The sequence below is a fragment of the Cheilinus undulatus genome, linkage group 14 (assembly GCF_018320785.1).
Source record: "Cheilinus undulatus linkage group 14, ASM1832078v1, whole genome shotgun sequence".
NCBI classification, from domain to species: domain Eukaryota; kingdom Metazoa; phylum Chordata; class Actinopteri; order Labriformes; family Labridae; genus Cheilinus; species Cheilinus undulatus.
Window position 1 is genome coordinate 6,796,200 of NC_054878.1, and position 61,008 is coordinate 6,857,207.

The following is a 61,008-nucleotide window of genomic DNA, read 5'->3' on the forward strand; positions in this document are numbered from 1 at the left end:
TATAAACTAATGCCCGAGTATATCATGTAGGTGCATTCTATCAGAAATAGCAGGTGTGACTACTAGACTGACATCATGTTGCTCTTAACCAAACAGGATGTTGTGTTTATAGTTAAATGAGAGTTGCTCAATTCAGATTTTTCTTCTAGATCAGGGGTTTCAAACTCAATCTGAATTTAGGTCTAACCTGAGGGCTGAACAGGGTCAAGATTTAACCAGAAACAGTCAACCGTGTTTTCTCAGGTAATTAATTATAGGGGAAATTAAACAGTGATGATAAATGATTTCAAGATTTTAAAAAATAGTCAAAATGATTAAATATTACAGCATCAATGTTACTGTGTCCATGTCAAATAAAATGCTAAATAAATAAATGACTTTAAAGGCTCAAAAGCTGAGATAAAAAGTCCACTTTATAAGTCCTAAAGGTCAAAACACAACATAAAATGTCAAAACAATGTTTTTATAAGGCAAATATATGTGACAGAGTGTTAGAATAATGAGTTTAAAGGTCAAAATAGAACATAAAATTCAAAATTGTGACTATAAAAGGTCAAAATATGAGATTAAATTCTCGACCAGGAGTCTAAAAAGTGAAAATATGGGATTTAAAGTTAAAGTCAGGAGTTTAAAAGGTCAAGGTATGATTTAAAATGAAAAACTGTGATTCTGAAAGTTCACAATATGAGAAAAAAAGGTCAGAATTATGAATTTTAAAGGTCAAAATATGAAATAAAAGTCAAAATCCTAAATTTTAGTCATAATCTGGGATGCAAAATGAAAATATGAAATTAAAACACAATTGAATTCCTAACTTTTTATCTCATTATTTCTACTCTCTACTTTTTCAGATTTTTATAACTTAACAAAGATTTCTTTTAATCTTCAAGGTTAAATTTACATTTTTATACTGGAGGAAATCTGCAGAACTCATAGAAGCAGGCCAATTCTAATTAAGATATAATCTTGCGGGCCAGGTAAAACTGCACCGCGGGCCGCATTTGGCCCCCGGACCTTGAGTTTGACACCCGTGCTCTAGATCTTCATTCAGTTCCTCATTAGCAGGTGTTAAGCATATTTCAGCCTATCAGCCATAGCTCCAGACTGTTGCAGTTTTAAAGGAGCCTGACCTGATCAGACAGGTTCACCTTATTTTAGAGTTTCCCAACCATTTTTCCTTGGAGCCCCCCTACATGTACCTAAGAAAAGTGGAGCCCCACCCCCCCAGGACCCAAGAGAGAAGAAAAAGTGGCACACTGCTGTCAAAAATCAACATTCAGTCATCACTAAAAAGGGCATATGCATGCTTTTCTTATCTAAAGACCTTTGTTTAAGCTACTTAGTATCTGCTTTATCATGGTTTTAGTCAATATTTGCAAATTGAATTTTGGCAGCCTCTGAGCAGACAAAACCTTGTGCCCCCTTTAAGATCATTTTTAGTTCAGTATAAATACGAGAGATACAAATATTGATCCAATGAGGTGAATTTGTCTGATCATGCAGGGTTCCTCATCAAAAACACTGGCTAGGTGAGCAAACACACTTTAGGCCTCTACTTAAACCTGATCACCTGATATGAGACCTGTAGGTGGTGCTCAAGGTCTAACAAAGGTTCCAACAAAGTGATTTATCTGAGCAGTTTCCACTTTTATTTATAGAAATATCTTACAGGACTTCAGAGGTATTTACATCATCAAAAATATGAAAGAAACACAAAATTTTAAAACAAAATCAAAGGCAAAAAAACCCCCCAAAAAACAAAAAACAAACATTTGCCATATAATTTATATTCCAGTTTCATGTCTGGAGATCAGGAAACACCGTTGTCTGATTTTTCATCTTTAAGAGCAATTGCTTATTTTTATATATATTAAATGTTTGATGGTTAAAGATTATCAGAAATTCCAGTCTCTTTAAACATGGAGGACAGTTGGAAAATGGCAGACTACTCCTTTTAGCAGCTGTGAGCTGTAATGGCTGCAACATCAGCTTTAAGATCAAGATCTACCATTCAAAGTATTAAGTGTGTCCACTATAAGTGCATGTTTTAGCCACTGACAGGCTGAGATTGTTTTCCTTAGGGTCAGACATGTAGGGTTTCACTGTGGACCTTTCTGATCCATGTGTATCTATAAACAGTCGTTAGCTGCGGCTTCAATTACAAAAGCAGTAATTCTGCAGCTATTACAGCTGGTCCTGTGCTTTTTTTTATGTGTAAATGTTTCCAAAACAGTAAATAAACCTACTTCATTGAGCCAACATCTCTATTGTTCATTAAATATACAGCCTTACACTCTTCCTATCATTCAGACTTAGAACACACCTATCACACACTCGTGTTTTCAACAAGAACCGAACTCTTCGATCCACTTCTCATACTTTTCCAGGTCTGCAGCAGAAACAGACTTAGACACTTTCTTCAGCGCTGACTCGAAGTCCTCCATGGTGGTTGGCATGTGCATCTCATCCCGGGAGATGTTGCGGATTTCTTCAGGCGTGAGACCCTCGATTCTTCGCCTCATGGCCATCAGAGAGGCATCCCTGCAGCATCATACAACAGATCAATTATACAGATTTTAATACACATCTAATACCAAGTCATGATCTATACAGATTCTCAAAATAATCTTTATGGCCATTATTTTTATGGTGCTATAAGAAATCGTGAGCTCAGTGTCTAAACACAGCATTTAGATTTATTCATCTACACTTTTGTTTTATCAATAAGTGTCTCAGGGCTGAGCACTAATGGTCAAATATTTGACAATTTTTATGAAAGAGTCTCTGGTGACTCCCATTCTCAGTCAAAAAGATGCTTATGAAAGAAGGATTATTTTATTTTAGCAATATGGAGCTGTTAAATCTCTAATTAAACAAAGACATGTCTGTTCACCAAATGACAGACAGAAGGCAGAATTAACTGTGCTGGATGTTGAATGTTTTATGAATGTTTTCATATCCGGGACGAGTGAGTTAGTTTGGATTTTAGATAAGATTTTATTGATCCCCAGAAAGGAAAATTCTGGCATTGCAGCAACACAACAGGTGGTAAAAATACAACTTTTTATCAGCTTAGAATATACTCAGCTTTTGTTTTGACTGGCTGATAGCAGAGTCCGACTCCAGTCCTGATTTGGAGGACTTGTCACTCCACTTGGACTTGAGCTCTGATGATTTAGACTTGGGCTGAATCCCAATTCTCCCCTTAACCCTTGATCTTAACCGCGTTCCCATGAAGTGTGAGGGCTGTCCCAATTCTCCCGAGAGTTGAGAGGTGAGTTTGAGGGCTTTACCTCCCTCAGTTTTAAGATGTTCCTGGAGCTCCCTTGGTATTGAGGCTTATCACTCAAAGAAAGATGGCGGCGAATGCAGGGAAGAAATCGAGCAAACACAAATGTAAGTATTTCTTTGTTAATAGAGATCTAAAGATTACAAAAACCACTCCAATATCTTAGTTTAATGTTATTTTATGTATTATTTGCCTTTGTGTAGCGTAACAGTTATTTTTATTATTATGATTGTAAGCTGGTAATCGTGCCACCTCGTTCTTCTTCTTCTTTCTCTGAATCGACAGACTACACAGTTTTGGCAAATTACTGCCCTCTACAGTCTGAAATCGTAACTGCTATCAAGGATGTCCCATTTCTAAGTCATGAGATGGCCCTTACACTGGTTTTGAGGGGTGAGTTAAGACTGAGGGTTGAGCTCGAGGGTAAGATTGAGGGTTTAAGGGGAAAACTGGGATCCAGCCTTGGACTCGAGCTCTAAAGGGGGATGGCTACAACCCTTTGATGATGTGTTCAAATTCAGAATTTCATTTTTTGGCAAGAAAATTGATTGAATACAGTCCTTCTAATGGAGAATTAGCAGTATAAAATAAATGTAAAGCATGAGTTCAGTTAAAAACATGTTGTCTCATTTTTCCACCCTAAATACACAAATAATCCTGTTAATATAACTGATACTATTGATGAAGAGTGTGATCATTAAGGAGTATTAATAAGAGTATCAATATCAATAAAAATCAATGACCCTCATCCCTAAAGTCCTTTATCCAATGTATGCCAGTATTTATATCAGTTTATTTCAGATTATTACAGGTAGGGTATTGATAGTACAAAATGGGTGTTCACTTAATTTTTACAGTTTTGCTGACTAAGTTTTTTTTTTTTGTTTTTTTTTTTTTGAGAGAAAAGCTGTTGTGACCAGAAGTGAAAACTAAAATGTGAGGACTTGTTACGGACTTAAACTGGACTGGAATGTTTTCCAGTTTTCATGAACTAAAACTATAAAGGGTGATCAGGACTAAAATGAAACAGGTTTTTGTCTAAAGACTAAAACTAAAAACAACTGCCAAAATTAAAAATGTCTCGAAGGCTACTGCACCACTGGGTTGTAGATGTTTGGTTTTGTTCCTGCACAACTGCTGTAAACAGCTCCACTAGATCTTTAGAATAAAACTTTGGAGAAATTCATACTTTAATAAAACACAACGTAGCCCACCTGGAGAGCTGGAATAGCTTAAAAATACTAATCTAAAATATTTAGGCTCTATGTTTTAGTTATTTGGGACTCGAACATGGGTAAAGGGGACTCGACTCGGATTTTTCTTTCGTGACTCGGACTTGAACACTGGGGACTCAAGACTAGACTAGGATTCGACTAGATGTGACTCGACTACAACACTGCTTGATGGGAAGATCAACGATGATGTCTGACCTGCACACATTGGTGATGTCCGCTCCTGAGTATCCCTCCAGCTGCTCTGCAATCTTGTCTAAATCCACATCAGTGGCCAGCTCCAGCTCCTTCAGGTTGATCCTCAGCAGCTCCACTCGCCCTTTAGCTGCAGGTAGACACGCAACAGTGAGAAGAGCAGACAGGAAGCTTATTTTCTGCATCAGCCTATAAAAGGGAGCAGTCAAACGTCACTTTTGCTCTACGGAGAGAGGACGTCCCATAAACCCTGAGAATGTGTGTGGAGGTAGGTCAGAAAACACAGAGCAACACGGGAACTGCTGCAAAGCCTCTTTAGCCAGAGATAAATGAACTCTTTTTTCAAATCAATCTTAACATAGACTATATTGTTATAAACAGTCCTGTTTAGCCCTATATCTCATTTAAAAATACAGTAATATAAAGACTGATATATTACCCAGCCCTACTTCAAAGTCTACTTCTTCGTTAGATCATGTTTTCCTCTACAAAGATTCGCATCTCTGCCTTCTTGCAGCTGAGTCTGTTTCTCTTCTCATCCACGGTTTAAGAAGCAGCAGTGGCAGTCGTGCATTAAGCTGCCCTTGTGCACATTAACTTCCTTATCAAAATAGCGGGTCCTTGAATCTAATACGGTACCGATGCAAAAAGAAGTGGATCAGAGTCTGTTTGTTCCAATCGTGAACAGACTCTCTGTGGTTAGTGTGTTTTTGTTCCAAGAGGTTTTGCATCGTGTTTTAATATCTAAAATCTGAGAGTGAGAAAGCCCAATTCAGTAAAAGGAATTTTATTTTATGTTGACTTACCCAAAGCAACTTATGCTAAAACCCCTGGTCAGAGAATTGTTGTGTCAGTTTATGTTCTACATCCTCAGACCAGTTGTAAGCTGGTATAATTACTCTAAAGAAGTGTGCTTTGTCTCACATTAATACTTGACATTACACCATTTAATAATCATGACAGTAAAGAAACATACGAGACAAGCTGGCTTTAAACTGCCTAAAACGGACATATAACAGACCATCTATTATCTTTTAATCTGCCATTTATGTTTCTCATTTAAAAGCATAATGTCTCGACTTATCCCAAACTCTCTCACTGTCCTGACTTCCCTGTGGGTTTATGGATGACCACACACCTACAGTCTTCACTTTAAGTACCTTGTTTGACTTAAGCATTTGATTGACTGAGAAGTATCACATATAACTACCTTAAAGACATGAGAAGCGGCACCATTTAATCTTAGAAAACATCCAAATGTGGTTGTGCTCATTAAAGACACACCGAGGTCCAGACCAGACAGCATCTGGGTCTGGATTCAGACTGCAGTTTGTCATTTGGAGATTCCCACTGCTGTTTCAGTGTTCCTGCATCAAATGAAGGTTGCTTATAGTTGCTCCAAAACAAAACATGAACACATGCATGTCATTGTGGACTGACCACTTACAAAGTACCAGGAATGCTGGGTCAAACAGCTCAAACTGGCCCCGGGGCCTCTTTGGTAGATTACTTTGTATGACCCCTGCTGTGTGGTTAACTGTGATGTAATCTAAACAGACTTTAGTCGGTAGACCTGACTGAGCTTCTGTAAAGTCTCCCTCATTAGTTATCAGTAACTTTAACTGATTTTATCTAATGAATCTGACTATTTATCAGACCGAGACAAAAGTGTAAAGCAGCAGAGAAGTGACCGTACTTGAAGGAAGAGGGATGTAGATCCTTTTCTCCAGCCGTCTCCTCAGAGCCTCATCAATGTCCCATGGGAAGTTTGTAGCAGCCAAAACCATCACCATCTTAGAGGGATCGTCATTTTCTGAAGCTCCACCGACACCTTCATATGGGAATAAATAACAAAAAGAAAGTTTTAGTAAAATAAATACTCCAGCTTAGTTTCTTCACTGTTAAAAAATTTAACTGACTGCTAACAACAGCAAACAGTTTAGTTTAGTTAGTAAGTACATAAAATCTCATTACCATCCATCTGCACTAGCAGCTCTGCTTTCACTCTCCTGCTGGCCTCATGTTCCTCTGAAGTCCCTCTACGGCTGCACATGGAGTCGATTTCGTCGATAAAGATGGTGGTGGGAGCATAAAAACGTGCCTGTGCAGGAACACGAGAGTCCAGACAAAACTTAAACTCAACTGCCTCTGACTACCTTCACCAAAGCTACAGAGAAATAAAATTTAGGCTCTAAGGCATGTATTTTATATCAGCCAGTGAGAGATGATGGAGAGTTCCAGGATCAATACATGAGCAATTAACTGAAACAGTTAAAACAGTGATCCTCAACTGCTCCACCCTCAGGACCCACCATGACCTTCTTACTGATAAACAGGGACCCACATTTCTTAAATTTGTCAATCCTGACCAAATGTTTAAAATGATAAAGGGGACAGTTTGGACTAGGCTTGGGGGGTATCCGCTTTTTAACACCGTCATACCCACCCCAAATTTTACCGGGGTATACGATATTACTGTCAGCCTCCCCCCTCTCCCCAAGCAGCGCGCACCTCTACAGTGCTTTATTTATTCTTTTAACAAAATGCTTTATCTAAAAAAGGTTTTAGGGAGATGTTTGCAGGAGCTCATGAAGTGATTAACAGGTGAGCATGTTTATCATAGAAGTAAACATTTATTGTACTTATTTACCGCAAATGACGTTTCTCTCTTTTTCCTCTCCACACAGACGTGCACTTATTCCTCTCTCTTACCTCCGCTCATTCCAGAGCCATTATGAGACATAATAACCTATTATCATACAGGACATGGGAATGTTTAGTAATGTCCAGCGTGCTTTTAAACAGATAGAAGATTGGCCTTTAATATTATTTCCTCATAGTGCAACAATGCTGAGCCCCGTCCTCCGTCCAGCGCGTGCACAGGGCTGATGGCATTCCATGCACAAGTTTCTATGCTTCGGTATGTATGTGCGCGTTCGACATTTGCCAAATTGGGCAGGCATCATTAACAGAAATTCTTTCATCACCTCTGAAGCATCTTCACACAGACACAGTGGTGCTTAAGTTGGAATGGACACAGACTCTCAACGCATTTTTTTTTAAAATAAATGTGCGCTTCTTTTTAAGCAGTACTGTCTTCATGACAGTGACTAAAGCAATAACATGGCTATTTATTAATACCCCGGCATATGATATCACTCATTTCTAGCTGGAAGTGACTTTAAGTTGAGGCCTTTGCTTTCACACCTTACAGGCAAGAAGAGATGATGCAGAATGAACTCATCCTTCGTCTCCTTTTTCCTCTCTCTCTCTCTCCCTCGCTCTCTTTCTCTCCGTGTCTCTGTGCGTAATACCTTAAATATATGACATCTTTACCCTATTGTATGAGGAAAAATTAAAATAAAAATCCTTAACTGTTATAATACAGCATCTATGAGTGTGAAGCAATGTCCCGTGTGCTTCTAAACAGATAACGATCTGCCTTAATTATTTATATTTGCGTTGTGCAGCGCGGGAAAACTCTGTTGCCACGTGTTTAAAAACTCTGGTATAGCTCTGAGCGCCTTCATCATTTGCCAAATTGAAATTAAATCATAAGCAGGATTTCATTTATCATGTTAAAGCATCTTCACACACTGGCAGTGGTGCTGCTGGTGGAGAGAGACACATGTTTTAAAGGCATTTGTTTAAAAACCTGCACTCATCACATGGTCCCGTCTTAATGACGGTAATTGAGGCAATACCGTGGCTATTTTTTAATACCCCGGTATATTGTATTACCGTATTACCGTCCATTCCTAGTTTGGACTTAAAATAGAACAAATAGACTTTATTGGAACAAGAACATGATGAAAATAAAAGCACATCATTGACTTTTTGCAAATTCTCTTTTCCACGAGCACATCTGTGACTCACTGAAAATGGCTTTGCAACCAACTTCTGGGCTAAACCCACCAGTTCAGTACCAAGGAGCTAAAAGAATATCGTGAATTCAACCAAAAGACAATTCTCTTCATATGCTTCTTGACAGTCATGCCATGAAAGTCTGTGATACATCCTGATGAAACCACTTTATTTTATTGTGACAAGCTGACAAGCAAAATAAAGCTGTACATTTTCTTTTGAAAAACAAACAAACAAACAAACAAAAAAAAAAACCCCTGCAAGACTGAGTTAACTGATAACTAATTTTTTATAAGTTTAAGACAATAATTATTGTTAATGTTTAAATCTATGAAGGAGCTGGATTATTAACAGTCAATGGTTTTTAAAGATTAGATTGTGCTGTATTGTTAGACAGCAATTCGGAAAGGGCAGAGCCTTTGAAAAAAAAAAAAACTCGAAGGGTGACTGGATGAACATTCTGTCTGTCACATCTTTACGGACCAATCAGAGCAACAAAACATGTGACGTCTTAGCACCAAACCTAGGTGTGCCGCTAACGACGAATAAACTTCATACAGAACTGCATAATGCGAATGATGGCGACTGTAGACATGTCAGTACATGACTTTTGTCATTGTTGAAAAGAAAACGATAGCCAGTCTGGCACGTTAGCAGCATTCACTCTAATGTCTTCTGCCATAGTTTCTCTGTCTCTCAGCCTCTTGTTGCTGCTTGTATACGTCACGACTCTGGTGCGCCCTTAAGTACTGCCCCTCATCGCTGATTGTTCCTGTCACTTTCTAACCAGGCCCAAATGGTTCAGACGGGAGCTTTGCAAGATGGATTCGTCAGTGAGAAACACGGAAATGGGTGTATTCATCTACTTTGCAAGGTTAGTATTGTTTCTATATCACTACTTTTCTGTCTTTTAACATGTTCCAAATAAAAAACTTCAAGTTCCATCTAAAAATTGGAAGAATGTTACTGTGACTGATAATAGTTTCAATGAAATCCATTTGATGTTGAAAGATTTTCTTAGGTTTGATCCAGAAAAAAAAAAGTGCCCTAAAACGTTTTAGAGTTTGAGAAAACAACATCACAGTGTGCCAAAGCTCGGTTATAGTCAGATAAAATCCTACCATTTCAAAGAGAAGGCGAACGAGCTTTTCAGACTCTCCTCTGTACTTAGACGTTAGTGTCGATGATGACACATTGAAGAAAGTGGTTCTGCATTCAGTTGCGACAGCTTTGGCCAAAAGTGTTTTCCCCGTCCCTGGAGGTCCCACCATGAGGACACCCTGGTTAAAAAAACAAAACACAAAAAAAAAACAAAAACAAAACATAAAAACATAAATCCCTTCAATATAGATGCATTTTAAGATACAGTAGGTATTAAAACTGTTGAGTTAAGAGTGTTTTAAAAAGCCCACCTTCCAGGGTCTTCGTATGCCTTTGAAAAATGCTGGCATCCACATTGGCAACACCACCGCTTCTTTTAGGAGTTTTTTTGCATCTTCTAAATCTGCAATGTTGTCCCTAAAGAAACAGTTTGACGGATTACATCAGGCTGGTCTCAGGCAGGTTATAAATTCTCAGTAAGAATTACACCATGGTCTTGATGAATACTCGATTCTGATTGGCTCTGGAAATTAATGTAAAAATCCAGTTATCAGGGATTAATGGATGACGTGGCGGTTCAGGCCTCCAGACTGTCCATCAATCACTGATAATTGGACACTTTGTCCTTTCACAATCAACACCTTAGAATCTATGTATTCTAAAATTTTACATTTTCCTTGTTGTGTGTCTTTGTCACTTCGACTACATTAAAGGAGGGGTGGTACAAATCAAAAGCTGCATTTCCACCAAGTGGTTTGGGTCAGTTCAGTTCAGTTTATTTGCATTTACTTGGGGTTTCCAGTATCTGCACTGTCCGAAGTTTTGGCATCCTACTAAGATGAAGCGCTTTTCTCCTTCCTTTTTTTATAATAATGCTTTTAAAAGAAAGGGCAATTTACCCTTCAGCAGATGAACTATGTTTGTTTCTGGTTACATTGAAATGACAAAGATGTCAAGTTACAAGCTGTAGTGATGTGTAATTTGAGAACGAGCTGGCTCTTCTCTGTGAAAAACAGGGGCAGGCTCAATTTTGAGAATTTTTTTTAGTTTAATTTTTGTTCTTGTTTAACAGACATAAAGAAGCCAAAGTGGAAGTTGTGAGACTTCTCTTATTAATGAGTAAAGCCATAAGATCTGGATGTCTAAAGAGGGGCAGAATTTCTTATCACTATGAGTGAGGCTTAATAGATGTTTCCTGTGGAGATGCAAGTTAGAGCGGAGTACTGTAGCGATAAGAGTCTTTCAGTATCTCCCCATTTGAGTCTGATTCTATGAATCATGAGTCGATTCAAAATTGACGTTTGGTTCAAACCAATACCCAGTTTACAGCACATTTCCTTTATAGCATTAAGCACCAGCTGTAAATAATGATTTGGCATTAAAATCTTACTAAAGTGTGTTCAAGACAGAGCAGAAGTTATGGTTAAAAAAGTGACTGTGTTGAAAAACTCAGCATTTTCCTTATGTCTGAAACATGCCTAGCAGATATGAATTTACTGAAAAACTAAACAAGAGGCTCTTTATGATCTATATCAGTAATTACAACAACCACAGACGCATAGGTACAGACAAGATTGGGTCAAATTTGGGTGAAGGGTGTCCTGAGGGAGAAAAGAATCCCTTCTCCCACCCTGTGCACTGCAAAAGAAGTTTTTAAAACTATAATACTAACAATCTGTAATGCTCTACATTGAGTTATTACTAATTATTGACAAAGGAATGATACATGCAGTGGTATCGGTGAGTACATGAGTTTATGGACCGATGTGGTACTGTTTGGTTTAACTTTATATTTTGCTTCATTTATCTATGCTAAATGTTAGGGCTATAAACTGGAAATCAATTCTTCTTTGCTGTCTGAAAACACTGCATGCACGAGCTACTGTTTTTGTAGCAGAGAAGAAGAACAAAAGGACCCACTGCAGCAGCAAAGAATGGTGGCTGTGTGACAGTTTCTCTAAGAATGTGATCAATAAAATGCCTTCCAGATCGACGCTGTTGTACACAACAAGAATTGACTCAGTTTATCAAAAGTTGAATAACTTTTGAACCATAAATCGCTGCCTCTTACTTGTTTTTCCTCTTGAAGCTACCTGTTGTACCTTCCCACTGACACTATTGATGCCTTTAAATCCCTTTTGGCAGCATTTTAAGCGAGTCTGGAACTTGTGTGACTTGTCTGTGACTTTATTGATCGTATCCAAACCAGTAAACCTGATAATGGATGTTTTTTTATCCATTTTAATCCAATTACGACCATTTATTACCCCTAGCTCGAATGCTAACCGGCACATTGTTTACCGTTTGTGAGGGTCTGTCAGGCAATAATAGGCAGTTCTGTAATCGAATAGAGCAGAATGGAGAGAGTCTGTGATGCAGCCCCCTGTTATTTTAATATTTAGCAGTAAAAATTTAGGTTCACAGAGATGCTGTAGATTATGATTCTATTTGTTGAGTCAAATACAGGTCTAAAATAATTTGCTAGTCTGCACAGTCAGTCCAGAAAGTTCACACTGGTAATGAATCAGTACTCAGTACCGGCCGATACCCAACACCTTTGGGGTATTGGCTGATACTGAGGAATCGCTATTGGGAAGGAAAAAAGTGTTATTGGAACGTCTCTACCACCTACCATTTGACATTTGGATTCTGAGATATAATATCTCTCTCCAGAGCTTCAACGAGGTCTTTGTCATATCCTGTCCCATCAAACTTTTTCACTTCCTTCTCCTGGACATCTGCTTTGTTCTGAAATACAGACACAAGAAACAATCATGTCTCTTCCATGGTCCCTGAATTAACACATGTGGTCTGACTATTCCCTGACTAAAAACCTGAATTACCAGCTCAGTAAGAGTGAGTGGTAACAAACTGTATGAGGACTCTGTTTAACCAACAGTGTAAATAGTTGAGCCTGAAACACAGTATACACTGAAAACTATAAAGCAGGTCTGGAGTTCAAACTACCACAGGGTTCTCCACCTTATCATCCTTTGCTTTGCCTGCTGCCTCCTTTGCCTCTTTCGCCTCCTTCTTCTCCTTTCCCTTTGAGGCTTTGCTTCTGTCCCCGTTGGCTCCACGAGGCGAGTGTCTCTGCTGGGCCCTCACAGCCACGCTCAGACGGTTGTTTGAAGGTTTGCTATCTTTGTTGACGTTAGAAACCCGTCTGACAGGACAAGGAGAGTGCCTGTGATAGAGAAGAGAGAGAAACTGTTTTCATCATTTTAATAATTATATAACTGTTTCAGTCAAAACAACAACAAAACTAGAGACGAGCTGCTCAGCCCAGCCCACCTCTGCTACTTCCTTCTTGTCTGTTACACAAAAAACTCCACCACATGTTTAGGTCTTACTGATGAATTTTACATATAATGAGGGAGAAAAGCTGTTAAAGTGGTCTTTCTGGTTAATGCTGTTATTTGAAATGCACCTTTTAAAGAGCAGTTTTATTGAGTTCAGAATAATATGTAACTTACAAGTTTGCAGGAGCTGAGCAGCCCATCTCAAATGTCTAGCTGGGCCATAACATTACAGGAGTTAGTGGGTTGGGGTGGAGGAATGGAGTGTAGTCATACGAGGGCATTGGGACGATAGGGCGTGATCAGGGCTTAATTCGGGCCGGATCCTGCCAGAACAAGATACGGCATCTCTCAGATCATGCCTGACACCTATTTGATTTCTGCAGCGAGTGTGTGTAAATATAAAATTGCGTGTTAGTTTTCTAGTGTGTAGAGGAGTACCAGCTGTGTGTGACTGTATGTTGCAGCCTATGGGTAGGCGGTCTAAACAAAAATTGCGTCATATCAGCCTATCACATCCTGACTTGTGCGCAAAAGCATCATATCGGTAAACAACCGACCAATCACAGACAATCAAGTGCTATTTTCAAGGTTAACATTAGCAGCGAGAGTTTATTTCAGCTAACAAAATGGACAAACTGACATTTTTGAAGGAAAAAGATAAAAACAGCAGTGACCCAGAAGTCATCAGCAGCAGTTGCTGGAACAACAGCTGATACATCTGCAGACACTGAGTTACCAGTCACCTGTACAGGTAGCTGAGAGCTGAGATGAAGAGTTAGCAACACCCGCTAGCAGGCTGCTATCACTGGGTACCCGAATCACAGTAGGACTAACGGGACAGACCTGAGAGAAAAAGGCAGCAGTTCATCCATGTCAAAGTGTCACATATTGCTATATTAAGGTAAGACCAAGTTTTAATGATAAATTTGGCTACCATGTCTTAACGTGAGCTCTTCATTTTCACTGACTACCATTATGTTTGGATGCATTTATAGCTTTATTATGAGATAAAAACAAGCTGTCAGCAGATCATTCAGTGATGTCTGAAGTGTGTGAATCTTCCATGTGACCTGTTCAGGCTCTGGGTTCAGCCTTTCTGCTGTCTTTTTTAGCTTACATATGATTAACGTAAGCTCCACACAGCTACTAACGTGGGTGTGTGTGCTGTGAACTGTGGAAGCAGTCCACAAATCTTTGAATGAAAAGGCATGAAGATGAGAGACAGAGGGTCATCCATGATCGGACCATAGAGGTGGAAGTTTACTTGGGCCATCAGCTAATAGAAAAGTTTAGTTTTAGCAGACAAGCTCTGATTGGATGACAGAGTAATATCTACTGAATACTAAAAGAAGTGACAAGTACAATTGCATAAATAATTATTTCAACTGAATAAGCGGGTTTTTATGTTGTGAAAGTTTAGTAATGTTTATGCTGAGAGTGGCTAAATGAGCTGGTGGTGATTTTGCGCTGTCCTTGGTAGAAAAACACGGCAGATTTGACTGACAGCTGCTGCTCAGAGAAAGAGTGAGGGAGAGAGACGCTCTCCGTTGACGGGTGATTGTACTTGCTTCTCTGCAGCTGATTCTTTTTTTAATCATTTAGATTAATAGGTTGTTTGCAGTCACATGATCTTCTTGGCCCGTTGTCCCCCCCCCCCCCCAGTCGCGGTCAGTCACGCTGTCTCAGGTGGACCTCATTAAAATGTTTTGCCTGTGAGATATCATGGTGCTTTCAAGTGCAATGATAGGCAGGTTGTTTAAAACGCGACAGTTAATATTTTTTGTTATTTTCCTTTGTAGAAATGAAGACATTTGCCATACCTTATTGTTCTTTTATTACTGGAGCATTTTTAAAATAATGACAGACATAGCAAAGCACAACCATATATTACAGTTTTCACAATTCCATAAAATAACAAAATCAAATTGTTAGCAGTAGTTGTTACCAGAAAATCCCAGAATATTCTTGTACTGGGGGTCTCTAGGTATTCCCCTGATTTTCTATGGTATTTATATATATATAACAAAGTCCCATTCATTTCTACACTGGCATATTAAAATATATATATATATATTTATATTTCAGCAGATTAATGTGAAAACAGCCTACAGCAGCAGTACCCTTCCTTATTCTACCCAGGATCCACATTGTCTTAAAAATACTTCTGCGAGAGCCACAATCCAAAACCGGGGATGTGAGGATCAATCTATCCATGGTTGAAATGAAACAGTGAATTGGTGGATTATTGTGTTGTTAAATGGGATGAAATAGGCTACACAAAAATGTCTGTATGGTGTCAGAAGAAAGGATATTTCACTGATAATAAGCATGTTTTTATTAATATAAGTTCCACCTGGTCTAAAGTATTTCTAAAATATTAGAACGTGCTGACTTAGAGCTATGAGAAGCTTTTCAAAGAGCTGATGAATCATGGGTGTCTGTTTGGGTATTTATATTTCATATTTGAACATTTACTGTAGTTGTGTGACTCTGTTAACTTAAAGTTATCCTTTCTATTTTTTTTTCCTCTCATTATTATTGCTTTTAGCTAAAGGGGGAGGGTCCCCATATTGGTCTTTGCCCTGGGCCTCCAAATGGCTAAAACTGGCCCTGCCTCACACCTGCAGCTCCCCCTCACAAATTGTTCTGTCCTGCCAGTTTGTTGCTTTCATTTTTCTGTTTTTGCCCTTTGACAGTATTTATCATTAGTACATTTAAGATCAAATAAAACACCCATGTTTGGACAAGTTTTACTCAATTTTACATTATTTCAAAATGTGATCTGTGTGTGTTTGGCTCATTGATGATGATACGCATTGTTAAAGTCATCATCAAACACGAGTATGGGAGAGCATTGGCAGGCAGTGACTGAAGAAATGTGTTAAAACGAAGGCATTAGAAGCTTCACTTTGAATACAAGACAGCACACCTCTATTAATTAACTTTATGAAGAGACGCACCATCAGCGGACTTCCTCTGCACTCTTTTACGCACGTTCATCCATCTAGCACGCATCCGACAGTAATAATATACAAGTTTTCATTTGAATTTGGCAGTTAAAGTCTGTCATCTTTGGATGGACTTAGATTTATTGATATGATTGATATATGCAAAGAGTCTTTACTGTTGACAGTTTTCACCTTTATAGAGGATTTCGGGAGGATTTTTTGAAGTAAGCCTTAAAGGAGCCGCAACTGGTGACTAAAGAACCACATGCAGCTCGAGAGCCGCGGGTTGAGTAGGCCTATCACTGGCCTACAGTGTCAAACTCCGAGCTTCACTGTACATCCAGGAGGAGAGGCTGTGTATCCATGGGACAGTACAAGTTATGCTGGATGGGAATGCCGATGTGAAAACGAGGGCTAATTAAACAGTGGCGATCCGATGCAGTTTAATAAATAAACGGGAAACCCTGTAAAGTATCAATGAGTCTGGCAGAACATACTCAACTAAGCATCCCTGCTCTGCCCTGACAGAGAGGGGATGGCAGGTTAACAAAGGGGACACATTTTGGTCATTTTGCTAACAAGGGGGATGCCATCCCCCCTCATATCACCTACTGGCCGGAACAACCCCCGATCTGCGTTCCGGGACCTGAAGATTTACAAATTATGCACTGGGCGTGATAGCTGATGGCAGAAAATAATAGTTTTCCAACCCAAAGCAGACCTGCCAACATTGGCAAAATATTTTGAGTATCACTTGTGTCATGCGGCTCTTTTCGCAGATTTTTGCAACTCCTCCGCTTTGCACACAGTAATTTCCCCATTCATTGTCTTGATTGGTTCACTAACTGGAATGTGTGTGTGTATGTGTGTATGTATATATACATATATATATATATATATATATATACACAGTCTTAACAAATTTATTAGACCACCTGTCATATTTGTCTCAAAGACTCTCCAGCATCATGAAGTGCTTTAATGCGGACTCGTTCATTCTCAGTGAGCTCTCCATGTTTTACCATTTTGAACAGGAATGAGGAATTTCAAACTGAATTCACCCAAATTTTAGCCGGCTCACTGGGCTTCTCTGAGAAGTCAGAAATTAATCAAGCACAACTTTCAACCACTAAAACAAATTTTTCTGTTCAGGAATGCAAGTACATAACTATAATTTGACATATTCATCAAGAAATATTAATGTGCTTTACTATTTTTTCAGTTTTTTTTGTAAATCAGTAAATTTTAAAATTCATGGATAGCAATAATAATTACATTTTAGCATTAAAAGTATCATTTGGGTTAAAGAGCTTCTACATATTGGTGTATTAACCATTGCAGAAAAATAAAAAATGATTTTGCTAATTACCAATGCTGTTAATTTAGGGCAGCTGTGGCATAAACCTTACTTTGGTTAGGGTGGTCTAATAAATTTGTTAAGCACTGTATATATATGTATATAAATGTGTGTGTGTGTGTGTGTGTATATATATATATATATATATACACATATACACACACACATAGCACTGGTGCTACAGTGGTTTACAATCTTGTAGCACAGAACAAAAAAATATTTTTTATTTATTTAGCATTTATTTGACATGGACACACAGTAACATTAATGCTGTGACATTTAATCATACACAGGTCCCAGATGCACTGCCGTAAGCGTTTATAGCAAAGCGCTCATTTTCAACACCTGTCCATGGGAGGGTTTTAAATTTAAAACCTGTAGCACCATATAAAACATTTTTGTTACATCTCTAAAACCAACATGTAACCAAAATATATGCTTAGTAAGTGAAAGGACTTAAAAACAAAACCAAAACAGCCTAAATTACAGCCCTACATTAATGTCTAACAAAGCTAACAGCCAATCATTGTTAAGAATTTTGGGGTGCAGCAAAGAAAAGAGACGCTGATGGTTCATCTCCACATCAGACACATAACAAGAGCAACCTGCAGGAAGCTGACTAACTTTATAGAAGTGTTGGTGCTTGAAGTACATGTCAGTTACTATACCCGTTGGCTAAACGTAATTATGATTTGCATTTAACTGAATGGAAAATATCTCCTTGTGACTTTAAATCCATTTTAATTTGTGCTTCTTGGGGAAATTTGATATATAGTTTGAACTGTTATTGGGAATAATAATGCTAAGAAAGTTACAAGTATAGAAGGATGAACATGTACCAGTAAAAACTCATTTTCATATTTATCTCCCAATTTAATATTAAAGTAAGACACCTGGGCACCTGGGTGTGATGAAAACTTTCCTAAATATAATTTCAGAATGTTAGCACGGGAGGCCTGGCGTTCAGTCTGTTTCATAAATAAGAGCAAATAAACTTAGATTAGATTAATATGAAATGATCTTATTTGCCCCTTTTTTTGCAAATTGTTGTTAAAGCAAAAAGTTTTTTTGATTCTATTATCAGATTGTAGCGGTTCGAATCGGACCAAATTGTTCTGTATTTTAATGAATCATCAGTGAATCGAATCGTAGTCTGTGAATTGAGATTTGAATCGGATCGTCTTGAGAAGGAGAGATTCACACCCGTGTCTACCAAGACCAATGCAATATTATCTGCATCGTTCAGCCTGCCTCTTATCATCCTGATCATTCACTCCATTCTTCTGATGTTTCTCTCTGTTCCGCAGCTGTCTGTCAGTCTGAGTGGAGTGCATTAAATCATGTTGTGCCATCCCACAATAATGGCTGGTAGTGCCCAATTTAAACTATAACTCTACTACTACCACAAAAGGACATGATGGCAGGGGAGAAAACAGAGAAGAGACAATGCACTGACATCTCCTGGCATGACATTCATATAATAACAAATATATATCTGTTCTTTGGGCCAAGCAGTGTACAGACAGGCCAATTTGTGCATGTACCTCTCGTTAGTTAAGAAGGAGGCTGTATTTTGTCAAGGCGGTCGCCTTCAGTCTAAAGTGCTGCAGGAAACATTGAACACCCATACCAACAGACAGTGTAAGGTTCACACCACATTTCCTGAGGGCCAGGCAGGAACAAAACAAGCTCACATAACAGACTCAGGTCTGCTAATCTCAATCATATGACTACATTAAGACTAACCTTGGCTGACAAATAGTTTTCACAAGCACAGCTTACAAGTCTCTGCCCCACAAAGGTGAACAGACGCATGGGCCTCCAGTTTCCAACGGTATCAAAGACATCATAATAATGAAAATTTATCAGAGAAATTACCAAAAATGTTTACATTCAATGTGTGTAAAGAAACAGGACGATACCTCTGCTCCACATGCACGGGCCGTATGTCAAAGTCGTCATGGTTACTGGGTTTAGCAGGCGCTGTGTCCAGCTGAAAGTTCTCCAGCGTTGACATAATATCCTGAACTTGTCGGTTCTCATCACTGATTTCCTGCCACAGCTGAGCGCAAAGAAGCATCAGAAAAGCCAGAATTCTCATTTCACACAGTTAATTTTATATCTGATATCTTTTAAAAGCCGTTTACCTGCTGCCACCGCTGCTGAAAACCGCTGTCTCGAACAGTGTACACATACTTCTTGATTTGTTCCAACAGTCCGTGATAGAAAACGCTCGCAGAGCTGTAGTTTCCCAGTAAGGCGTATTCTCGAGCCAGCTTGACGTTCTCACTGATCTCTCGTAGACTCATGATGCTGTGGAAACAAAAAAGTAAAAATCATTAGCAATGCACTGATACCAGGGCTGAAAAATACTGGAAAATGGCTGATATTTTTCTGTCTTTCATACCCATTTCAAATTTGGAAAAATAGATGTAGGTTATTACAATGTTAAGTAAATTTTTTTCTTCCTTGGGTCTTAAAATAATTTTCACTTTAAAATCTGAGCTCCCTCCTAATTTTATCGCACAGTGACAGTGACACTGACGCACAGACAGGAAAGGTGGAGAGAGGAAAGGTGCACCTTTTCTTTCTCTGTGGAGAGAAAAATTTCCCTGTAAATTTACAAATAAATCTTGTTGCTTTTTACTGGGTTATTTGAGACATTATCAGTCATTTCTAATAACATTTTAAGTCCCGTTTAGTCTATAGGATCACCCCCATGAGTGTCACTTCTAAATAAAAGAATGCTCATAGTGCTCAACTGCTGAGGTGTTGCTGATAACAGGACTTTATATGCTCAAGATCTGTCTTGTGCAACTGAGCGTGATGACTGCTTGCTTCAGTGTTTTTTCCCCTTGATAACACAGATGGGCAGCATCAACGATAGCTGGTATTAGTGCTTACATAAAGCTTAAGCACTCATACTTGTACAAACATTGCAGGTACTGCACTAGGGCTGAACGATTTGCAAAAATAATCTAATTGCAATTTTTTATCCACCAGTATTGCGATTGCAATTTAATATGCAATTATTTTTAGGTTCCTCATTTTATATATTTTTCAATAAATACAAGCAGTGAATCATTCTAAATTAAAATGTACACAAAATAGATACTATATACCAGGGGAAACGACTTTAAATGAATATCTAATCGTGATTATTTTGGTTTATATTGCATATTTGGTATCAGTTGCTATATTTAAGTGTATAATCATTTTTATGTCAATCTCATTTTAAGTAAGAAAAACATACACAGTAGTAAAGCAGGAAATTTTATTCTAAAAAGAATGTGAATGTTTGCATTATGTGCATAAAATCTCTGCTGCAAAAAGTTTTAAACTGGTATTTTGGCACATTTCAAGTTAAAGAAATACTGCAACTTTTGCAATTTGTAAATTGCAACAGGCCACATTGCAATTAAATCTAATTTGTGATTAGCCCTATACTGCACAATATTGGATTTTTGCCGATATCCAGTGTCTCCTGTGCAAAAGAAGCTGAGGCAAGCTGGAAATTAGACAGTCTGGTAGTTATTTTATGTGTGGGGCTTAATTTAAAAAAAAAAATGATCTGCCTCTATCTAATTGCCTATCTGCATCTACCAAACGTCAGCTTTTTAGCTGATATCTGTTGATATTATCTGATGCAATAATTTTTTTGCATCTCTACTACTGTACTCTGTATCATTATAAGCAGGTAGTCTAAATCGTGTCTGCATTTCAGTGATACTTTAGCATAAATAAGGATGAACAAAGTAGAACCAACTGTAAACTGCGCTGATAAATTTCAATAACTGCACAGGTATTACTAAGTATTCATTTAAGTACTCAGCATTGGTGAGTGCCCAAATAATACTTCTTTTACTTGTATGAGGTCTGAAAAGATGAGGTATCCTCGGAAGTGCTAGCCATGAAACCACTGTTGTAATGACTGGCTTCCTTTAGGCCAAAGATCACTGGTTCTCAATAGGTGGGTCAGGGCCCAAAAGTGGGTCTCGGAGCTCTTTCATGTTGGTCACAGACGTGTGTCCGGAAAAAGCAATTGTGGCAAAAAGCCTATGATGCATGGAAGCCCTTAGCAGAAACACACCTGTAAGTTTTTCCTGTGTTAAACAATACATTTTGGCCTTTGTTAAAGATTTTCAATAATTTGTCTACTTTTGTTGTAATGACAAAGCTGTTTTTACAAGATATCTAACAAATTCCACAAGAAACTGCCAAAGTTTCTACGCTATCTTGAGAAAAAGATTAAAAATGAATGCCCATCAATAACATTTTCCATAAATTTGTGGTTAAATCGGTTTAAAATGCTGGTTGCAGTTCCTCATTAGGAGGTGGTGGTGGGCTATGATGCCCAACCAGCTGAGAACAGCTGTCAAAGATGACACAAATGGTTTACCATATGGGCTGTTAAGAAAAGCAGGGCATTATCCCTTTTGAAGTGACAAATAGACTAAACAAGGATGAAGCTATCTTAATATGCCCAAAGAGAACCAATAGTTTAATCACTCACAAACAGACTGTACTGGAGAGCAGGGATTAACAAAACTAAAACACTTACATAACACTATTACAATTTTCCAGGTCTGCTACAAAAGCTGCAGTGTTAAAACTAATACCTTACACTAATAATAAAATATGTTTATTATTAATTGTCTATTTGGATCTCTTCTGAAACACACTTAGGAGGTTGTTATTTATCAGCTGAATAGAGATACATGATAAACTGTATATCTGGATTTTTTTCTGTGAAGAAATAAAAACTGGTTGTCACAACCAGAATGATCAACTTTGAAATCAAACCATATTGAAAACTGATGAATAACACAGCAACAAAAACAGAAGTCCAGGAAGCTCAATAAAGCATAAAAAACTCCTACACTCTATCACAACTTTTAGTTATGGTGAAGCTGTGATAACATTTCTTAAAATGATCAAATTCTTGTTGTTTTTATGATGATTAATATCAAAAAGTACAGAAACTTTCAGATCTTCAGTGATATGTTAATCACATTTCCAAACATTGCACATAAAAGTACCTTGATGTTTGTTACAGTGGTATCACAAAGAGATCAGTATCATTTGATTTGCACTACTAATATGAATGCTCCAAATTAAATGAAATAAAATGATAATTCACCATTTAGACTAATTATTTCAAATAGATTATTTTGTGGTCAATGACATATTACTGATTCTTTCTGTACAAAAATCTCAGCACACAGCCAGACTTTCTGTTTTTTTTAAACCACCATCTATTGATGTATTGCCAAGCCTCTGAAGTGAAGAAAACTTGCTGTGGACATGGGAAAATTGAAATCATCTGATACTAGCACACACAGCTTCACGGTAAATAGTCTCTGCCATTGTTCAAGCTATCCTCACCACTCCTCTCCACCAAACTAGAAAATAATAATCAAGGAACCTCACAGCTGGCTGGGGTTTATTCTGAAATGTAACATGAGGAGAACGACAAATGATAGTAAATAAAAACAAACTCTAAACCTCTGTTGACTGTTTCTAGTCCTAACAATCATGCACTAAGAGGCTGGGCTGGAGGTGCTGTGTGCATCAGTCACAGAGGGCTGCAGCTGCAGTTGTGGTGCAGCAGGTCAGCATGCTTCAAACTCTATGTAGAGTTTTAAGCAGTGAGCAAGTTCCACTAATTGTAGACATAGTCTCATAAACAATGATTTTAGTTTTATGTTGAAGAAATTGATTTTTTTCATGAATTATTTTGCATGCATCTGTGTGCAGGCTACTGCAAAGATTCACTAGCATACAGAGGCTGAGCCATGCAGCTATTTCAGGGAAATTATTTAGCCTTTATGTGCAGCTTATCTTATTACAGAAAGAGTGACAGATTCCTGTAGAGTTAAAAAATGATGATGAGAGTGCTTTGAGATCACACAGTAAACTTTCCATTGTCAGAGGTAGCTTATGACTTCATAGTCTAAATGAAGTTCTTTCACTACTATAATAAAGAAAAGAGTTAGGCTACATTAGTCTGAGGCTGTCAGCTGTTGACATGTTGCTTATGAGTCTGGTAATGGTCAGAAATCCTGCAGAGAAGGCAAACACGCACACAGAGCTCTACAGAGCAGCCTTTTTACAACTTGTTACTGGCTATGCTCTCACAACTACTACATCTTGTTACTGAAAACATTTTTAACACAGTAAATGGTACAGTTCATATTTGCTTGCTTGAAGACATGGATTGTGCTCTGCTGTCACAACATTAAAAAAGCACCAGCATAGGTTGTGTGCAGTCCGGTGATCCTGAATGTCTGTTGGGGGTCAGGAAATGGGGCGCAGCCATAAGGAATGAATAGGAATGGAGGAAAATTAGCACATAATGCTTTAAACGGACCTGTGCACTGCAATAATCATCAGAAAGTTTCAACATACACTGAGTATGATTCCCACACTTCACAAAAAAAGTGATTTTCTTTCTGCAGCTTAACAGATTTACCTGGCATGGAGACGATCAATACCACGATTTACACAGTCCTGCAGACCTTCTAGCATCGTCTATGCTGAAGGGAGACAAGAGTCTTGTGGAGTCTGTACTCAGCTAAGAGGCTAGTTGAGTCTCTTTAACATAAAAAATACTCATTTTTTCACAAACATGCTTTTAGTTGAAACGGTGCTGTACTATCAACTGAAGAAACTGTGTTAGGTAAGAAACCGAGTGATAATGTGCCATTCAAGAAGGAGCTTTTTCTACGAAACGGCTCTTTAATGTTGGCCGTTTGAGTACCAGTTTCCTTTCTCCCATGCTTTGACGTTATTTAATCCACATGTAAAAAACCAAACTGGTACCAAATGAAGCGCTGTTTAGGAACCAAACAACCAGCTCTACTGAGATAAGCCAAATGGTCTTTATCTCTCCAAATAGATGGATTTCCCTTCACAAAGAGCCAGACCGGTGGCTCATCAGCTAAAGAAACACAAGCATAATCAGGGATTACTGTGCTAAACCAAGGCAAACTGTACTAAACTAGACTGCTTTGTGGAAACAGACCATACACGCTCTGCTGCCATTTCACTGAGTTTTTTAAAATCACCTTTTTATTTTTGCTTGCTTTTTAGCCCAAGAATAAGAAATGTTTTTACCCTTTTGAATGCTTGGCATATTTGTAACATGGCCTTTAGGTAGCATTTCTCTATGCTAAAATCACTTATTTCCCTCTATAGAGAGTTCTCTGCTGCTGCCTGATGTCATCTGCAAAGACCCCATTGCAGGGGTGTCAAATTCAATCACAGCAGGGGCCGGATTCTGAACTTGGGTCTAACCTGAGAGCCTAACAGGGTCGATATTTAACCATAAAATGTCAACCTTATTTTCAACAGAAATGAATTATGGGGGTAAAAAACTTGGCACTGATGGTAAATGATTTTACGATTAAAAGATTAACATAAGTTAAAAACTTCAAATCCGAGATAAAAAGTCAAACTTACAAGTTTTAAAGGTAAAAATATGACATTTGAAGTCAAAGCAATGTTACAAAAGGAAAAATATGTGATAGAATATAGAAACCATGAATTTTAAAAGGCAAAAAGTGAGATAAAATTAAAAATCATGATTTTTAACAGTCAAAATATGAGGTAAACGTCAAAATCACTAGTTTCAAATGTCAAAATCTGAAATAAAATTAAAAATCATGAGTTTTAAAGGTAAAAAATAAGATAAGAGTTATAGTTAGGAGTTGAAAAAGGTCAAAACGTGAGATTAAAGTCAAAATCATGATTTTAAAAGGTAAAAAAATGAGATAAAATTCAAATTCACAGGTTTTAAAGGTAAGAAAGATGAGATAAAAATCAGTTAGGAGTTAAAAAAAAAAGGTCAAAACATGAGATAAAAGTAAAAATCATGACTTTAAAAGATCAAAATAAGATTTAAAATTATAAGTCTAAAAGGTAAAAATATGAGATATAAGGGTTTAAATATGAAACAAAAAGTCAAATCCCTAACTTTTATTCATAACTGTAAGATGCAAAATCAAAAATTTAGAGAAAACATAAATTTCTTCCCCACGTTCCTGACTTTTTATCAAATCGTTTTTACTGTTTACTCTTTCTCATTTTTATGACTCAACAAGGATATTACAAATCATCATGGTTAAGTTTACATCTTTATACTGGAGGAAATCTGCAGACCTCATTCTGGTAGGCCAGTTATAATAAAAATATTATATGATCTGGTGGGCCGGGTATAACTGACAAGATTTGGCCTTCGGGCCTTGAGTTGGACACAACTCCCCTATTGGAAAAAAAATCCAGATGACACCCAACACTAATCTTACTAATGTTGAAAACACTAATCCAAACTAATGAAAAAATATCTCATTTATACCTCACATTTGATGCACACCTTTGATACCTGTGGGCTCTTGGTACACAAGGCCTCAGGTAAATGCCTGCCTTAGCCAATTTCAAAACTTTCTTTTCAATGATGACTTTTAAGCCCTAAACTCTTGGACTCCATGTTTGATTCTGTATTAATAACTTTTCTAACTACATGTCTCCTTGCCAATATTATTCTGTTATTTCTCTGCTTGTCTGATCTGTCTCCTTCTGGACTATAAGTGCACAGCTCTTTTAGAATTATCATTCGTTTCTTTTATGTACAACAGAACTGTGGGCAGCTGTTGAAGCCTTTAAATGTGCTTTAGAAATACATCTAACAAATTTATTACTAACAATATACAATACTATACACAGCTAACTTTCCCCTTGTAAACATGCCAGGTTTACGAACAGTTTTATCTGTATGGAAATGTAGTTACTCTATCAGCCTGCCTCTGTTTGTTTGTGCTGCTGTTATTCAGCTGACACTGAGGCGTTTATACCACACTGAAAGGGCAGCAGTCTTTCACGTAGCCGTGGTAGTAAATGTATAACGTATTCGTACAGAATAAAGCATCTATTGATAGCCATTTATCATTGTTGTTGGATATCAGTCATAAAAACGTTTTGTTCCATGCATTAGCCGTGGCCTCGCCCAGTTGGTGGCAAACACGACTTACCTCCGAACCGACATGACATCTGTGCTGTAGTATAAAAACAGAGTGAAACCCTCAGCGCTGTCTCACAGGATAACGTTAAACTGGACCACTGGTTACACAGTATGCCACTAAATATGAACATCCCTCACTTTGAATCTAAAGCCGGGTGGCTGTTCTCCCCTCTACTCATCAGTACAGACGAACATACAAACAGTAGCTTTAATGTATAAACTCGACATGTTCGTCGACATCGAAGTTTAAAAGTATAAAAGTGAATACTCAACTTTTTCGGTGATCACGATCAGAGCCGACGTGACAGTTGGGACGAGTTCCGTTGTATCGGTTCAAACTGAGGCTATGACCAACCGTCAATACAAACTTAACGATCGGTGGCTGTGCTGGAGTTCAGATGGTATCATGGGAAGTCAGCAACAGGGCGCTTTCCGTTTGCATTTAGCAGAAGTTTTGACTTCCGCTCAGAGCCTTCAAAATAAAATACCCCCATAAAACGGAAATCAAAATAGACATAATATGACTGTCTGAAACCACACATTCATTCCCTATATATAGAGAATAGGAAGGGATTTCGGACACAACAATAGTTTAACATCTCAAATAGTAAAAAAGAACAAAACAGCCACTCATATGACTTGTCAGCCGTTAAGGCCTTTACACATTATTTAATGTCTCATTATAATTATACACTTACGACGAGAATAAACGGCACGAAAATGTGAATAATTCGGAGATCAATTTTCCTGGAAAGTTTTTTAGATAAAATAACAAAACAAACAAAAAAAAACAAACAAAACAAACAAACAAACAAACAAACAAACAAACAAACAAACAAACAAAACACACACACACACACATCCCCCCACACACACACAAAAAAAACATTAGTATTCCATTTGAGACCATGCATGTATATATGAAGACATTACACTTTGGCTCTCCTTTCACATAGTAATAATTTTAGCCATTAGACTTTTTATATCTCGAATTTCCATTTAAGTTTAAGTAATTTGCCTGAGATTTTTGCCTGGAATTTTTCTGTTTGGAAATTTCTGCAAATTTGCTTTGAAATGTTCAAATATTTTAATGGAAGTTTTGGGATATGTTTGTATATTTTGGAGTTTCATTGGAAGTTTTCTAGAAATTGGCTTTGAATTTTTTTTTTTTTTTTTACTGTCATCAATATGTGGGAAATTTATTTGTAAATTTCAAGAAACTTTAATGGAAATTTCAAGAATTTTTTTTGGGGATGTTTCCACCATTTTCATGGAATCTTGGGGGATGTATTTGTATTTTTTGGAGAGTTTTTTGTGAGTGTTTTTCAGGGATTTACATGGAATGTTTCTTTGTTTCGTTTTTTTTTTTGGTCTATTCAGTGTTTAGGCTTCATGATGAAAATTTACTGAAACTTTTTGGGATAACTTGTTGGAACTTTTTCTGGAAAAATTCTAGATTTTTTTTCATTTTAAGGAATTTGTATGGATTTTGGCAAGGACACTTTTGGAGAAATTCCTGTTCAAAGACAAGGCTGATGTTTTAACTTATCAGCTCCTACTTACCCACATACGAGGGAGAAACTAAAAATGCTTTCCAAACAAAAGCTTAGGTTTCAGGGGGATATCATGGAGCAAAGATAAAATAAATTTTTTCTGCTTCTGTCTCTCCTCCGCCCCATGCGTAAAGACCCCTTCACACACAGCCTGGAGGTCAGTGCCGCTTTGTTTCACTGTGTCATTTACTGTGATGCTCCTTCTTTTCAGCCCCTTTTCCTGAGGGTGGACTGACTTTTCCTTCATTATGTTAAATAATGTAATATTAAGGCCACACTTGAGGTTGAGGCCCTCTCATGGCATACTGATTGATGTAGCGATATGTCTGAGGCAGGAGGAAACTTTGTTGGCAGAGCAAATTCCCTATAGTTTTGACACAGCTCTAGCTGCGCGAATATTGCATTTACATCCACACGGACATGGTAGACTGCATGGAGCCCAAGACAGCAGCTGACTCTGGACCAGATCCGCCGCCATGCCGGTAGATCCGTGTAACAGTGAGACCCGTCCCCCGGCTACCTTACAGATCCGGGCCACTCCTGGGTTGTGAACTCTCAGCAGTGGGCGTGTCACTCACAACTCACTGTCAGTCTGCGGGATCAGAACAGTTGCGGGTCTGAACAGTGCAAACGAGCGCGCGAATTCCCTCGGTCTTTTTTCTTCAGTTGGACCGGTTCAGACCGGTTTGGAGGAGTAACTGACGAAACGGACAGAAGCAGCAGCGTTTAATTCAGCTTCTAGAAAACTACTGCATCGGAAAGGTGAGCATTTTTGTTAAAAGAACAAACGTTTTAGTATTTTTTAACAGTTTTTTTAAGTGTCTGATATTTTTTATTCTTTTTTTTTTTTTTGCTATTGCATCGAAAACGATCTGCTAGCTTAATGAGCAAGTTAGCTATGCTAAGTTAGCTAGCCCCGGTTAACTTCCCTGTGACCGTTATTTACCATTTCTTTGAAATTTTATTTTACAGCAGGTGAAATTACAGAGCGTCAGATAAGGGACTCCGAAATGGTGAGAAATATATCTACATACATGGTAACTGTTTAATAAATATAGCAAATCTCTCCTTTTACAGTGGGGATCTGTTGTTCAATAAATGAGCTGATTTCCATCTACATATCCTTTATGAGACATACAATGGTCAACCACTGACAGAAAGAGGGATGTAAAAGAGACAGTGACAGAGCAGAACAACACTTTAAAAAATTTATGTTTAATATGTGCTTTGGAGACAAGGGGGATTTTTATGTCATATAGTCCATTAAAAACTTAAGTTATATCTCAGAAAAATTAGAAATATATTAAGACTTTTATAGTTAGCACTGCTTTTCTAGTAATGTTAGCAATAGTTTCCCGTTAGCCTGAGTTTAGTTCATATTCAAGCTTTTAATGTGAATTACATATAATATCTTAAAAATGTATATAGGTCAATGACGTGACACATGTTTTAAAGTAGCCGAAAGTTTTAATAATATCTAAATGGAGTGAATATTATTAAGGTTCATACTAATCCCTTTTACTGATACCCCTTTTACTGCCCTAGTCTAAATTTTCAGGTTTCAGTCAACTTTGAGAGAATAATCGGCCAATTTAGGCAAAGATGTCAATGTGGTGTAACCAAAAAAAAAAAAAAAAAAAAAAAAAACTGGTACAAAGAAATTCAACTTTTTTGAAAAAGGTGAAAATCCAAACTAAACACTCTATAAATAGTCTGGCATAATCTTACACTAGTACTATTGAATATTAGATTAATGTCTTGAACGATTACTGTTTAGTGTATTTTTGATAGTTTGGGGAATGTTTAGAGTCCAGTTGACTTCCTAAAATGTCAGCGTGGTGTAACCACCACTCAAGGGGCCATTTTGCTAATATTTTTCAAAAAAACATTTTCAAAGGAAATGATGTCACAGAGATGAACATCTGATGGTCATAACTGGTACATCTCAAGTTTGGTATCTCTGATTAAAATCTGATATAATCATACATTTCTAGGGCATGGTAAGGAATGTGAATGACCAGATGTCAAATGGTATGAGCCAAGAAAAACATCTATATTTCATGATCTTTGTAAAAAAAAAAAAAAAAAAACATTATTTACATTAAAAGTACTCTTTGACATCTTTATACCAAGACCATGAGCTTCCATAGGTGTCTGTGATAATGCCTGTTAAATTACATTTTAGAGTGACGTCATACAGTGTAACGGGTTACACCATTTGACATCTATTACAAAATCCATATTTTATCAATAATCAGAACTTTGTAATGCTGATTAACAATGTAGTGAGAAAAAAACATGCTATTTAGAACTATTTTCAAGAGTTAATCACTGAATATCTTTTAAAAATGGGATTTATTCACAACTTTATGTGATTTCTGTTAGGCTAGGATAAAATGATTTTATTGAGTAACCTTTATGTCTGGGAAATGTTGGGTATTAACATTCCTTCTCTGAAGGAAATGAGAGGGTACCTCTGACTGAAAGGAGCACGGAGTAAGGCCCTGACTGTTGGTTTTCCTTACACACCAAACAGCAGTTTGGGTTCACATCCTTCTTGGAGTCTGGGTGGGGTCCCGGAGTGAGTCCAGCCTCTGGATCAGACAGTCCACCTAGGAGGTGTTAACCCTCATCTGGGCAATGATGAAGAAACTTTGTGGGGTGATTTGGAGGAATGCTGATCTGAGTGGTGTTCTGTTACTAGACTTCTCTGCTAGCTGTCCACCACCCATACTAACTCTATGTTTGACCATACTAGTCCAGAGACTGATGATACAGTTTGTAGCTGTCTTATTAGATCTGCTCCTGTACGTCTTGGAGACTGAGGTGAAGAAGGGAGAAGGGCTGTTAGCTGATCACTACCACTTGGATCAGATGGTGGAGTAGGCTGTCAGACAGACCTGGCAATCCTAGACAGGTTGTGAAAGTGGACTGAGAACTTCAGGTGGAGGTCCCTGCCTAGAAGATTTTTCAACTCCCATCCATAAGAAGTTTTATGCTGGGGGGGGGGCATGGAGTCCAAGTGGTATTTAAAGCTTCAGGGCTCACTTTGAGCATTCTCTGTCTTTCTGTACATCAGACTGGTTTGTGTATGATTCAAATGATCAAAGTATGTATATACGACGCTGTATAAACATAAACATATCCTTTTTTTGGAGATCGGTGCTATCTGTGATCAATTATGTGTGCGCAGCGTCGGCTCGTTCTGCCCCCCTCTCTCTCTCTGTTTCACAGAAACCCTGATTAAGTCTGTCCTGTATTTTCACCTGCTGTTCTGCATCCTGTCTTGTCAAACGTCACTTTCGACAATTGTTTAGTTTGTGAATTTATGATCAAAGTCCGTCAAGTTTCCACGCTGGTTCTGATCAGGAATTCATTGACGTTGTCCAACTTCCTCGCGCAAATCAGCTGTTTTGAAATCAGGTCGCGGGTGAAAAAACATAATGAAGAGAATGATTTATGGCAGTGGCAGGCAACTGGCGGCCCGCAGGCCAAAATTGGTCTGCCGCCAATAATACCTGGCCCACCAGATGACATTGAGTAAGAAAGTGATTTAGGAAAAAAAAAAAAAAAAAAAAAAAAAAAATATATATATATATATATATACATACATATAGTATATATATATATTTTCGATCACAAAAACGACAATTCCACACAGATTTCAGAGCATTTATTCAAAAGTCATGAGAAAATATGATAAAACAAAATAAAGCAGCATCTGCTTCACTTCACACACACACTGGCTTGAGGTAGGAACTTAATTGGCACATGTGCTCTCTCAGAAAAAGGAGAAAAAAAGACAATCGCTCTCTGTGTGCCACTGTAACAGACGAAGTGCAAAATCTGTTTCATTAAATTAAAGCAAATAACAAGCTTGGCTCAAAGATCAAATAAATAAATAACAGCCTGTAGCAAATTCATTGATTTTAAATAAATAACTTAATTAAATTACGTTTTTGTATAAGATATAATAGTATAGATGAGAAAAAAAAAGGTTTTTTTTGAGTTGGAAAGACAAGTTTTGCCTGATGAAGATGTAATTTTGGCCTGCCATTGAGTTGGTCAGAAAAAAATTTGGCCCGAGGCCCAACTTAGTTGCTGACCCCTGATTTATGGTGTTTCAATCAAAGAAAGGCTACTGCTGCTAACACTGAAGCAGAGACACAGTGAGGAAGAGAAAGTAGCAAAATGTATGAGCTGCTGTCTGTGAGGGCAGGGGTGTATGTGAGGGAGGATTCGGGGGCCAAGAGCAAGCAGATAGCTAATAAAGTAGGAGTAATGTTATGATGAAAATAAGGTACCCCAAGTGATGACCATTATTTCTAAATAAAAAAACAGATGAAAAAAAATATATTTCGAATTACAACAAGGAATATGATTATTAAAAGCATTAAGCATTTTTGTGACTTTCTTTCAGATAGCTAGTTTTGGTCAATGTCACAGGTCTGTGGTAGTTTTTGGTATGTCATCCTTGATAAGGACTTAATTACAACAAAGAATTGTGTCTTTGCAACTATCTCAGGCTTTATAGGAAAAACCTTTTATTTTTTATTATTGTAGTAATATATTTTCCTAGTTATTTTAAGGTAATTTTATATAAATAATATTAAGTGATTATGTCGGGGGTGGGTGGGGGGGTGGGTGGGGGTAGTGTTGGGGTACCTCATACCAGAGTCTGCTTAGAGTCAGCCTCCATGACAATTTTAAGCACAGGGACAGAAGTGTATTTAAGTTAATTATTATTATTATTCAGAGGACCTGGAGAATGTTTAAGGATAGATGGAGCTCTTGTACCCACGATTACTGTAAGATAGCCTAAACATTAATAACATTAAATTGCAATACTTTAAAAAAAAACTTGATGATTTTACCTTTCTGTATATTTTGTATACAAATTCATTAAATAATTTTGCTTTTAAATGTCTATATGCATCACGTTTATTACGGAAAACACATTATTCGATCAATTTTCATTGTGTTCCTAAATTTCTTTGTGTGCTCCTAACTTTGTCAACTTAGGAGCACATGTGCTCCTTGGAAAAAAGTTAGCGTCAAGCGCTGAGCTTCCATATTGGGAGTGGTTGCATCAAGAAGACCACTGGTGCCAGTCATGATACCAGCCTGAAAACCCACTGGTGGAGGTCATCGGGCTGAAGAAGGAGGCCTTCTGGGCTTGGCCTACTCTGGGGTCTCTGAAAGCAGCAGACAGGATGTAATTGCTTGGGGGCCGTGGATTGGCAATTGTAGAAACAGAAAGCCTGGTGTGTGATTAATTTTATTGGGAGAACTTTTAGGGCTCTCCAAGGATGTTCTGGAAATCTCATTGTCTGAGAGAACATGTTCATATACAACATGTTCTCAGCAGGAGTGGAGAAGTGCTGGTCTGGACTGTTGACCGAAAGATCACTTTGAGGAACTCCTTAATCTACCTGCAGAAGTCCTACAATCATGTCCCTCAAGGGATCATGTAGGGAGTACCATGGGAAAATGAACCCTGGGACTGTAGCTGTGAGTCTTGTCTCTCATAGAAAGAGTTATGGCTGTGTCCGAAATCAATTCCGCATTCACTATATACTAATGCATCTCAAAAAATTAGAATATCATGAAAAAGTTCAATATTTTTTGTCACTTGTTTCTGAAAGTGAAAACCATATATTATATAGACTCATTACACACAGAGTGAAGTATTTCAAGCCTTTATTTCTTGAAACATTGATGATTATGGCTTACAGATAAGAAAACCCAAAATTCAGTGTCTCAAAAAATTAGAATATTCCATAAGATCAATTTAAAAAAGGATATTTTCAACAGAAATGTCAGGCTCCTGAAAAGTTTGTTTGTTTCTATGCCTTCAATACTTGGTTGGGCCTCCTTTTGCATGAATTACTGCATCAATGCGGCGTGGCATGGAGGCCATCAGCCTGTGGCACTGCTCAGGTGTAACTGAAGCCCATGTTGCTTTGATAGCGGCCTTCAGGTCATCTGCATTGTTGGGTCTGGTGTCTCTCATCTTCCTCTTGACAATCCCCCATAGATTCTCTGTGGGGTTTAGGTCAGAATCAAGCACAGTAACACCATGGCCATTGAAGCAGCTTTTGGTACCTTTGGCAGTGTGGGCAGGTGCCAAGTCCTGCTGGAAAATGAAATCAGCATCTCCATAAAGCTTGTCAGCAGAAGGAAGCATGAAGTGCTCTAAAATGTCCTGGTAGATGGCTGCGTTGACTGTGGACTTCAGAAAACACAGTGGACCAACACCAGCAGATGCCATGGCAGCCCAAATCATCACTGACTGTGGAAACTTCACACTGGCCTTCAAGCAACTTGGATTCAAGGTCCCAGAGTCTGGAAGAAGAGTGGAGAGGCACAGAATCCAAGTTGCTTGAAGTCAAGTGTGAAATTTTGATGCAGTAACTCATGCAAAAGGAGGCCCAACCAAGTATTGAAGGCATAGAAACGAACATTCTTTTCAGGAGCCTGACATTTCTGTTGAAAATATCCTTTTTTAAATTGATCTTATGGAATATTCTAATTTTTTGAGATACTGAATTTTGGGTTTTCTTATCTGTAGCCATAATCATCAACATCTCAAGAAATAAAGGCTTGAAATACTTCACTCTGTGTGTAATGAGCCTATATAATATATGGATTTCACTTTCAGAAACAGGTGACAAAAAATATTGAACTTTTTCATGATGTTTTAATTTTTTGAGATGCATTAGTAGTGTACTACCTATATAGTAAATACACCATTTTGTGTCTGTGTCTGAATTCTGAGTGATTACTGTTATTCACTATATAGTAAACTCATTCTATCCCACAATGCATTGTGAAAAGTAGTGTATAGCCGATGGTCACTAGCCCAGCAAATATTAACCATCATGCATTGTGGTTGCTGCTCTTAAACATGACGGACAAATGAGAAGAGCACAGGAACACATATAAAAACTTTTTTAAATACTTTTTTGTTTGTTGGTTTTAACCAAATCATTTAATCTGTAAGAAAATGTTAAGGATATAAAATGAAGTAACTTTTTCCCCTATGAGGATTATAAGACATGAGACCATGATCTTTATGCAGAAGTACGCTATAATACACACAAATAATCTACATTTTCGCCACTAAAGTCACAAAACTTTTTTTTCTATAAGTATTTCTATTTTTGTGAAAATATGTTACGTTCTGTATCAGTTTTCAGAGAAATTCTGTCTTTAATTTAGATCCTCAGCCGTTGTCATGGAAATCTACGAGCCATTGTTGCTAAACGTTTCAATTGTGAGACAGCGATGATGTGATCGCCCGTGGCTGGAGTAGTGTCTGAAATCATTTTTGGGTTTGTAGTTGAGTCCACTAGTCCACTCTATGCTGCTCACTATAGAGTGGATAGGGAGTAGGGAATGAGTGTGTGGTTTCAGACACACCCTATGTCTGCATCCTCTGGTACTAGTCAGACACATTCCTGGTCCATGTTGGCCTTGCCAGGGCTGTCCCATGTCGGTGATTCTGAATGTGATTTTCACTGATCACACCAGAAAAAGTGAGTTCAGTCCAACTATTTCTGTTGTCAGATAAGTTTTCAATAATTAAGTAAATGAATAAACAAATATATAAAATCAGTTCAGTTGATCTTTCTGAATATTCTGTATGATGTCGGTATCAAATTCTTAAACAAACATGGCCTTTAACCGTATAAGAACAACATGGTCAGGTGGTGCAACCGCTCTGTGTCAATTGGTGTAACCACTGTTTTTCATCAAAATATTAAAATGTACAGAAAAATGAATATAGCATAGAAAGAACTATGCTACTATAAGGGGATCAAATGGTTTTAAACCATTTTTTACTAAATTTGCCACCAGTTATTTAGAAAATAGAGATTTTTTAGGCACATGTCCCCAATTCAGTATTACCAAAATGCATTCAATTCGAATTTAAAGTTCTTGGATAAAATCTATTTTTGCGTGATATTTGAGGATGAGTTACTTGTTTACATGAGTACCTTTTAATACACCATAGGTATATAAAATATGAAATAATTGCAATTATTTTATGGTTACCCCATTTGACATTTTCAGCTCATTTTAGTCTAACTTTTTGACAAAAAATGTAAAAACTGTATTTTAAAGTACCTGAAACCAAACGAAACACATAATTTACATTCCGACAAACCAAGTGCATGCTTTAAAAACTATTTTTTTCATCTTGACAAACCTTGTTTGTCACTGAGCCATATGCAGAAAATACAAGGTTGTGTATTTGCTGTTGCAACAACACCAACACGACTGTAAAATGTGAAGTAAGCTGAGGTTTTGTGTGAAGAATTGAGTATAATTGACCTGTTTTTGTATTGGTTTATTCCTGCAATATTCAGAAGTAATGTTTTCTGTTGTCTTCTCACCTCTCTGATTTTATTATCTTTGATTACAATGTGAAATGTCTTCATTATTCTTCTCTTCACTTACACAGTGATAGGGTTGTATGAAAAAGCTTGACGGATGTCTATCTTGTAGGGAAATTCGAGGAGAAGAAAGAGCTGAGTGACATCACAGTACCCAGAGTGCACTGCAGAGCAAAACACATGGTGGCCAGCAGGTGAGTTTATACTTTAAGATTTTCTCGATCTAAGGTGTATTTTTGTCAGACATATAAATCACATTGACATAAAATACAAATTAATCAATGGTAATCCAATAAGGTGAACATGTCTTAAAACACATGGTTCCCCTTAGCCCAAACAGGTATGTAATAGGCATGTTTAAATAGGAGGCAAACCTATTTTTCCATATAAAAGCTGAAATTAACAACACTTAAAAGTAAGAGTGGGGGATGTAGTTTATACAAACAAATAAAGGTAGGTCCCAAACAGGCTACTAGTTAAACTGGATAAATGAACTTCAGTATCTAATTTGCACGTCTAGTTGGCATACTGTAATTTAAATTTCAAACCCTTTAATATAATAATTTCTAATTTATGTGTAGAAGGTTAATTGAAACATCTCTCTTTCATTATGGATCAAATTTCACATGTTAACCCGAATTATAATCAGGCCCCCTACACTATTTTTATGTGCAAGTCCTTCAGTATTTTTGTACCATGCTAATTATTTTTAGTATGATCAAAACTAATGCTGATGTATTTTTCTGAGCTGTACCATTATTTACGCAGGTGTTGTTAACCTGTGAGGAGTTAGATTTGCTGCATGACTCATGCCAAAAAGTGATGTCTGAGTAAAAACACAAGAAACACACCAGAGAGTAGAAGAAGACTGGGTTTGTGGGTAACTGAAAGAGAAACCAAAGCATTGTTTTGGAAGCAGGAGAAAACTGACAGGCAAAGTACAGAGACTTTACTGTCTTTTTGGAGTCCAAAATATAGAAAAGACAGGAGTGTAAAATAGTGATGCACAGGGTCCAAAACTAACTTTTTCACTTACCAGCCAGGCTGGGTGGTAAGTGACCAGCCAACCAAATAAAATTGCTTTTAAGTGTTTCAATTTGCTGTCAGTATTATTTAACATGTCATTTGGGTCTTGTATGTGATTCTCAATCAATATTTGAATAGTATGCACTAATACTAGCAATAATGTATGCTAAAAGAGACCAAAAGTGAGTAAAAAGACCCTTATTATGTGTAGAACAACAAATGAATGTTGTGTAAATGTTATGGTTGGACCCAGGATGCGGAGGTGGAGAAGCAGTTTTGACAGTTTTATACCTTTATACTCAGGGGCGGGAGTGCGGTGTGCGTCAGCCAATCTTTTATTGCGCTCTGCCGTGTGTGAAAGCGCAGCCTTAGCCGTCCGCCACACCTCTCTTATGCGTTGAAGGTGTTGTTGAACTGAGGGCACGGACCCGGAAGCTTCCTGCTCAGGAAACGGGGGGGCTGATAACCAAAACAGCACATGAAAGGTGACATTCCGGTGGCTGAACAGGTGAGGGAGTTGTGGGCATATTCAACCCAGGGGGGATGAGAGCTCCAGGTGGTGGGCTGGTAAGCAGCGACACAATGGAGAGCAGCTTCCAAAACTTGGGTTGGCCTGCTCCGTCTGGCCGTTACTCTGCGGGTGGTAACCAGAGGACAGACTGACTGTTGCGCCAAGCTCGCTACAAAACTCCCTCCAAACACGTGAAACAAACTGGGGTCTGCGGTCTGACACGATGTCACTGGGAATTCCATGGAGTCTGAAGACATGGAGAACCAACAGGTGAGCAGTCTCTAGGGCAGTGGGGAGCTTGGGGAGAGAGATGTAGTGGACGCCCTTGGAGAACCGATCGACAATGGTGAGTATGACAGTGTTTCCATCAGAGGGCGGCAGACCGGTGACAAAGTCCAAGGCTATGTGGGACCAGGGACGACCAGGAGTGGACAGGGGGCGCAACAAGCCAGCTGGAGGTTGATGGGAGGATTTACCTCGGGTGCAGACGGAGCAAGCAGCCATGAACTCACGGGTGTCCCTCGTCATGCCAGGCCACCAGAAGCTTTGCTGGAGAAAGTCAAGGGTCCTCTGAAAACTGGGATGACAAGTGAGTTTGGACGCGTGGCCCCACTGGAGAACTGGAGAGCGAGCAGAGTCAGGGATGAAGAGGCGATCGGGGGGTCCGGTTCCGGGATCCGGCTGGAGTTTCTGGGCGTCTTTAACAGTCTATACAATGTCCCAGGTGGCAGCTCCGACTACGCATGACAGGGGAAGAATCAGGTCCGGTTCCACATTTTCACGAGGGGGGAGAGTCAACACAAGAAAGGGCATCTGGCTTAGTGTTCTGGGAGCCTGGTCTGTATGAAAGGGTGAAGTGGAATCAGCTGAGGAACAGAGCCCACCGGGCTTGACAAGGGTTGAGTCTGCGTGTTGTGCGTAAGTAGGCGAGGTTCTTGTGGTCTGTCCAGATGATGAAAGGATGTTGCATGCCCTCCAGCCAGTGCGTCCACTCCTGTAATGCCCACACCACAGCCAGCAGCTCTCTATTTCCAACATCTCGTCGACGACGAGAGAAGAAGGCACATGGGTGAAGCCTCTGGGTCTTGGGGTCTCTTTGGGACAGCACTGCCCCAGCTCTGGTCTCGGAGGCATCCACCTCGACCACGAACTGGAGGGATGAGTCAGGGTGTTTAAGGACGGGAGCAGAGGTGAACAAAGTCTTAAGCCGGGAGAAAGCCTCAGCCACCTCAGGGGACCACCGATAGGGGGAGCTGGAGGATGTGAGCCTTGTGAGGGGAGCAGCCACCCTACTATAACCTCTAATAAACCTCCTATAAAAGTTGGCGAAGCCAAGGAATCGCTGGAGTTCTTTGCGGTTGCAGGGAATGGGCCACTCTGTAACTGCCTTTAATTTGGCTGGGTCTGGCTGTAACTGGCCCTGAGCGATAATAAACCCTAAGAAGCTCAGTGAAGGGGTATGACTCACATTTCTCGGGTTTGACATAGAGTTTATTCTCTAGGAGTCTCTGCAGCACGAGACGGACATGTTGCTGGTGCTCCTGGAGTGAACGAGAGAAGATGAGTATATCATCTAAATAAACAAACACAAACCTGTTTAACATGTCCCTTAGCACATCATTTATAAGGGCCTGGAAAACTGCAGGGGCGTTAGTGAGACTGAATGGCATGACCTGGTACTCAAAGCGACCAACAGGGGTCTTGAAAGCTGTCTTCCACTCGTCCCCCTCTCTAATCCTGATCAGGTGGTAAGCGTTTCTCAAATCTAATTTAGAAAAGATCTGGGCTGAGCAGAGAGGCTCGAACGAGGGATCAATCAAGGGAAGTGAGTACTTATTCTTAACAGTGATATCATTGAAGCCTCTAAAATCAATACAGGGATGGAGTGTGGAATCTTTCTTTTTAACAAAAAAGAATCCTGCACCTAGTGGAGATGGGGAGGGACGAATGAGACCTGTGGCTAAAGAGTCATGAATGTAAGTCTCCATGGCAGACTTCTCAGGGGCGGAGAGGTTGTACAGGCAACTACTAGGCAGGAATGCGCCAGGGAGTAAATCAATCGCACAGTTGTAGGGACGGTGCGGAGGAAGGGAGACAGCTAGCTCTTTGCTAAAGACCTGGATGAGATTGTGATACTCGGGAGGAAAATTGGATAGGTCGGGTGGAGAGGGAGTGACAGGGGAGCGATTAACAGTGGGATTAGCGAAACGCAGGCAGTGGGAGTGACAATGAACACTTCAGTTGGTAATGGTAGCGGTTTTCCAATTGATCTGGGGGTTATGTAACTGAAGTCAAGGGAGACCTAGAACAACGGGGGCGTGGGGTGAAGGAATCATGAAAAGTTGAATGTTTTCATGATGATTGCCAGAGCTAATGAGGCTGATGGGAATGGTCCGGTGAGTGACTTTAGCTATGAGCCTGCTGTCTAAGGCAGTGACGTTCTTGGGAGCAGATAAAGGTTCTAAGGGGAGTTGAAGCTGTTGGGCGAGGCTGTCCTGAATAAAGTTGTCATCTGCTCCTGAATCAATGAGCGCTTGTATGGGGACGGAATCACGCCCCCAGAGGACACTGGAGGGAACGGCTATGCGCAGGGGAGGGCTAGAGAAGGAGGTAGTCTGGCTTACACGAGTGCCCTCGTTCATGGGTGAGCCCTGTCTTTTGGTGTCTGGGGACAATTAGCAAGGAAGTGGCCTGCCTGACCACAGTAAATACAAAGTCTTAGGCTAACTCTTCTCTGGCGTTCACTGGCGGTTAACCTGGCGTGCCCTAGTTGAATGGGTTCGTCTACAGAGATAGAGGGAGAATTAATAGGAGGTCTAGGTTTCACAGGGAAAAGAGGAGCTAACTGACCAGAAGGGGGAGCTACAGGACGGGGTCTGAAAGCCCTTTGCAAACTCTTTTCTCTTTGTCTTCCCCTTTAACAATTGTCAATGCGAATAGCTAATGAAATAAGACCCTCAAGGGAATCCGGCTTGTCCCTGGAAGCTAACTCATCCTTTAGCTCATCAGAAAGGCTTCTAAGGAAAACTCCTTTGAGTTTGTTTTCCCCCCACCCGCTCTCTGAAGCTACAATCCGAAAATCAGTAGAAAAATCAGCTACAGACCTGGAACCCTGGGAGAGGGAAAATAAGCATTTGGCTGCTTCCTGACCCTGGAGGGGATGGTAAAAAATGCAACATAACTCTATGGATAACTCAGAATAAGACCCTAACACTGGGGATTCTCTTTCCCCAAACAGGAAGTAGCCCAGCGGGAAGCTTTCCTGCGTAACAAATTAATGACAAAAGCTATCTTGGCTCTGTCTGTGGGGTAACTCAAGGGTTGCTGGTCAAAAACTAGTGATCAACGTAGCAAGAAACCACTGGCATTACCTATTTCTTCCAAAAAGAAATCTGGGTGAGGGACCTGAGGCTCTTTAAAGTGGGGGTGGGGAGGAGAAGGTGAGGGATCAACTGAGGGTGGCTGATTGTAAACAGGTGAAGGCTCTGGTGAGGGGTGGTGAGGCTGATTGGCTGAGAGTAATTGTTCAGAGATGTTGGAGACCTGGGTGTTGAGGGTCTGAAGAGATTGCATGATACCTTTGAGGATGGACTCGTGCTGTCCGAGGCGTTGTCCTCGGTGGGTGATTGCTGTCTTGAGGGTGTCCGAGTCTGCCAGGTCCATTTTTGGCCTGAGTTTTCTGTTGTGTAAATGTTATGGTTGTTTTATTGTGCAGGTAAGTGGGGAAAGGAGGGGGGAGTCCAAGAGTCCGAGGGAGTGAGAGAGTGTGCTGGAGCTGGCTGCGGTGATCTGGGCAGGAGGCACTGGAAGAGAAGGAGAGGCATGTTAGAAGTAAGTTAAAAAAAACACAAGCACTGGAGATTACTCAAATAATTCATCAATTGAACACTGGAGGCTTCTCTGGTGGATCTCGAGAGAGAGTGAGCCTGGAGCTGACGTTTACTGTGAGGTAAGGTGGGCAAAACTCAGGCGCTGTAGAGAGCTGTAGCCGGTCTTAAGTAGTGCATGTCCAAATGAGTGATTCGCTGCAGGTATGGTCTGTCCACAGAACCAGGGGGTGGGGTGGATGCCTCAGGGAGAGCATAGGAAAGTTAGCAGCCAGCAACAGACTCCGGAAACCGGAAGTTAACAAAATAATACAATAAATACAAAGTAAAACACCACAATGAACTTGCTTCTGTCGATTCTTGTTTTTAAAACATCACAATTCCAACCCTCCTTTATCTGGGCTAGGCAAAATGACTCAAGAGATACTCTGGCAGGGTTACTTTAAATTTTATTTTTGGTTAATCATTTATTTATTATTCTATTTTTCTTAGAAGTTTAGTTTTCTTATGTTTGGTTTAGTTTTAAACCTTATGGTCCACTTAATAGCCTACAACCAATCAATTTATGTATTTATCTTTTGTATACAGTCTTCATTAACAATCTGAATGGACCAAAAAGACACAATAGAAAAAACTATCAAGGCGCCTTCACAGCGCAGTTAATCTGTAGTCTTGACATGGAGGCGTGAGCATCTCCTGCTCTGACCGCAGCTGAGAGGGACTACTGCGTGAAGAGTGGGCTGCCTGTCAGTGCTTTGGGACGGGGAAGGGCCCGCGGCGGCACCCGTTGCTCGCGCTCAGGCAAGAAAATGATACGTGGTTTCATGTCAGAGTCTTCAAAAGTCTCCAATAACACCAGAAAAAGTCTCTAGATTTGTTGCTAGCCGCTTTTTTAAAAAAGAGGGTCTGAAAACTCGCTAAATATAGCGACAGAGTTGCTAAGTTAGCAACACTGCAGGCAGGTACAGGTACAGTAACAATCAGCTATCCACCTAGGCGCTGTGAATGATTGACGCACTTACGTGTCCAAAGATCATCTCAATGAGAAATACACATTACTCTGTCAGGAAACCAGCCGATACCAGCATCGTTCTCCATTAACAAAAAAAAAAGAAAAAAAAACTAATTTTTTGCTGGTAAAAAAATAACTTGCCAGAGTGGCGAGTGGTCTTAAAAATTTACCAGCCAGAGACAAAATCTACCTGTAATTGGAGAGTGGCGAGTGTTAGTTTTGGACTCTGGTGATGCACGATAACTAATTTTTTGAACCGATACCAAGAACCGATAATTTACTACTCCTGATGGCCGATAATTGATAAGAACCGATATTTTTTTTTCAATTGTTGGTTTTAAAACATAAGTTTATTTGATGTATTTATGCACATCTGGGAGTGAGAAGGGGTTAATATGTAGTGAGCAAAGATATTTATAACTTACTCTAACTAATATCACTCATGTTTAGATCAAAAAACAATTCTGACTTTACAGCTGTTTTTTTAGTTAAACATTGGTGTACCAAGTACAGCATACACAAACAACTGACATACATTTTTCTGCTTTTCCCTTGAAATAAATTTCAGTGTCTTGACAAGTGGTCAAATCTGACATTTCATTTACCTAAACAAGAATTCAGCTGACTTGTGTCAAATCAGACATAAAACCAAATGATAACAGGCTGTCATGCTTAACAGATGGAAATGTTTAGGGGTCTGGGTTTTTGTTTTGCTGCATAGCCAGAATTAAAGTGAGCTGATGTTTTACATAAAGATTTAAAATATGCACAGAGATGTCAGATTATAAATAGGTTAAAAATGTTAAGTACACTGTGGTCTGTGCCTAAACTTCTGTTCCTAACGTCGATCAGACTGAATGGAACCACATCAAACAGAGCAGGCAGGGATATGTCTATGAAAGTAGCGATGGGTCAGGAGATGTCAGAATGATTTTGTCATTATTAGCATTGCCTTTTGGCTCTGATGAACTTTCTGCAGTTTCTAATGCCTGCTCAATCAGCACTCTGCCTTGTCTTGACCTTTGGCTTGGCCCTAATGCCCGTGACTAACGCTAGCGGCTACCACCACTTCATTTTAACACCGTTAGGATGATGACAATAAGTGACTTATAGGATCAGTTGTGTTAAAAAAACTCGAGGACTGTTTTCTAGGGCTGACAGCTTCAATTCAATTGGTCAATAATTGATCAAAAAGCTTTAGTTTGACCAAGATCACCCTGGTCGATGAATAGGCTGCGTGGTGTCATCTCCTTTTTTAATCTCCTTAAAGTGTTCACGTTAGCGTTAGCTTCTCTTACAGACAGACAGAAAGGAGAGGTGATAAAAGGTGATGTCTGCTGGTCATTAAGTCCCGATGGGCAAACCTTTTCCCCTCACGTCCGTAAATAAACGCTGCATGCTATCTGCTTTATGCTCATAAATGGTACGGCACGGGCTGGATCAAGTGATCCTGTTAATAGTTACCATTATAAATGAATGAAAAACAATGATCTGAGGTAATTTTGTAGGCTGTATGAGTTTAAAGAGTTACTGCGCGAGGATCACAGAGTTCAAAGGCAGGTGTGCGCTGATCGTCTCTCAGTTAATTATTTTATATAGTAAGATGTGATGAGCCGAAAAGATAAATTAACCCTTTTAAACTGGATGCTGTCATTGGTGACAGGATTTGACCTACTTTCTTTGAAGTGCCGTAACTCTGCGACCGTTCGCGCTGTCGACGTAATTTCAACGGATTCTGAAAGCTGAGAAGTACAGCTTTGCGCGAATATATGGCACGTTATGGTAGCCGTAGCGGTGCCTGCGCTGTGTTGAGCTGAGGAGCAGGGTGAGAAAGACGATCCGGGGAGAGACAGCAGGTGAGAGAGAGTATAAAGCAAGTTTTAGTGGAGTTTTTGTGGTGTTTTAGAGGTGTTTTTTTTAGACGTTTCTTCTTTGTAAATGGTATTTCATTGTTATAAATAATAGAATTAGTGTTTTTTCTGGAAGTTTTGAGTGTCGTTTTGCTGTGTTTTTTGCCATTGTTCACCTGTTTTTGCTAAGTTCATCTTTTTATAATCAATTTGTAGTTTTTTTTTTTTTTATTTTATTGGCAACAGATAAAGGACATGATACACATTTCTCACACACAAAAGCATAACCCTTGTCCCTCCCTTTAAACTGTCCCAGATGTAGACCCCTTTCATCCTCTCAGATATTCTTCTCAAACAATATCAACAATACAGTATGGTACTTATATCAGTTTGCATGTTTGTTTACAAAACGCAAAAGCACATAAATAATAGATAATAATTCTCAGATCATAGGAGTTGAGAATTACCAACACTTGTCCGGTCACCAATTAAAATATATTTTGAATAATATACCCTTCATAATTTGAGTTGCTGTTTAAGAAGTGATGTCAGAATGCTTTCCAGATAGGACCACGTTTCGATATATTCCTTATTGCTGTCTTTCAACCTAGAAGCAACCTTTTCGAGCCTGATCATGTCCATTGCTTCTGTGATCCAATCTGTATGGGGTGGTGCTGTTGACTCAATCCAGTTCCTCATTATTACTGTTTTTGTGACCATACATAAAGATAGAAAGATTTTCTTATATTTTACAGGAACATCGTTATAGCTGTGCAGATTGCCCAGTATACATGTATGGGGTGTGAGTGGTATGTCTATATTTGATTGGATCACTGCTTGTTTAGTTATGCCAAGCCAAATGTCTTTAATTTTACTACAGTCCCATAGCAGATGCATTAGCGTTCTCTCAGCAGAACCACATTTAATACAATTACTGCTTTCAAGATTACCCATCTTCTGCAGCTGTGTTGGGGTATAGTAGAGCCTGTTCAAGATTTTAAATTGCTGTAATTTGTTCTTTGTATACCGGAATGGTTGTCTTGCATTATTCAAAATGTCTCCCCATGATAAGTTATCTTTAGGAATGTTTAGATCTCTGCCCCATTTCAGTCTAATGATCTCAAAATGATCTGCACTGCTGTCATTTAATATCTCCATGAACCTTCTGACAGTGCCTTTTTTTAACTGGTCATGGTTAAGGAGTCCATTTTCAAAGCTGTGTGTATAAGAACTTACTTTTTCTATTGGAATTTTCGCTTTGATTGCATGCTGTAGAGAGATGTAATTTAGATATTCACTTTTTGGGATGCAGTATTGCGTGGCAAGTTCATCAAAGGGTTTGAAACAGTTGTTGGAAAGTATGTGACAAAGTTTTGTGACCTCTTTTTCTTTCCATCTTCTCCAATTGATGACCTTTTTATTTATTATTATGTTAGGATTTTGCCAATTCCAATTATTTTTGTACATGATTTAAGAATGTTAAATGATGCTTCTAATGGACTATCCATGAGGTGCTTTGGAAGTGTTTTCAGATAATACAGAGCTTTTGAACCAATGTTGAAGTTTTGTAGTATACTTTCCTCCATCTGTTTCCAATCCTTGCTTACAGATGGATTAAGTAGTTCACTGACATGTTGGCAGCCAAAGGACAGGTAATAGTAAAGGAAATTGGGGAGCTGTAAACCACCATTTATGTATGCATTAGACATTCTTTGATAGGAACACCTGGCCTTTTTCCCATGCCATATGAAGGTGGAAATAGTCTTGTGCAGGTGGTCAAACCAGCTTTTATGTATTATGACGGGCAACATTCTTAACACATAATTAACAGTCAGAAGGATATTCATCTTTACAATATTGACATGGCCCATAGAGATATGGGAAGATTAGACCATTGCTCTATTTTTGACATTATTTTTTTCCATATTTCTTTAAGGTTGATATCTCTTGTTAGCTGACATTTGGTAGTAATTTTAAGACCCAAATATGTTATTTCTGTTGTCTTCCATTTTATTTTTATATTCTGTACACGTGTGCCTGCATTGTTTGTTCAGTGGCAAAAGCTCACATTTACCCCAGTTTACTTTGTAACCTGAAAAGGAGCCGTAGTAACTGATAACCTTGTTTAGGTCACTAAGGGAAGAATCCACATCTGATACAGTTTGATGTCAGCACAGTACAGTGATATCTTATGCATTACATTACCGATTTCTATACCCTTAATCTTTTCTTCAGATCTTATTTTTTCTGCCAGCGGCTCAATAATTAGATTGAATAAAAGCCCAGAAATGGGACACCACTGCTTTGCTCCTCGATGTAAGATGAAGGAGTCTGAGATGAAATCGTTGGTTCTTATGGATGCCATTGGATTGAAGTATAACATCCTAATCCACTGAACAAAGTTGTGACCAAATCCATACTTTTGTAAGACACAGAAATGGCCATTCGATTCGGTCGAAAGCCTTTTCAGCATGCAAGGTACAGAAGGCTGCTGAATTAGGGAGGTTCTTTGTGAAATGTACAATGTTGAAAAGTTTTCTGGTGTTATCAGATGAGTACCTATTTTTCATGAAGCCAGTTTGATCAGTATGTATGAGTTTTCCTATTACATTAACTAACCTTGATGCCAGAATTTTAGCCAGAATCTTATTATCTAAATTTGCCAGGGAAATTGGCCGGTAGTTATTGCATACTAAGGGGTCTTTTTTCTTTTTATGAATAAGCGTGATGTGTGAGTAATTGAACATGGGTGGGAATCTGCCATTTTCGAATGATGCCTGAAAAGTCTGCAAAAGTATTGGAGTGAGATCCTCAGTGAAAGTCTGGTAGAATTCTGCATTGTAACCATCTGCTCCTGGGGCTTTGTTCTTAGAGAATGACTTAAGGATTTTAGTTGTTTCATCTATAGTTAAAGGTTGCTCCAATGTATTTCTTTAATTTACTGTTAAGCAGGGAAGATTAATAACTTTTAAATAATCTTGCATTGAATCAGGATCTTTTTCAGTTTCTGATGTATAAAGGTTTTTATAGAAGTTAGCAAATGTTTCATTAATTAGAGCTGGATCAGTGGTGATGGAGTTATGAGGTAATTTAATACTAGCTATTGTATTTTTAGTCATTTGCTTTTTAAGTCTTGAAGCTAACAATTTTCCTGCTTTTTCTCCATTTTCCAAATAATTCAGTTTTGCTCTTCTTAGTTTATATTCGATCTTGCTTCTAATGACATCGTCATATTTTATTTTAAGCTCACATAGTTCAGCCCATGTTTCATAACTAAATTTATTAAGCAAAATGTTTTGTAAAGACTTGATTTTTGTTAACAAATCATTTTCTTCTTGGAGCTGTTCTTTCTTTTTCACACTGCTTATTTTAATCAGTTCTCCTCTAAGGCAGCATTTAAAGGCTTCCCATATTAATGGAGTGTCAGGGATGGAATTTTTGTTAATTTTAATGAATGTACTGAATGTATTCACTAATTTTCTTTTGAATATCTGGGTTCTCAAATATAGAGCTATTGACTTTCCACTGCTTAGATCGTAGAGACTGCTCCTGCAGCGTTAGGTCTAACTGGATAGGGCTGTGGTCTGATATAACAATTGGATGTATTAGAGTCTGACTCACATTGTTTGCTACCTCTTGTGAGATGAGAAAAAAGTCAATCCTAGAAAAGGTTTGATGTCTGTTATAGTAAAAACTGTGGTCCCTGACACCTGGGTGCAATGTTCTCCAAATGTCCAAAAGATTGAATGTCTGCATTAGCTTTAGTAAAGAAAGTACAGCTGTTTTAGGCTGACTTGCACCACCGCTTTTATCCACTTGAGGATTTAATGTCAAATTTAGGTCACCTCCAAAAATGATTGTGGAGCAGCAAAAATCGGAGAGTAAATTTTCTAGTGTGTGAAAAATAATGGATTATCCTCATTAGGAGTGTAAATATTTGCCAAGGTGATACAGTTTGATCCCAAGGAACCATTCAGAAAGATGTATCTTCCAAATGGGTCTTTTATTATCTTATTAACTCTGAGATTAACTTTTTTACTAAGCAGGATTGCAACACCAGATTGCTTGGAGGAGTGCCCTGACCCAAACACCTCACCGACCCATTCCCGTTTTGAATGATGGAGATTTCCGCTTTTTAGAGGGGTCTCTTGGAGGAAAGCAATATCTGGAGGGAATTGTTTTAGGTGCTTTAGGATTTTTCCTCTTTTAACCTGATTATTCACACCTTCTACATTCCAGGATATGATTCTTAGTTTTGCACTTTTCATTACCAAAAGAAAATAAATTAAAATCTAAACAGCCTATTTGATGCATTAGGTTATCTGACAGCAACAGATTTTGGAGTTAACATGACTCACTGACTTTGACTGAGAAGAGAAAAGGCCTACCTTCCAAATTCACTACCCACCCATTTACCCTTCCCAAAACACCCTTCCAAAACTTTCTTAGCTCTTCCCACACGCGCACACAAGCCCCTCCCAGACAGGATGACAAAAAACATTGACCACAACAAACAATCAAACAATTGTACAGGAAAGAAAAGGGTAAAAAAACAAAACGTTCATAATGGATAGAGAAAAGGACTCAGAAAAATAAACGCTACCAGTCCTTCCCTGGTCACATTATTTATATTCAAGGACAAAAAGTGGAAAGGGAAGGAGTAATCACCACAGTAAATGTGCAATTCAGCCTTTGCCGGGGTGATGTAGTGAAGGTTTACACGCTACCGTGGCAACCGTCACTCTGATGATGTCATCGGAGTGCGTCTTTGTTATAAAGTGTGCGGGAGCCCCGAACAACTTCACTGGCTGAGTTTCCATCACCTCCACTCAGCCAGTAAGTTATATCTGGATTTCTATAGAGCCTCCCGTCAATAAAGAGCTTGTCAACAGAAAGACAAACTCTTTTGTTACTTTTCCGTGCGTCTGACATGACCTCAGGATCTCCGGAGGAAACTGGTCGCTGATGGAGAAGTTGGAACCTCTCAGCTCCTTGCCTCTCCCCATAATGACAAGCTTCATCTTGGAGTCGAGAACCTTAGCTACGATGGGGCGACCCTTTTGCTTAGCGGCCCCGATCTGGTGAACTCTGGAGAAGTGGATAGAATCCACCTTGCACTCGTCCATCTTGAGGCTGTCCGTCATGACAGTCTTCACTAGAAGCTCGGTTGTCTGGTAAGTTTCTTGACTGCTTTCAGGAAGCCCATGAATTATGATATTATCTCTCATACTCCTGCTTTGCAAGTCAAGAATGTCATTAGCCATTTTCATGTTGTTTTGTTGGAGCTCAGCTGATATTTTTTGAGGGTGTTAACCTCGACTCTCAACGAGGCATTGTCCTCTTTCAAAACTTTGATCAGGGCATCATTAAAATCCAATGACTGTTTTAAGTCCTCAGCATCTTTGGTTAATTTGTTGAGCAAGTCCAGCTTCTTGAGCTGTGTTTCCATGGTGGAAATGGATTTGTGTATGTGGTGTAAATCCATTGATATGAAGGAGTCATCAAGCTCACTTGAGCTGAGCGGTTTTCTGCCACGTTTGGTGTCTCGCCTTCTTGCCATTTTGTCGTATACTGTATCAATATAATTCTCCAGATTTTCAAGATCTTCAGAAGACACATCCACAAACGAATCCAGCTTGGAATGCACAGGGCTGATCTTGACTCACGCTTAGTTTAGCAGCATACTAGGGAAGGGGTGGCACAGTGAGGTAGTCACAGAGACAAAGAAACGGCCATCTTGATTCAACCTCCCAGTCAATTTGTAGTTGTTTTATAAGTAGTATTGCACATAGTGGAGGTAAAAATGTCGAGGCGATCAACGAGGAAGAGGAGAGTTCCTGCTAGATTTGTGGAGGAGGAGGAGCAGATGGATTTACAGGAGGAGACAGGGGGTGTGTCGCCATCCAAAACAAAGTAAGTAAACAGTTTGTATACACTAGATATTTATTCCCAGATTTATTATACTAATTATTTTCAATTCCTAGTGCAATTTTTCTCATTGGCTCTGTCTCAATTTGCTGAATTATTGCTTATTTATCACTTTATTTTCTTATATAGGTTTTTTTTTCTTATATTGCTGTCCATTTGTTCCCAGAAATACAAGGGTTTGTTTTGGCTGTAACTTATCTAATATAATGATTTAATTGTTTACATTCATTCTGTTATACATATATCATGCATATTTACTATTATTCATTTACTATTTTCATTTATTACTGATAGTATCTCCTATCTTCATTTTTAGAGATTCTTCTGATGAGGGGCTATCAACAAGCAGAGGGTGGGGATGGAGTTGGGTCCGTGGCCGAGGCCGACGCAGACGCCGAAGCAGCAGTAGCGGTGGTGGCTGCTGGTGATGCTCCTGCAAGTCAGTCATCGCAACTACAAGAAGCCTGGAAGATGGTGGATGACCCTGATACGGCAAACCCTTGCCCCCTAGATTCCTCCCCAAACACACCCCTGGTCTCCAACCCCCTCTCACCATGGGCACCCAAGCACCTGGAGATATTTTTGGTCTCTTTTTTGACACCAAGGTGCTCAAAGAATTGTGTGAAAACACAAACAAGTACACCAAAAAAAAAAGGGAGACAGGGAAAAGGTTTCTCTGGAGTGATCTCACACCTCAGGAGCTCACAAAGTACCTGGGGATGTTGCTTTACATGTCTGTATGCAACTTTCCTAAAATGACAGACTTCTGGAAGAAAAAAGAAATAAAAAATTTTCCAGTATCCTTTCCTGCCACAGTGATGTCAAAAGACAGGTTTTTGGCCATCACCTCCAACCTACACTTGAGCAACCCAGAGGAGGATGCTGCCAACGAACAGAGAAAGGACACAGAGGAGTATGACCCTCTGCAAAAGGTCAGATGTCTCCTTGAGATGATGTGCAACCTCTGCAAAGCCACCCACCATCCAAGGCAGCACATCTCAGTGGATGAGAGGATGGTTGCCACAAAGGCAAGACTCAAAATAAAACAATATATGCGAGCCAAGCCGACAAAGTGGGGGCTGAAATTTTTTGTTTTGGCCGATGTAAATGGTTACACCATTGATTATAAGCTCTACACCAGGAAAAACCAAGGAGCTTCAGGGAAGGGCCTGTCTTTCGATGTGGTGGCTGAGGTTGTCGACAAAGACTACCTGGTAAGTGGCTACATTGTCTATTGTGACAATTTCTACACCAGCCCTCTCCTGTTCTGCCATCTGACCCAGCAGGGGTTTGGTGCATGTAGAACTTACAGGCAGGGCAGAATTGGTGTTCCAACAACCTCAGAGAATGCGCTGGATAAAAAAATCCAAGAGAGGCTCCATTAGGTGGATTAGGGATGGTGACCTGCTCTACATAAAATGGATGAACCCCAGAGAGGTCTCCCTGTGTACAGCAGTCCATCCAGTGTACAGAGGGGAGACTGTCCTGCGATGGCAAAAGACCAGCGATGGGCACAGTCAGAGGGTACCTCTCCCCAGACCCACAGCTGTTGGATAGTTTAACAAGTACATGGGGGGGGGGGCACCTCTGATCAGATGCTGGGCACCAACTCTGTCCACAGAAAAAACAAGAAGATGGCACATGACCGTGTTCCAGCACCTGTTGGACATTGCTGTTACTAACAGCTACATCCTTCATAAAGAGCTCAGGATGACACTGCAGCAGAAGCCTTTGACACGCCAGGCTTTCCAGGAGGAGCTGTGTGCAAAGCTGCTTGGCGTGCCACTAGCTGGGCCACCTCAGCCCTCCACTCAAGGGCACTTTCCTGTCCCCACCAGCAGAGGGCTCGACATAGACAAAAGGCAGAGAGCCAGCCAGGGGAGGAAGCAGTGCACTCTGTGAAAAAGGAGCACCCCTTGGATGTGTGAGGAGTGTGGAGTTGGACTCTGCCTTCAACTGGACAGAAACTGCTTCAGGAAATATCATACATGAGAAAAACGCCTGGTCATTACTGGACTTTATCAAGCAGTATCTTTGGACCTGTACATCTACAGTGTTAATAAAGAGAAATCTTGCTGAACATTCAAATCCGTTTTTTGATTTTTTTTTTTTTTGTTATTTAACACTGTTTAAAGCATCTATAACATATAGAAATGACAAATTCTTGAGAGATTTTGAAAGTTGAACTTATCCTGAAAAAAGGGGCAAAAGAATTCACACAAAAAAATAAAAAAAAAAAAGAGAAAAAGGACCAGGCGGACTGTTAATATTATAGGCTTTCAAGGGTTAATGCTTCCAAATGCTTGTTATGTTCATTTTAGGATCATTTAGAGTACTGAGCAGGTGCAGTGAGGAACCAGGATGGATAGAATTAGTGCCCAACGAGTTAGTGTTTTTTAATAAATGAATTTTTTTTTTTTTTTTACCTGAACGACCAATCGATTAATTGGTGCCTGGGTGTGATTTTGGTCGACCAAGTTTTTCTTTGGTTGACTACAGCCCTACTGTTTTCCACTCTTCGGGATCTTTGCGAGGAAAATTTTGCAAACACTGTCGTGTTATCCTCCCCGTAAATACTGAATTACTCCGCCAGTATGGCTGAGGCTGTGTCCTTCTTCTTCTCTGGTGGTTAACAGCGGGTCATGTACTGCGGCGCCACCTGCTGTTTCAGAATGTGTAGTCTCGTGAGAAAGAAAACAAACTCCTTTATTATTGGTGGATTTGATCTGTTAATATTTTATTATCAGGAAAATTAAAATATGTAAAATATATGCAATATCAGCCAATAATTTATCGGTTCCGATAACTACCGTGCATCCCTAGTGTGAAATGGTGTATCGTGTCCTAACAGCATGCAGCACAATCAAGTGGCAACAAAATAAAAATCTTGATAAAATTTATTCTTATTAAGGTGTCCTGACATTCCATGAACTAAGCAGCATGAAGTGCTCTGCCATTTTTTACCCTAACAGAGCTTGTTTGCTTGTTTAGAAAATATATGTTGTGTTGGATGAATTATTTTCATGTCTGTGCTTGAAGAGTTGTGCTGTGATTTATGTTAACACAGAGGCAAAGATGCAAAGATCTTTAACTGTCCACTATCAGGGACCAATGAAATATCTATCTCTCCCCCATTAATAATTAAGCACTAAATGTCGCATTCAATGTTGTGCAATGCAAAACAATCACAAATGTTTGCATTCTGTTAGGACACATTGATTGGTATTTGGGAAATACAATGGTTAATAAATTATATTCCTATATTTTACAGAACCAATAATCTTACAAATAATTCTTTAGGCATACTGTACTTTTCAGACAAAATGTAAAGCAGCTATAAGACGAACCTGCTATTAGCTTAACTAAGTAAAACAAGGGCACTTCCTGTTGGTTACTTTCTATCAATTAGAGTCTTCCTATTTCAACAGGAGATGCAAGGAAGAACCAAGCTTCCTCTGATTTTCACAAGGCCAGTGGTTTAACCTGGCATCCAAGCAGAGCAGTGGGCACAAAGATCATGGCAAAGTGAAGGAGGCATTTACCATGGTAAAGTTTAAAAAAGCATTCTTATTGTATTTTGAAGCTGTGTTTTTGTCTTTTTTTTACGTAAAGAGTTTGTTTTTCTCCACAGGCACCACAAAATTCCAAAGAACAAACCAAGCTGACATAAAGGTATGTATATTTAATATGTAGTTTATATTTATCATTACTAGGGGTGAGTATTGACAAGAACCTCATGATACGATACGCATCGCGATACTTGGGTCACAATACGATAGTATCATGATATATCAGGATATCATGATATTGTGATATATTGCAATATTCTACACAATTAACTAAGAAAAATATAGAGATGATGTATATGTTGGTGGTGTTCCTGCTATATTTCACGGCAGCAAGACAGAGCTTGCAAACGGCATTTCCCTTCTCTAACTCGCTGTTTGTGCTCCCCGTTTTAACTTTGAAGCCAAAACGCTTCCAAACGTCTGCTTTGAATTGTGCAGGTGTTGTTATTTTGTCAGCCAAAGTAGCTATTTGGCGCCATCTACTGCAGTGTAGGTGTGGAAGTCGTATTTTACTAACAACTCGACTAAAATATGAATTTTTATTTTCTACAAAAAAATCAACATTAAGAGTTGAAGTATCAATATTGTATTGGATGTCAAAGTATCATGATATGGGGTGTGCAGATGGACAAGTGGTTTAAGGTGCTACCCATCTATGTGGGCGTCCCGGGTTCAAATCCAGCCTGTGGCCCCTCACCACATGTCTCTCCCCACGCTCTTCCCTGTTTTCAAATCTATCCACTGTCCTTCCTCTATCAAATAAAGGCATGAAAAGGCCCAGAAATAAATCTTAAAAAAAAGAAAGTATCGCGATATATTGCCGTATCGATATTTTTTCACAACTGTAATCATTACATGGTTTCTTTCTGTGTGGTTTGGTACATCATAAGTCCAATGTTCAATTTTTATCTTCAAAGTCATTAGAAAATATCTGTCCTTAAGGTTTTGGTTTTCATAGAATTTTGTGCCTTCCTCATAAGTCATAAAACATGAATGTAGCAGCTCTCTATTCTGTGTCTGATTTTGAATGCATAGCTCTAAATTTGGTCATGAGTGTAAATACTGTCTGGTAGTGGTTAAGTAATTCAAGATGAAAATAATTAACAGTTGTGCTGGTCATAATGAAAAACAAAGCAATTGGAAATGGCACTATATCCTATCCATCTTTACCTGCACATCTTTAAAGTTTCTCCTTATTTTTAAACTTTTGTAAACATTTTTGTGACACTTATATTTTATATTTTCATTTTGTGACTGTATTTTTCTATAAAAATCTATTTTAGGGTTCTTGACCCTTAATATTTTTACTAGCCTCCTAATATTTTTAATCTTCCTCTGTCACCTTTGTTTAGTACTAAGTCAAATTCCTTGTATATACATGTATATTCAAGGAATGTACATGTACATACAAGCAATGCCAATAATACTTGGTTCTGATTCTGATTGGAGATGTAAAACATACATCAAATTTTTTTTTCCTACACTGCTGTTGGTGTGCACTGATAAAAACACAAGGGCAAGTAATGGCGCAAGTAAAGTAAATCTGATTTCATTCTTTTCTTTTTCTTTTTTTTTTGTATTGGAAGCATCATGTGTTGGGTACAATTTCAGGGTAAGATATCAAGATATCAAGTTGGTGGGCTGATGCCTTGACACATTTTCTGCACAGGCTGGCAGCTCTTTAAATGGTGTGTTTGTACACTTAGTTGCCGCTTACGGCCATACCACCCCGAGCTCATGACCTCATCCCAACATTTGGAGACTTGAGACCTTAAACACTGGCTGCGACTCTGGTTACCTATTGTGCTTCGTGGATTGTGCAGCAGGTGGTATTAGGCACTGGAGCTGCTGCTTGTAGTACATTAGATACCATAGTTGGCCATGCTGGCCTCTGGGTTTCTATGCATTGCTTCTACACTGAAACACAGTCATCTGGGCCTGGATGGGCAACGAGCAGAACTGCTTGCACGAGTCCTTGTTAGTAAGAGAAAACAGTATCTCCACCTGTCACGCGGAGGCCAGCTGCAGATACCCGAAGAAGACAAAATCAGTGAACAGGAGGCTTTTCAGACAGGTGTAGGTTTGAAACCAGCTCAGGGCAAACAAAATTTCTAAGGACTGATCCAGAATTACTTGATAGATTGTCAGTGCATCTTTAAGAGGATAAACTTTGATGATTAACACAATTACATACATATATTTCGGGACAAGTGTTTTAATTCTTAATCTATTGAAATGGAAATAAAATACTGACTTATAGTGTAACTATGTAAAGTTTGTTGACTTTATTTAACAATTATAATTAACTACACACACCTTATGCATTAAACCTGGCACAAAATGATTCAAATCTGACCCAGAGAGTAGAGTGGCACTCTCAATTTATATATAATATAATATATAGTTTAACATAGAAATTATGCATATTCTCCAAAATTAGCTTTAGTGGTGAGATGCAAATGAGTATTAGTTAACATTTTCACTAGACTAGCTATTTCTTAGTGGTGATCCTCTGTTTTGGTCAAAAATAGCACACTTTGAAAATGCAGCAAAACAAGTAAAAGTCCTTAATAACAACCCTATTAAATATAAAGTCTTCAAAAATTAAACATGCTCAACAGTAAGGTAAATTATCTGCAGTGCAGTTAAATAACCATGGCCATTGTTTAATAACTATATCTATTGGTTTACTTTTTATTTTACAGCCATGTTAATATTTGCTTTTTCTTACTGCTGTAAATGCTTCAGGTTTCAAAGGAGTAAAGTCCCTGAGTAAATCTTGTGAGTCTTGTTTTAGTACCAATATCAAGTATAGACACCAGAACAGTAATGCCTTTAAGATTTTTTATTAGTGATAAAACTACACAGCCATTCACAGGATGCAAAAAGCAGAGCTGATAATAATTTACATTTCACTGCAATTGTGTTATTAAGGTGCTTAAAATTAATCACCAAAGGCTGCCGACATGTAAGGAACAGTCAAATATTTTTCACACTAACAAATAGTTGCACATGGTAAACAAATAACTGACCTTTAAGGTGAGCTCTTATATACGTAAAACATAAAGTGCAAAAATCCATCATCAAATGCTGTCCGACACATAAGGAACAATTAATAATACCTTGTTTTATACAGAACTAACAGTAGATAGATAGATAGATAGATAGATAGATAGATAGATAGATAGGTAGATAGATAGGTAGATAGATAATTCAACAGTTGCACATGGTATACAATAACTATCTGATAGTTTAGTTTACTAACAACAACAATTAAATACAGAACCAATCATTCATCCTCACACATGCACGCACACACACATTTATTCAGCCACAATACATATTTAACAGCAAAAGAGGGCAAAATACACATATTAAAGCCTAGATATGATATTTTTTGCAATCATAAAGCAGTGATTTTGGTGCAAGATTAATGCTGACAAGACCGAAATTCTTAAAATCCACTTTTTCACTTCTCGAGTGAAAATGTGTAAGTCTTTGCAAAGTTTCAGATTGGTTGGGAGATTATTTCATGCTTTGATAGCTTTTAAAGAAAAGCAGACTGTGCAAAGGCTAAGCCATGCTCAGGGATACTACAGTCTCCACTGGAGGCAAACCTTGAAGATCTGCGAATGTACTCAGAGCGAAGTTTAACAAAGCTCTTCCATGGTGGAGGAGCCACATTATGGATTATTTTATACGCTAAATGAACATCTGAATGCAGGATTAAATTATCAAAGCTAAGCATTTTATATTTATCGGGTATGTCACAGTGCCGATACTGCTGTGATTTTCTGTTTAGGATTTTCAGGGCTTGTTTGTGGAGTGACCTGATTGGTTTTAGGACAGTCTTGTTTGCTGAGACCAACACGATATACAGTAATGACAATAAGATAAAATCATAGCATTTAAATATGTTTTAGAGGATTCAACTGTTAATCAGTTCCTAATATGTCTGAAGATTGCTTTTATATTTCAATGTTTGACACTGTGCTTGTTACACCACATGTCTGATAAGGTGTACTGCTTAATTATTGTGCCATGTTTTTAAAGGTTTGGTCAGTTATATGAGGAATCGCTTGCCATTATCATCCTCAGAGCTTTTCAAAAGAGCTGGTATTAAAAAGTATTGAAGTATCAAATATTTTGACAACCTTATGGTTAGAAACAGTCTTAACTGTCTCTGGGATGTATAATAAAATACCAACCGCTCTCCTGTTAGAAATAATTTCGGATGAAGGAGACAGATTCCTAACACAAGGACTGTAAAACATACTGAACAACAGGAGACACTGCTTTCTAGTAATATTGTCCCCTATTATTTTCTCATATGGAAAAATGTGGAAATGCCTGTCCTAGTCCTCTGTATGTGAACGTGCTCTTTATTATTAAACTCTTATGATTCATAGTTGATGTCTGACTAAAGAAACTAAATAAAGCACTATCCCTAAGACACCTGGGCTTTGGCAGAGCACAGGTTAAACGACTCCTGGTCATCTTCCTCTGCTGCTGCTGTTGATTTTCCAGAATCCTAGTCTTCTCATATGGCCCAGCTCATTGTGTCCTCCTGGGAGAGAGTCACAGGTGAACGACTGAGAGTAGATGAAGGAAGGCTTCTAGTCAGGAATGCAGACTGTGGATAGATGAATAAATAAATGACTCTTAATTATTATAATCAAATATTCTTTATTCATGGCAGTTAGACCCAGGCTTACACATAATTTACTGTAGTATTTATTTACAAACACCTATTACAGACTACCCATACCCTTATTTTCCACTTGTTCTCTTTCCATGACAAGCACGTTGTGAGGTAATAATGGAGTATAAAAGGTGTGTATAATTAATACAATTTTATTATCATTCAACAAAAAAAAAAAAATCCTTGATTGAACTGCAGTCAAATATTCATTAAGAGAATTTATTAACAAATAATGGAACAAAAGGTTTCAAAAGTCATGTGAATTTCAAGAAGAAACATAAATGATGCAAGAATATTTATGATACAGCCAGCAAAATACACAGATATTAAAAATGACATTTATTCTAGTCGTGATCAATAACAAAAATATTTAACATTAATGTCACGGCTAACAGCAGTGTAAAACTAAAGTAAACGTTAACCATCTTTCATTAAAAACCTTGCTAGGTTAGCATACATTTATCGCTGGTTGGATTTTGTCAATAAAACTTAAATAAACTACTTAAAAACAGGCTGAACAATATGAATAATGTCTGTAAATAGACAAAGAGAACAAAAACAGCCATACTTACATTTGATTAGTTGGAGATTTCAACACAGAAGTATCCAAAAGTCACGATAAAATACATATTTTACTTTGTTTTCTGTCCTGTTGCATTTCCTGCCCTGACTGTCATTCAGACCTCATTGTAAGAATGGAGTCTCCTTACCTTTACCAAAAATGGTGAAACAGGGTCCCCCAAATCTCTATAGGGGCCGGAAATATATTACATCCATGTTGATAAGAACTACCATGGAGAATGAATGGGAAAAGTTAAGGAAGTAAAAGACCACTATACACGGTGCCCACACAGAAGACCGGGGTTCAATACCAGCCTGAGCATGCCCGATCTCATCTGATCTCACAAGCTAAGCAGCGTCAGGCCTGGTTAGTATTTGGATGGGAGACCGCCTTGGAATACCAGGTGCTGTAAACATTTTTCCCCCCAAATGTTCTTTTCGAAGAGGGTGCTGCTGCTTCAGCAGATTGCCAGTGTTTTCCTGAGTGTGTCTCCTATGCCCAAACACTGTCGTCTCCAAGAAAACAGCGAAGTTGATAAATGTGTCGGGGTGTCAGCCCCAACACATTTTCTGCAGAGGCCGGCAGCTCTTGAAATGGTGCGTTTGTACACAGAGTTGTTGCTTACGGCCATACCACCCTGAGCACGCCCGATCTCGTCTGATCTCGGAAGCTAAGCAGGGTCAGGCCTGTTTAGTACTTGGATAGGAGACCACCTGGGAATACCAGGTGCTGTAAGCATTTTTTCCCCCAAATGTTCTTCTCAACGAGGGCCAGTATTTTCTTGAGTGTGTCTCCTATGCCCAAACAGTGTGGTCCCCAACAAAACAGCCAAGTTGATAAATGTGTCGGGGCGTCAGCCCCAACACATTTTGTGCAGAGGCTGGCAGCTCTTGAAATGGTGCGTTTGTACGGCGACTTGTGGCTTACGGCCATACCACCCTGAGCACGCCCGATCTCGTCTGATCTCGGAAGCTAAGCAGGGTCGGGCCTGGTTAGTACTTGGATGGGAGACCGCCTGGGAATACCAGGTGCTGTAAGCATTTTTCCCCCCAAATGTTCTTCTAGAAGAGGGTGCTGCTGCTTCAGCAGATTGCCAGTATTTTCTTGAGTGTGTCTCCTATGCCCAAACAGTGTGGTCCCCAACAAAACAGCCAAGTTGATAAATGTGTCGGGGCGTCAGCCCCAACACATTTTGTGCAGAGGCTGGCAGCTCTTGAAATGGTGCGTTTGTACGGCGACTTGTGGCTTACGGCCATACCACCCTGAGCACGCCCGATCTCGTCTGATCTCGGAAGCTAAGCAGGGTCGGGCCTGGTTAGTACTTGGATGGGAGACCGCCTGGGAATACCAGGTGCTGTAAGCACTTTTCCCCCCAAATGTTCTTCTAGAAGAGGGTGCTGCTGCTTCAGCAGATTGCCATTATTTTCTTGATAGTGTCTCCTATGCCCAAACGGTGTGGTCTCCAACAAAACAGCCAAGTTGACGCCCCGACACATTTTGTGCAGAGGCTGGCAGCTCTTGAAATGGTGCGTTTGTACGGCGACTTGTGGCTTACGGCCATACCACCCTGAGCACGCCCGATCTCGTCTGATCTCGGAAGCTAAGCAGGGTCGGGCCTGGTTAGTACTTGGATGGGAGACCGCCTGGGAATACCAGGTGCTGTAAGCATTTTTCCCCCCAAATGTTCTTCTAGAAGAGGGTGCTGCTGCTTCAGCAGATTGCCAGTATTTTCTTGAGTGTGTCTCCTATGCCCAAACAATTG

At 39.0% G+C, this 61,008-nt stretch overlaps 1 protein-coding gene and 4 non-coding genes across 5 annotated transcripts; 4 read left to right on the forward strand and 1 right to left on the reverse strand.

The window, feature by feature from the left end:
• Nucleotides 1–1,499: 1,499 nt before the first annotated feature.
• Nucleotides 1,500–26,715, reverse strand: katna1 (katanin p60 (ATPase containing) subunit A 1). The gene is made up of 11 exons (XM_041806184.1): nt 26,581–26,715; nt 19,436–19,601; nt 19,211–19,350; nt 12,664–12,868; nt 12,314–12,429; nt 9,993–10,098; nt 9,702–9,860; nt 6,691–6,817; nt 6,413–6,547; nt 4,720–4,846; nt 1,500–2,541 (listed from the first exon to the last, which is right to left on the reverse strand). Exons 2-11 carry the CDS (start codon nt 19,595–19,597, stop codon nt 2,343–2,345), a joined length of 1,476 nt encoding a protein of 491 aa, XP_041662118.1. The 5' UTR covers nt 19,598–19,601; nt 26,581–26,715; the 3' UTR covers nt 1,500–2,342.
• A 33,150-nt stretch (nt 26,716–59,865) lies between these two features.
• On the forward strand, nt 59,866–59,984 carry LOC121522020. Its single transcript, XR_005992944.1, has one exon. It is a non-coding gene; the product is annotated as a 5S ribosomal RNA (ribosomal RNA).
• Nucleotides 59,985–60,167: 183 nt separating this feature from the next.
• LOC121522007 lies at nt 60,168–60,286 on the forward strand. Its single transcript, XR_005992932.1, has one exon. It is a non-coding gene; the product is annotated as a 5S ribosomal RNA (ribosomal RNA).
• Nucleotides 60,287–60,490: 204 nt separating this feature from the next.
• On the forward strand, nt 60,491–60,609 carry LOC121522008. Its single transcript, XR_005992933.1, has one exon. It is a non-coding gene; the product is annotated as a 5S ribosomal RNA (ribosomal RNA).
• Nucleotides 60,610–60,795: 186 nt separating this feature from the next.
• Nucleotides 60,796–60,914, forward strand: LOC121522009. Its single transcript, XR_005992934.1, has one exon. It is a non-coding gene; the product is annotated as a 5S ribosomal RNA (ribosomal RNA).
• Nucleotides 60,915–61,008: the final 94 nt, after the last annotated feature.

Excerpts from the sequence above, each read along its gene's own strand:
- katna1 (XM_041806184.1), bottom strand. The coding sequence starts at position 19,597 with ATGAGTCTACGAGAGATCAGTGAGAACGTCAAGCTGGCTCGAGAATAC. Across the intron at positions 6,548-6,690 it reads GCTGCTAGTGCAGATGGATG|GTGTCGGTGGAGCTTCAGAA; the intron begins GTAATGAGATTT and ends TCCCATATGAAG. Across the intron at positions 2,542-4,719 it reads GACATCACCAATGTGTGCAG|GGATGCCTCTCTGATGGCCA; the intron begins GTCAGACATCAT and ends ATGATGCTGCAG.